Source organism: Camellia sinensis, chromosome 7 (assembly GCF_055761805.1).
Source record: "Camellia sinensis isolate YWXY chromosome 7, ASM5576180v1, whole genome shotgun sequence".
Lineage (NCBI taxonomy): Eukaryota > Viridiplantae > Streptophyta > Magnoliopsida > Ericales > Theaceae > Camellia > Camellia sinensis.
This window is the reverse complement of record NC_138967.1, coordinates 159,973,185-160,045,273: the sequence shown is the minus strand read 5'-3', so window position 1 is coordinate 160,045,273 and position 72,089 is coordinate 159,973,185. Positions and strand designations below refer to the sequence as shown.

Below are 72,089 nucleotides of genomic sequence, written 5' to 3'. Positions count from 1 at the left end.
TAAAACCCTAATTTCAAAATATTTTTTCAAATGCTTCTACAATGTTTCGTGGCTTGCATTTCGTTTAAAATATTACACTTTTCGGTAAACCGAGTAAGGACAAAGTGGAAATAAATGGAAGGGAGATGAAATCTTTGAAAAATATTTAAAAATATCTTATTTATAGGTTTGGAGTTGAATAAAATAGGAGGGAAGAAAACTAGTTTAGGAAAGGATTGGGCATCAATCCGTTAAGAAAGAAATGAGCAACCTTTACTAAATTAGGCATATCTCTTTGTACACTTATAATTTAGATGTGAGGCCACTACCATTGGAAATTAGACTTCTGGGGCTTCAATTTAAACTCAAGAATCACCTGAAATCGAGTCCGGATGAGGGAGATATGCCCATTTGAAGTTGGGCTTGAGAGCAGTTTTTTGTAGTCGACCGGCCACTAAGTACCAGGCCGACCACTAAAGGTGGCCGGCTGACCACTAAAGGTGGCCGACCGACCGGTTGATGAGAAATCAGCCATTTTTAGTGGATTGGCCAGCCAGGTGTCCCCATAGGTCAATTTTGGTGCCAACCGTCCCCCAAATGGCTGGCCGACCATGTTTCCCGACAGAGCAGATATTTGCAGATATTTGTTGCCAACTGTTTCCACAGGTGCATGCATTGCACTAGCTGTCTCTATACAGATATTTCCAACATAGGCACATGTTTTTCTAAATATAGGGGACCTTCACTCTTGGTTTTAGGTAAGAAAAAATTACCAAAGGCCAAAAACTTGTAAAACACTCTCCCTCTCTATCTTGCAATCTACAAACACTCTCTCTAGACTTCCTAAACCAAAAATTTGGCTCTTCTTGCTGAGGTCCTTGAGCTCAAATCTCAGCCCTTGAGAGTAAATACTTTGTGGTTTATAAACAAAGGAGTTACTCTTCTTTAAGAGGTATAACTTTGACTATCTTTATACTACTCCTCCCCTATCTTTACTTGTTGTTTTTGGATTTTTTTTATATTGTTTTTATGGGCTGAAACTTGTGGCTTAAAGCTATCAAAGGTGGAGGGGTTAACCACCCTTTGTTTGAACCTTGTTTCCTAAGCTTTTGCCATTATGTTTCCCATTTCTTTCTCAACTTTTTTTTCCCATCTTTTTACCACTGTTTTTCAGAGGTTTTCAGAGGCTAAAAATATAGTTTTGAAGTCCTAAAAATGGAGGGGTTAGCCACCCCTCCTTAGGCTTGTTTACTAGCTTCATTTATTCATTATTGTAGCTTGCTTTTTCTAGCTTTTCTATGATAATTCTAGCACTGTTTTAGTTGTCTTTAGGACTATTTTTGCTTATTTATTTCATTTATGCTTTGTATAGTATACTTATAGTGTAGTGGTCCTCATGGGTTTGGTGGTTTAGGCTTTAGACACTAACCTATTTGAGTTGATAGCATTTATTTCATACTTTTCATACATGTGATCACCTTTTCGTAATCACCTCTGCAACCTCCCTCCTTTCTTGATTTTTCTTTATTTGAGAGTCGTTTCAAGCGAGTGTTGTTCAAAGTATGAGAAAGAGACCTTCCATGCTTAATGATTTAATCTCTTCGGCGGTTCATTACCAGGGCATTACATCTCTCTCATGTCAAAAACAACTTTTTGTTTGACACTTCTCTTCATTAGTGGACTTAATTCTCATTTTCGGACTAAATGATTAAAGAATGGAAAGGTAATAAAAGAGGTTAATAAAATTGGACTAAAATAGTACAAGAAAATAAAATTAAGTCGGGTTCAATTGGACGTTAATTGAACCTTTTGAGTCTTGAGTCATTTCATACTCTTCAGTGATGAAAATGGTTCAAGAATCAAGGTTAACCACCTCCCTTGAGGTACCTTCATGATAGGGAGGAGGTTTTGTTGGTCTTTACTTTCCATTTAATGAAACTTTGTCCAGTCAATTAATAGATCATCACGCAACGAGTTTGCTTATTGATGGTTTGCGAATTGAGTCTACTCCTCCTTTGATCTGTTTCATGATGGGGGAGGAAAAAAAGGACAAACACCCTCTAGAAATGCTCTGTTTGTGCTCTGTTTCTTTTTTGTTGGAGTAGGGCAGACCCCCAAAACAGTGGCTGGCCGGCCACCAACCATCTGGCCGGCCACTTTTTCTGGTTGGTCGGCCACTTCATTTTACCCAGACAGTGCCATTTTCATGGCAGAACAGAGCAGAGATTGGGGTAAAAACAATTTAATTTTTTGACTACAAAACAGAACCATTCTACTGCCAAACAGAGGGCGTTTTTGGGTGGAAATTTGCATTTATACATGAACAATTTTCGCTCCTCGTAGTTCATTAATTAAATAGTAGTATGTTGTACTTAAATTAGTTAATTCCTTTAAACGTGTAATAGCTTAGTTAATTAATTCTGTGTTGTAATTAATTAATTAGATTCATTCAATTTGTAATAATTAGTTAGAATAGCTAGTTAAATTTTGGTGTTGTAATAGTTAGTTAATTAGGATATTCATTCGGACCCTCCTGCGCGATGACAAAAATGTAATATTGTGTATGTCTTCCAACTCCATTTCTTTCTCCCTTTTATTTACTCACTAATGATGGATAGGATAGAGCATCATGTTTTCTTTAGCATTATTCATGGCTTGCATCCATTCGTTTTGCATGCATCGGGTTTGGTACATCATTCTGACTTTATAGTCGTATATTAATTATTTGAATACTTGCTTCACCACATGCTATAAAATTGATTCACATGTCATGTTAAATAAATCGAACCTATTAATTGCACTTTTGCATGTGTTGCATTATGCATTTTTTCTAACTATTTCGTCTCATTTGGCTCACCTCGGCTACTTGGGATAAGCATTTTTTCTTTAGCATACCGCATGCGTGCGATTGTTGCCATGTCAAGAATGTTTTCCATGAGGCTAAGTGCTTAAGTGATATACCTGTTTGAATGCCTGTGGATGAAGGCTAATTGCTTAACTTGGGATGATTTGAATAATGTATATATGAGTCCACTCTTTCAAGTGGCGCATTCACAAACTCTTTCGAAACAAACATAAAATCAAAACATTCCAAATTGAGCAAACTAGTCTATACTTGTGTGCGTCACATAGTAAAGATAGCATAATAACCTGAACAAGAGCATATAATGTATATAAAAATCACATCATGATTAGTAGAGGCCGATCTTTGATCGGGTGAGTGGGGTGCTCAATTTATGACCTTCCCTTCTCATACTTAAGTTCCTGAGCCGAGACACTTTGCTGATGATAGACACGTGGCCTTTGGCACGAGTCACGGGTTTCCTAGATTTTTCAAAAATATTTAGGTGGCGACTCTGAAATTTGGCCATGCAGTCCATTTTTGGCATTTTTGATTCAAAATCGATTTTTCAAAAGATTTGTCAGATTTGGACTCATTTGTGTTTATCTATTTCACATTGCACTTGTGAAATAAGATTCAGAACCACAGGAGTTTGAACTGCAGGGCTAATCGTGTAACACCCACATCCTTTAATCCATTGGAGCGTGTATTTAATTCCCTTATTTTCATTTTTGGAAGTCCATGGAGTTGTTGAATGTTGGTTTTGGAGGAGTATGATCCAATTTAAACTCATTGGGTTTGTTTGTTTGCGCTTGTTCTTGTCAAAAAGTTCCTTGGGAACTTAGAAATTCTATTTTGGGGTCGACATCAGCCTTCCTAAGGGTCAACCCTTACCTATTGGTGAAGTTTCTGGAAGTGTTGCTGGAATTTAGGGTCGACATCAGCCTTGGTGGTGTCGACACCTGCCTCTTGTTGCTGTCCACGAGGGTCGACACCAGTCTGGGAAGGGTCGACCCTTGTATTTACAGAATCTGGGTATTAGTTGCAGGAATTTAGGGTCGACCCTTCTTGTCCAAGGGTCGACACCTTGCTTGCTGCCAGCATTGTCTTTTCTTGCTGAAGGGTCGACACCACCGCACCAAGGGTCGACCCTTGCGTGTTTATTTTCAGATTTGTGGGTCCGAATGGGCCCTACCTTTGGGGGGGGGGGGGTTTGGGCCTATTATTTTATTGACTTTAGGGCTACTTTTCTACTACTATAAATAGACCCTAACCACTTTTCTCTCATTATTTTTCCTCTTTCCTCTCTCTCAAACCGTGAGTTCTCTTCTCTCTCTTTAAAACTCAAACTTTTTCACTGAAATCTTTAGATCTACTCACCTAGAGCGATCTTTTCACCTTGGTCCTTTGAGAAAGGTTGTAGATCTCGTCAAGGGCTTCCTTTTGGTCCAAATGGTTCATGGTTTCGTCGCCATTGATTTTTGGGTCGTCATCTCTTGGCTTCAAGAGGTAGGGGTTTCTAGTTCTCTTTTAATATCCTCGTTTAAGGATAGATTTGTGGTATTTTCTTAATATAAATACAAAATTTTATATTTTTATGCATATTGTGATGAATCATGAGATTGGGGGTTCGGGTTTGAAGAGAGTTGGGTTCACTTGTTGGGTTATGATCTTGGGTCATCAGTTTGGGTGTAAAAGTAATAGAAGGGTTAGAACAAAATGTGTTTTTGTGAAAAGTTTTAATTTCTCTTAAAAACCCTAGTTTGGCTCATGAAGATGGTTAATGGTTTTGCTTCAATTAATAGTAGAATCATGAAATTGAGGTATTAAATTACACATGTACAAGTTTAATTGAAATTTTAAAGAATTTGAGAAATTTATGTAAAAGTTATAATTGAACTCTTAATGTTGATATTTTAAATTATGTTATAATATGAAACCAAACATGGGGAAAAACAAATTACTAATGGTATGGATGATATGAGCTTTGTGTTGAAATGGTAGTGTTGAATTTTGTTGTGTGTGTAGACACCCCATTTTTGACCGACCTTAAGACTCAGACGTCATCGTTTGTGCACTCAATGATTGCGCATGTTTGTACTCGTTTTGAGCGCCCGAAGGTCTTGGCTGTGCGCCTTGTCTTTGAGCCTCTAAACTCTGGGTGTTTTGGCCTTGTTTTTTGGCCAAACCTTGGTGCCCTTTGCCTGGAGGAAGGAGAGGCTTTGTCAGCCACTTTTGGCCCTTGTCAGCCACTTTTTCCTCTTGTCAGCTACTTGAAGTAGCCGACCAGCTAGTGGGGGTGGCCGACCGGCCACCTCAAGTGGCCGACGACCACTTTTCTTGCTTTTCAGCCTTGTCAGCCTTTTTCCCCCCCCTATCAGTCACTTTTCTCATTTGCTAGCCACTTGAAGTGGCCGATCGGCTAGGGGAAGTGTCCGATCGGCCACTTGAAGTGGCCGACGGCCATTTTTCTTATTTTTCAGATATTTCTGGTGCCAGCTATTGGTCACTTGGTGCATCCATGGAAACAAGCTTTTGGCTTGGATTTCTATAAAAGGAGAGGTCCCTCCCCCTTCTTGAGGGTTCAGAATTTTGAGGACAAAATTTCAGAGCTGAAATTCTCTCTCTCTCTCTCTCTCTCTCTATATATATATATATACATATATAGTGCTTGAAAGTGAGATTTCTTCACAAATTTACACTATCACCCTTAGCCAAACACCCTCATATTGGAGCTGAGGTCTCTTGAAGCTTGTTTTGAGGTCTCAAAGTTGGATTTAGCTCAAGGATGTTGTTGTATTGCTGTGGTTCTTCAAGGGTAAGAACCTCACCCCTTAATACTTTGTTTTGCTTAAGTATTTGGGCACCTTTGCATGCTATGTTTGGCTTAATTTTCAACTACTAAAACTCCTGTTTTTAAGTGTTAAAAATGGTGGTTTGAGGCCTTGTTGGGGTTGGGGGTGTTTCCCCCCTCTTTTGTACTCATGTGTTAAGCTTTATGCCATCCTTTAAGCCCTTTAAAACAATTTTTTTTGGCCCTTAAACCACTGAAATTCTTGAATTCCAAGGGAATTTCAGTGGTAGAAAACTTGTTTTGAGGTCCAAAATAGGAGGGGGTGGCCTCCCCTCCTTGTCTCTTTTTGTTATGCCTTGTTAGCATTCTAAAGTAGCATGTTTTTGTGGTTAGTGTTGGCTTAGTTCAAGCATGTTTTAGCCTCTATTTTAACATGTTTAAGCTTTATTTTTGGCTGGTTGGGTCACTTGTTGCTTGCATCTTACACTTGTAGTGTAATCTTGCTCACTAGCCAAGCATGTTTGATGAATTAGCCTATTATTCTAGCATGTGGTAGCTCTGCCCTAGCACATTTTTGCCACTAATTTAACATGCTTGAGGTTTTCTTTAAGTGGTCTTGGTCATATATGCTTTGCTTTGTATAGCTATAGTACAGTTGGGCTTCACTAGCTTTGTGTTTGAGGTCTCTAACATGCTATGCTTGAGGTGTTTGCATGTCATAACATCATTTCACACATGATTTCAGTGCATGTAGCCTTGCCACGCACACACATATTCCACTCTTTAAGTGCTTTTGGAGAGGTGTGCTTTGTGCCTTATTTATGAGCCAATACATGGGCATGATTTTCTTGTTTTTGATGCTATCCTCTCAGCACATTTTAGCCACTATTTTGGCATGCTTAAGGTCTTTCCAAAGTTGGTTTGGCCATTTGGACTTGTTGTTTCATGGTTCTAGTGTTAAGCTCTTCACTAGCTTTGTGATTTAAGGCTTCTAACATGCTTTGCTTGAGGTGTTCGCATGTCATGACATCATTTAGTATGTGATTTCAGAGCATATAGTACTATCACACTCTTATGTATATCACTCTTTCATTGTGTTTAAGAGTTGCACCTTATATCTTGCTTGCGAGCCAATGAATGAGCATGCATTCCTTACTTTTCAAGCATCATTTCAGCATGTTTTTGCCACTGTTTTGGCATGATGTAGCTTTGTTTTGGGCTGGTTTGGTTATTTGAGCATTGTATTACATGCCTCTAGTGTTGTGTCCTTCACTAGTTTCAATGCCTTCGGCCCTTAGCATGTTGTGCATGCGTTGCTTGCATGGTTTAGTGTCATTGTCATGCCATTTTAGCACTGAAGTATCTTCTATCTCCCCCATTTCTTCATTTTTCAAATTGTTTTGAGGATTGTTTGGCCTTTAGGTTGTGTTTTAGCATGAGGTAGGGTTTGTGCTCAAATGGCTTTAACCTTCTTTTGAGGGTTCCTCCTAGTCAAAGGCGTACTCCCTCTCATGTCCTAAACCACCCTTTTGGTTAACCCCTCTCCCATTAGAGGACTTTCACATTTGGACTTAACCGGTTAATGAATGACTTGGTAATGTAAAATGTGTAAAAAAGAAGTGGACAAGTAAAACATGCTAAGATAAGCATTGTTGTGTTGCATTGCATTGCATTGTGTTCAACTGGATGTTATGTTGAACACAAGGTGGATTGGTCCGCTTCATACTCAAAGTGATGAGATTGAGCCAATCCCCTTCGTCTCCATTACCTTTGATCATCCTTGATAAGGTAGTGGACTTACTGCCTTGTTTGTTGTGCATTTGTTGAAAGTGTACAAGCTTGGTCCTTTGGCCATCAGGCATTGTGATGCTTGGTTGGTGGCTTGAGAGCCAAGTGCCGCACTCCTTTGAGCTTGAGAAATGATAAGGAGGGTGTTTGTACACACATATACTGCAAAATACCTTGCTTTGCCTCTATTGTCCTCTGTTGCAGCAAAATCTGGAGTGTGCAGAAGCAACTGGCCGACCGGCCAATGGGAGTATCTGACCGGCCACTTAGGGTGGCCGACAGTTGCCTTGAGTGGCCGACAACCCACCAGCTTGAAGGTGGTCCAAAGTTGTTCTGGTTCCAGAGCAGGAACAGTCTGGAGGTTGGTATAGTGTTCAGAAATCAAGGCGAATGCAAACAGAGGCAACCTGTGGCAAGGCGACGAATTTCTGGGAGGAAGCAACTGAGCATGCATGCATCCCTCACCCCGAGGCCCTCTTTTAACTGCTTTGCTTAGCTGCTTTAGTCAGTTGTAGCTAATTTACTAGTTTTGTAATTAATTAGTTAGTGTGCTTGGCTAATTAATTCATTTTGTAATAGTTAGCTAGCTTAAAATAGTTAGTTAATTTCAAGTCATGTGTTGTAATTAATTAGCTAGAATAGTTAATTAGTTGAGTTGTAATAATTTGCTTACCTTAGCGTAGCTAGCTTAGCTTATTCATTCGGACCCTCCTCCGAGAGGGCGCAATGTTGTAATAAGGGTGCGCGTGTGTGTGCATGTCTTCCAACCCCACGTCTTTCTCTCTTTTACTTAACCACTTTTGATGGGTCGATTAGGGCATATTTCAATTAGCATACTTATGCTTGCATGCGCGTATCATTCATTTGTCTTGCATACACTGGGCTCGGCGCATCATTCAAACTGCATTGTATTTCAATACACTTTCTTGAATACGTGTTTATCGCATGTTGTTCAAGTTAAATCAAATGCCATCTTAGAATAGCCGAGCCTATCTAATTGCATTTTGCATGTGTTGCATTAGACATTTTGTATATAGTTAGGATCAAGCATGATTTCTAACTAGCTTTTATTTTGGCTCGGAGTACACTGTAAGTTTTACGCTTTAGCATATTGCATGAGTGTGCTTGCATAATGCCATGATAGCATGCTTGCCATGAGGCTATTTGCTTAAGTGATTAACTGCATGAATGCTTGTGGGTGACGGCTTGATTGCCTGAATTGGAACAACTCGATGATTGTGAGTTTTAAGCCCACTTTGGGGAGTGGCAAAATCATGTTTTCTAAGCCCACTTGAGGGTGGCAAATCCACGCTTTAGCCCGCCGTGATGGTGGCATTTTCAAACCATTTTTTTAAAAAAAAGTGAGTTGTTTTGTTCCAATTCTTGTGATTGAGTCTATACTTGTATACTGTGCGCATCATATAGTAATGTTAGATTAATAATCGGAACAAGAACACATGTGTTTACAAAAATAACGTATCATGTTTAGTAGAGGCCGATCTTTGATCGGGCGAGCAGGGGTTCATTTCAGGATCTTCCCTTCTCATACCTAAGTTCCTGAGCCGAGGCAAAACTTTGGTGATGACGGACACGTGGCCTTTGGCACGAGTCAAAGTTTCCTAAATTTCGTAATAACAAAATATTTAGGTGGCGACTCTGTAATCTGGCAAAGTAGTCCATGTTTGGCGCTTTTCAATTCAAAATTGATATTTCAAAACCAATTACCGAATATGGACTCTTTGGTGATTTATCAGTCTCACATTTCACTTTGTGAGATTAGATTTAGAACCGTGACAGGAGTTCGAACTTTGCGACCAATTCGATGCTCTCCGAAAGGGGGCGCGAAGAAAGTCGAGTCCACAGTTTCTGGCGACTCCGCTGGGGACTTAGAGAACTTGACTCGAACATCATGATATGTTGTTTTTTTTACAATTACGTGTTTCTTTACATTTGCATTTGCATTGGTGCGCTTAAGTCACAGTGTTTGCCGTCTGTTATTCCTGAACGGTTTGTCGGAGGCTTGCTTTGAGAAGCTGGCCATTAGGCTGACCGGTTGCGAGCTCTGCCACGATGGGAACACAAACCTTGGATCTGGACCACCGCTGTACCGTTTGATCCTCCTTTCACTTCTCGGTGTTAGGTGCGAGAGGTATATTAGGTGGTCTTGCTGAGGCACCCCTTTTGACCACTTGGCCTAGTTGCATATCGGAAGCCTTAGAGACTGTTCCAAACTAGGACAGGTTGCTCACCTGAATATACGACTGTGTGAAAATACGTGTTTGCATAGTGAACCCCTAGCTCCTGACGAAACTAGGACAGGGAAACCCTACCCCACTATAGGGTGTTTTGACTCTTTCTTGCTTGATATGTGCTGTTGAGGTGTGCCTCTACAAGAATGTATGTATTAGTTGCAAGTCTGGGTATCAGTCTGAGGACATCAGTGTTTGACCAGTCTGAGGACGTCAGTGTTGGAGTATGTATTCGTTTTGAGGTAGACTGTTGTAGACACCCCATTTTGACCGTCCTCAAGACTAGGTTGTGCTTGCAAGTACATCCAACCACAAGTTCGATTGCTCATCGAGTACTCGATTTTCACAGCGGAACGTCACAGGTTCGAGCTTTCCAAACCCTGTATCCTTTTTGCCCCATTTTTGGACCATGTGTTGGTCCTTTCAGCATGATTCTCATGGGTCACTGCCGGCCACTGTTTGGCACTGCTGGCCATGGATTCTTCTCTGCCTGCTACTGATGAAGCCTGCCGGCCATCAATGAGGCACTGCCGGCCACCTTTGATGGCTGCAGAACCCTTTGTCTCAGCAGATTTCACGCCAGATCTTTTGAGCCAGCTGGTTTTCACTCATCCCTCCTCCATACACGTGTATAGAGGGATGAAGCCCTTTCCAAGCTTGTTAAACAAGCTTTGCATTGTTTTCCTCTATATAAAGAGAGGCTCTCCCTCCCTTACAGAGGTTCAGCACATTTTGAAGAGTTGTATCTCTCTCTCTATATTTCTCATTCTCTTTCTCTCTATATTGTGTTTGTTTGTGCTCTAAAGTCCTTTTTTCTTTCACTTTTGCACTACAACACCTAGTGATACACCACCATCTTTGAGTTGAGGTTCCTGGGAGTGTTATTTGAGCTCTGAAAGTTGGTTTTTGACCCCTGAGGTTGCTGGTTTCGAAGTTGATCTTTAAGGGTGAGTATATTCCCCTTTTTAACATTTATTTGTATCTCATTTTGGTCATCCTTGCATATGGTTTTAGGCCTTTCTTTCAACTGAATTTTTTTTTTGTATTTAAGTGCTTTTGATGTTTGTTTAAGGGCTCTTTGGTGTTTAGGGTGTTCTACCTTCTTGTATGCCTTGTTTGGCCTTGTTTTGTGCCACGCTTTAAGACCTTTAAGTTAGTCTTTGTTTGGACTTTTAGCCACTAAAATCCAGTGGATTTTCAGTGGTAGGTATGTGGTTTTGAGGCCTAAAATTAGAGGGGGGTGACCCCCTCTCCTTTTGTTTTGCTTGGTTGAGTTATTGGCCTATCAAAGGAGCATGTATCCCTATACTTTTGAGGCCTAGTTCAGGCACTTTTTTGTGACTTTTAGGACCTTCTTTAACTCTGTCCATGGCTGGTTTGGTCACCTTGTGCATGCTTCTCGTATGTGTAGTGTAATCCCATTTGTGGCTTATCAAAGTAGCATGTCTTGCTAGCATGTATTGGCTTCATTTTATTGGGTTTTTGATCATCATTTGACATCTCATAACTCTGTCTAAAGTTGGTTTGGTAGTCTCTTGAGTGGCTTATGTACTTGTAGAACAAATCTTGCTTACTAGCCTTGTGTGCATGATGTTTTGGCTCATCATTCTAGCATATTTTGGCTTTGCTCCAGCATGATTTTATTCATATTTTGAGCTGTTCTAGGACTTTTTTGGGCTTTCAAGGTCATATCACTCATGTTTTGTATAGCTCTAGAGCAAATGCTTTGACTGGCCTTGAGTTTTAAGGGAGCTTGCATGCTTAACTTGTGATGTTTGCATGCTTTGGCATCATTTTAAGTGTTATATCAGTGCATATTTCATGGTCATACACTTGCCTTTGTCATGCTTTCGATGCCTTGGAGAGTTGGTGTTTTATGCCTCATGAATGGATCATTGTGCATGCCTCTATGCTTAGGTCTTTGGGATGCCATCTCAGTGGGTTTTTGGGCTTATTTTGACATGCCACAACTCTGATTTTTATTGGTTAAGTCATTCCATGTTTGGTTTTAATAGGTGTAGTGTAATACCCCTTTGTAGCCTTGCATGCTTCATGTTTTCGGCCTTTTGTTTTAGCTTGTAATGGCTAGGTTCAAGCATGTTTTTAGACTCACCTTGACCTGCCTTAGGACTGTTTTGGATGCCCTTTCCCTTTTGAGGCTTGCTTTGCATGGCCATGGCTTAAGTCCCTTTGCTAGTTTCGAGCTTTGAACTTTCGTGCATGCTTTGTTTGTCTTGCTAGGGTGCTTTGACACCATTCCATGCACGTTTTCAGAACTTATGGTGCTATCACATATCCATGCTTGTCACTCTTTAAGTGTGCTTAAGAGTCTCATCTTTGTGCTTTGATCCTTGAGCTAATTGGCATGCATGTTTGCCTTGCCTTTTCGTGCTTTTCATACCATCATTTTAGCACTAATGGCCAATGTTTGGGCATGATTGAGGTCTACCCTTTTGGTTTAAGTCCATTGAGTATGCCATGTATATTGTATTGAGTATGCCATATTGTTCATTGCATGTAGTATGCCATCCTACATTGCATTGTGCATGCCACATGGTTATTTGCATTGTGTATGCCAAGTTATTTCGCCTTGCATTGAGTATACATGTCCCTAACATTGCTAATTTTCCCTTGTAGCATTGCATTGTGCATGCATGCATTAGCATTGTTCGCGTATCATTAGCTTTGATAAGTTAGTCATGTCACATTGCATTGAGTATGCCATGTAGTTGCATTTTTGCATGCTTAGGTCATATTGCATGTTTGCCATGCTTGTGTTGCATTGTTGTTTGGATTAAGTATTAATCCAAGCACGAGAAACGAGGGACTTTTCATACTTCAAGTGATGAAACGTGCCTCAATTCTCGGTCGCCGATGCTCTTGATGACGCATGATAGAGTTTTAGGCTTTATATGTTTATTTGTGCATTCATTTTACATTGAACTGCACAAGTTGGATCTTTGGCCATCATGTATCGAGATGCGTGATTGATAGTCTTGGATCCGATTATGCTTCTCCCTTGATGTTTTGAGGTGATATGGGGTGGCATAGTGCGTACATATCCTTGGGAGGCCCTCCATTTCCTCTGTTTTGTGCTCTGCTGCAGCTTGGTGTCATAGCACACCAGTGGCCGGTAGCTTCCCATTTCTGGCCGGCATACCTTCATTCTTGGCCAGGATTGCTCACTCTTGGCCGGCAGGGTGGTCGGCAGAAGCTCCTCATGGCTGGCAGGCCATTGGTGCACTCCCCAGCATGTTTTTGGTAAGATCCAGCAGCGAGTTCTCAAAGACACCCTGCAGACAGAGCCTCTAAAGAGCATTTGGAGAGCTTTCGGGACGGGAATCGAGCATGCATCTTCAACTTCTTCAAGGCAGAGCTGAGGCGGTCTAGTCTACATATTTTAATGCTTTATTTGTTAATTAGCATTCGGTTTTGTAACTTAATTAATTTGTTAAATTAGTTAAAGTTTTGTAATAATTAGTTGTAGCTAGTTATTCAATTTGGTTGTGTAATAGTTAGCCTAATTAGATTATTAGATTAATTAGAATAGCTTAGCATGGCTAACTTAGCGTATTCATTCGGACCCTCCTTCGAGAGGGCGAATTTTGTAATAAGTGTGCGTGTATGTGATGTATGCCTTCCAACCCCACGTCTTTCTCCCTTTTACTTATCAGCTTTTGATGGTTAGTTTTAGGGCATGTTTCAATTAGCATCCTTATGTCTGCATGCGTGCATCCATTCATCTGTCTTGCATGCACCGGGCTCGGCGCATCATATTAACTGCATTGTATTTCAATACCGATTTGAATACATGTTATCAAGTTGCATTTCATATGCCATCTTAGAATAGCCGAGCCTATTTCTAGTTGCATTTTGCATGTGTTGCATTAGCCATCTTAACATGAACTAGGATCATGCATTGATTACTAACTAGTTATTGTTTTGGCTCGGAGTACACTGTGAGTGTTTATGCTTTAGCATACTGCATGTGTGTTAATGTTGCCATGATAGCATGCTTACCATGAGGCTAATTGCTTATTTTCTATAACTGCCTGAATGCCCGTGGGTGAAGGTTGGATTACTTGAATTGGAAGAACTCATCAAATCCCTGATTTAGCCTACTTGCGAGTAGCAAATTTCAAACCATTTTCAAACAAATATGCAATGTTTTGTTTCAAATTAGGTGATCTAGTCTATACTTGATTGCTGTGCGCATCATGTAGTAAGATTAGCTAATTAATCGGAATAAGAGCACATGTGTTTTCAAAAACAAAATATCATGCTTAGTACCGGTCGATCTTTGATCGGGCGAGCGGGGGTGCTCATTGCATGACCTTCCCCTCTTGTACCCAAGTTCCCAAGCCATGGCAACTTTGGTGATGACGAACACGTGGCCTTAGGCACGAGTCAGGGTTTCCTAAATTCCCCCAAAACACAATATTTAGGTGGCGACTCTGTATCTGGCAAAGCAGTCCATGTTTGGCACTTCTTTATAAAAGTCAGTTTTCCAAAACGATTTGTCGGATTTGGACTCTTTGGTGATTTATCGGTCTTGCATTGCACTTTGCGAGACCAGATTCAGAACTGTGTCATTGAGTCCGAACTGTAGTAGTAGCTAAGAACAATGATTCGCGCCCCTCGCGCGCGGAGCAGAGTTCCGGGCGGTCTACAACTGTTTAGGGGTAGAAATCAGTGTTAAAGTACAGTTGCTCCAGCTTATGATATCAACTGTGTGTTGTCCTTATCTATGCCGAGTTGCTATCCGTTTTCTGATTGTTGTTTCTTTTCTTTTTTCTTTATTTTCCTTTTTGCAAGGTAGTGTTTTCATCATTGCTTCCAACGAGGCAGATACCCCCCGAGCACTCTGGATCAGAGGTAGAAGGCTTCATAGATCTAAGGATCTTATTAACAGACAACCAGTGTTTGCTTCGTTACCCCCGGTTACAAGACGGAGGGCAGTTAGGCATATAATATCAGTACAGTAGTCGCTGGTTCAGTGGTCATTGTCTACCCCACCTGTGCGCAGTTGGGCTGAGATTTCTGTTTCTACCTCAGAGAGAGAACATAGCTTGTTCAGATAGATTAGCATTTCACAGTCAGTATGGAGGACATGATGCGTCAACTCAAACAGACCATGGAGGCCATGCAACGTGATGCTGCTCACCAAGCGGAGGTCATCGCTCGTCAGGCAGAGGTTGTAGCCTGTCAGGCAGACCTAATTGCTAGGCTTCAACAACAGCAACAACCACAACAAGCCAGAGCATCTTCTTCGCATCCACCCCCACCCCCATCTAGGGTTCCAACACCCAAGGAAACAGCCAACGTCTAGGAGAATACGGACGTTCCAATAGGGCCGGTCTTGCCTTAGATGTCTAAAGCACTGGCCAACCCAACAGACACACCGTTTGAATTTGAGGTTGATCTAATGGCTCTGAAAGTAAGCAAGCTTGAAAAGCTATTCAAGCGTGCTCAGGGAGTTACCTCGATCCCGGACATAGAGGATGGATACACTGATTCAGCGGTGACATTTCCAGATAGGTTCAAAATGCCTCACATAGATCACTTTGACAGCTCGGGCGATCCTATGGTTCATCTGAGGCTGTTCTCGGATATTCTGCGCCCCTCTCACTCTTTGGCCGGATGCTGTCGGGTATTGTGGCTATCTGGTATGCGAAGCTGGAGGACTCAATAAAAAGGAGTTGGGAGGAGATGGCCGAGGCCTTTGTCGCCCAATATTCATACAACACCCAAATTGAGGTCACGACTCATGATCTTGAGGCGACCAGGCAAGAGCTGAAGGAAGGCTTTTCTGACTTTGTCACTTGATAGAGGACCAAGGCCTCCGTGATGATAACTCGGTCACTCAAGAAAGATCAGATAAGAATGGTTGTGCGCAACCTTCAACCCAAGCTGATGTAGAAAATGATCATCTTACCCCTCCCCACCTTTGCTGACTTGCATGGGATTGGGGTACAGATAGAAGATGCCATGAAGCAATATCTGATTGACTAGGACAAGGAACAGCCCAAGAGGGCGTTTACACGCGGTTCGAATGCACTACAAGTAGCACTGCAGCCGCGAGAACTTCTGATGTCGGCATGGTCACCACCGCGTCAAAAACAGCCACACCCTTCACCGGCACATCTGGAGCCACCTCACAATCTACAAAGAACCCACCCCGAGGCCAGAGGACCTTCACCCCTCTCTATATGACTCTGTCTGCGGCCTTGAGGGTCTTGATGAGAAAAGGGCATCTGAAGCCAGTGGAACCACGCCCACTACCAAGTAACCTTCCCCCCCACATAACCCGGCCAAGTATTGTGCCTTCCATCAGTAGCATGGTCATGACGCTGACCTTTGCTTTAGACTCCACCATGAGATCTAGGATCTCATTGACAACAAGGTGATTGCGCCTCCTAAGAAGCCAAACGTCACCACAAACCCTCTCCTACCACATAACCAACCTCCTCCACCCAGGCAGATAAACCTGAACCAAATTGTGGCCATTCAATACAACCCCAGCATATATATCACACCCTCCCACCTACCCAAACCGACGTTGTTCATTCCAGAGAGCACAGGCTTGTGCATGATGAACATGTCATTAACCTAACCCAAGCCAGTGGTGGTGATTGTTGAAAACAAAGCCTGGGTGACCTTGTAGGAGAATGAGAATGTTGGTTCAGAACCTGAGGGATCTAGGAGCTTTACTGAGGAAGCATACGACCCGTGTGGTTATATTGTGTCAACGAATCAGGCCAGGCCAATGGTAGAATTGCCAATCGGGGCAGAGATTAGTGTGGTCCGGGAGGACGGGCCGAGTCAGGGGTTGGATGATTTAGTGGAGCTGGAGGAGGACATTGCTAGTCTGCAGTTCTTTAACGAACAGGACCTGAGGGATATGAGCATCAATTGGTTCGACCTGAATGGATCAACGGATAATGCAGGTTGGCTCAGTGACGAGTTGGATGTTGTTGAGACCCCTCAATTAGAGCAGCGACAATCAGAAACAAGAACATCTACAACGGCCGGAATGGTCGAGAACAAGGAAGGATTGCTGGAGAGCACCGGTATGGAGAATTTTGCTTGAGAATTGGCCAGTTTGTGTACAGTTGACACGAAACAAGAAGCTGCACTGAAGCGGTTCGAACAAGAGAGGATCGAGAGTGATGAAAGGGCTAGAAAAGCCAAGAGTCTTGTGGGGACAGAATGTGCTGCGAGCATGGGAACAACTACAGCGGAACCGGATAGCTGTCTGTCGGTTACTGAGGGCATGTGGTGGGAAGACAATGATTTGCGTCTTGCCCATACTGACGAGGACTGGGGGCAGAACCAACCAGATAACACTTGGTACACCAAGGAGGTCGACCATATGATCCGGAGTGGGCGGTATTTCAAGCCCCCACACTTGGACCAGTCGGAGGCGTCCGAGAAAGATAAAGAAGCAGAAAAGCAGAAAGAGAAACTGCTAGAAGAGGAAGCTATACTGAAGCAGTTGAAGAAAATTCAAGCAGACATCTCCATTTAGGGACTGCTTATGGCCTTGAGGGTGCATAGACAAGCCGTCCTTTCTATAATGGACAAGGCTAAGCTTTCGATTGATACAATGCCCGAGCAGTTGGTGGGATTGGTTTTCCCGGGTAGAGTTTCACCGACTTTAACATTCACAGACAGATAATTACCATCTGAGGGCTCTAAACATAACAAACCACTCTATATCTCTGTGGAGTGTAAGAAGAAGTGGATACCAGTTGTCCTAGTTGATATGGGATCTGCAATCAATGTGTGTCCGTCGCGAACGGCATATGCTATCGGGTTGAAGCCCGCAGATTTCACACCAACAACCTAGGTGATTCGGCCTATGATAACACCAGTCGGGAGGTGATGGGGACAGTACGGATCAAAACTCAGGTCGGCCCAGCGCAGCAAGACATTGAGTTCCATGTCTTGGATGTTCCAGCCACCTTTAATCTACTCCTTGGGTGACCGTGGTTGCACCAGGTGAAGGCTGTCTCTTCCACTTTACATCAGATGTTGAAGTACCCCCATGGGAAGGAGGTAGCGATTGTTTTTGGGAATTCTTCGATACATCCGCCGCTAGAGGTTGCTATATCAGTTTTGGAAATTGAACATGGCACAGAGGATGTCTTTCTGTCAGGGTTCACCTTGGTCGAGGCCTGGGTGGTGCAGGATATTTTGGCTATTGATGAGGGGTTGTATGTTAGTGCACAATCTGTCTACCTCATGAACAAGCTTCGACACATGCCCAGAATGGGATTGGGATGAAATGGCCGGAAGGGCATCGTTGTATTGGTTGAAATGCCACACAACCCTTACACCTTTGGTTTAGGTTACTCGTCTACCAAAGAGGATTGGGCAAGGAAAGGAAGGGAGGTGGTTGGAAGAGACAAGGCTAAGCAAGCCGGAAAGCACTATGAGCTGGTGCACAGACCTATCCAAGGAACCCTGAATGGACACTTTGTCCGAGAGGGGGAAGATTTCCTGTTTTGCAGCTTTCTGGAGCATGGCTGAATTCAGAGAAGCGGCATTTGCCCAGCTTCAAAATCTTTTTCGATCTTCAATTGCAAGGGGATGAAGTTGCCGAAGAGTAGACAGACCTACCAGCTGAGGCTGAGCAGTGTAAAGAGGATGAATCCGAAGGCACAAAACTTGAGATAGGAGCAGCACTGGCTTGTCTCCTCTCAAATCCTCAGATCACATCGAAGTGCTTTGGGGAGGATTTATCTATTTCCATGATTGGGGATCAAATGGCTGTGGGCCCTTCTTCAAGCATTCTGGACGCATCTATCGCACCCTCTCTCGTTTGGCAATACGGGGAGGGCTTTTTGTTGAGCAGTTCTGGGTTAGGTAGTGAACTAGAATCTAGTTCCACAGAGTCTGTGGAGTCGGAATCAGATTCTAGTTTTTCTAGGTCAGAGTCCGGTATTCCTGGGATTGATAACTCGGATGCCACTGTTTTGTCTAGGCGTCTTTTTCCTTTTCCTCTGAGTTGGTTGTAACTAAGGAATCAGACGAGCTGGATGTTGTTGCTAATGAGAATGGCATCGCTGTGGCTTCTGAGTACTTTTCTGTGCCTTTAGTTTATTGCATTAATCAGGACTTTCAAAACTTTGATGAAAATGACGAGAAAGAAATTCCTCCGGTTTTGAAACATTTGATTGAATGAGAGGAGGAGAGATTTGTAAAACCTTTGGTTGATGAAATCATTTCAATTGACGTTGGTACTGAGAAGGATCCGCGGTTGGTCTAGATCGGGTCCACGTTGTCTTCTGAGGAACGCGAGCACTTAGTTGCTTTATTAAAAGATTTCAAAGACGTTTTTGCGTGGTCCTGCAAAGACATGCCTGGAATCGATCCTCAGATTGTACAGCACCGGATCTCTCTTGGCCCTAAAGCCTAACCTGTTAAGCAGAAGCTTCGAAGAATTCGCCCGGTCTGGGCTCTAAAAATCAAGGAAGAGGTCACCAAGCAGATTGATGTAGGGTTCCTGTTAGTAGCTGAGTATCCTACTTGCTTGCCCAACATAGTTCCGGTGCCAAAGAAAGATGGCAGAATTCGGGTATATGTGGATTTCAGAGATTTGAACAAAGCCAGTCCGAAGGATGACTTTTCGCTGCTGTATATCGATGAATTGTTGGACTTCACTGCTGGGCATACGCTGCTCTCGTTTATGGATGGGTTTTCAGGCTACAACCAGATTTTGAAGGCACCCGAAGATAGGGAGAAAACTACCTTCACCACCCTGTGGGGAACCTACTGTTATAGGGTGAAGCCGTTCGGTTTGAAGAATGCTGGAGCTACTTATCAACGGGCTGCAACTACGTTCTTGCATGATATGATCCACAAAGAGGTTGAGGTGTACGTGGACGACATGATTGTCAAGTCCAAGGAAAGAGAAGGCCACTATACCGCCTTGAAGAAATTTTTCCAACGGATTAGAGAGTATCGGTTGCGATTGAATCCTCAGAAATATACTTTTGGTGTTACAGCAGGGAAAATGCTGGGGTTCTTAATTACACAAAGGGGTATTGAGGTCGATCCTTCCAAGATTAAGGCCATCTTAGAAATGCCACCACCAAGGACTGAAAAGGAGGTGTGAGGTTTTCTGGGAAAAGTGTAATTCATAAGACAGTTTATTGCAAATTAACCTTGACTTGTGAACCACTGTTTGGTCTTCTGAAGAAAGGAAAGAAATTCCAATGGGATGGCCGATGCCAAGTTGCTTTCGAGCAGATCAAGCAGTATCTACAGAATCCACCTGTGTTGTCGCTGCTAGAGCCGGGAAAGCCGTTGATTTTGTACCTGTCAGTAACCTACATGACAATGGGCTGCATGCTTGCACAGGAGTCTGAGGACAAAGTGGAGAAGGCTATTTACTACTTGAGCAAGAAAATACTGGAATACGAGACCCGTTACACTCTGCTTGAGAAGGCTTGTTTGGCCTTGGTATGGGCTACCAGGAAGCTAAGGCACTACCTGTTAGCTCACTCCGCAATTCTAGTTTCGAGATTAGATCCTATTAAATATCTCTTTGAGAAACCAGTGCTTATGGGTAGGCTAGCCCGTTGGTTTCTTATTCTTTCAGAATTTGATTTGAAGTATATGACATGTAAGTCTGTGAAAGGGAGAGAGGTAGCAGAGTTCTTAGCCGATCACCTAGTGGACAGGGATGAAGCAGTAGAGTATTTGTTCCCAAATGAGGCCATTCTGCAGCTTGAAGAAGAAACCTGGACTATGTACTTTGACGGAGCATCTAATCAGTACGGGTATTGGATAGGGGTGTTGTTGATAGCACCCGACAATTCCCGCATACCCTTAGCTTTCAAACTCTGGTTCAAGGTATCGAACAATGAAGTAGAATACGAGGCATGTATTGCTGGACTAGAAGCCGCCCTAGAACTAGGGGCAAAATGGTTGGACGTCATTGGGGACTCGAACCTGGTTATGTTTCAAGAAAAAGGAGACTAGAGGGTTAAAGAAGAAAAGATGAAGATCTATCACCAGACCTTGGACGTTCTGATTCCTCGGTTTGAAAAACTGAACTTCGCCCATCTGTTAAGAGAGAACAACAAGTTTGCCGATTCTTTAGCAACTCTATCTTCTATGATAGACATACCTTTTGGAGTCCGGATGCGATCGATCATTATCGAACAGAAATTTGTGCCGGCCTACGAGTTGATTGCCGCGATAGATGAAGTACAAGATCAGAACCCCTGGTATCATGACATTTGGAACTTCTTGAAAAAGGAGGCTTACCCACCAGGACCAAACGCCAAAGACAAGAGGGCAATACGGCGAATTGCCGCTCAGTTCATTATCTGCGGAGGTAAATTGTACAAGCGAGGCCATCTGGGAATGCATAAACTGTGTGTAGATGCTGAGGAATCGAAACGCCTGATGGAGGCCATCCACGGAGGAGAGTGCGGATCGCACATAAGTAGGGTTATGCTAGCTCGAAAAATTCTCAGACAGGGTCATTACTGGTCAACCATGGAGGAGGATTGTATTGGTTTTGTTTGGCGATGCCACAAATGCTAGATCCATGCGAATTGCATGAACATCCCGCCATCAATGCTGTACAACATGACTTCGCCATGGCCATTTTCAGTCTGGGGAATTGATGTTATTGGGGCAGTTTCCCCGAAGGGGTCGAACGGGCATGAGTACATCCTGGTGGTGATAGACTATTTTACAAAGTGGGTCGAGGCCCAATCCTATGCAATGCTGAAGGCATCGCACGTTGCTAAGTTCATCAGGAACAACATAATCTGTCGCTATGGGGTCCCGAATGAGATTATTTCGGATAATGGCCCCCACTTCAAGAAGGAGGTGATCGACTTGTTGGAGAATTACAACGTGGTTTTTCATAAGTCATCCACATATCAGCCGCAAACCAATGGAGCTATTGAGGCCGCCAACAAGAACATCAAGCACATTCTGCAGAAGATGGTGGAAACCTACAGGGACTGGCCATGTAAGTTGCCATTTGCTCTTTTGGGCTACCGGACATCAATTCAAACTTCTACTTGGGCAACTCCGTATTCCTTGGTTTATGGGATGGAGGCTATTCTGCAGATCGAAGTTGAGGTTCCGTCATTACGGGTTACGGCTGAGTGCCAAATAGTGGAAGTTGATTGGCAGCAAAGTAGGTTCGACGAACTAATGCTGTTCAATGAGAGGAGGCTGAACACACTATACCACGTCCAAGGTTATCAACGTAGAATTGCCAGGGCTTTCAACAAGAAAGTTAAGTCTAGGAATCTGAAAAAAGGGGATTTGGTGCTCAAAGACAACCGAGCTCCCATCCATGACCCTAGGGGCAAGTTCAGACCTAATTAGACTGGCCCTTACATCATCAAGTCTATCTGGTCTGGTGGAGCTGTCGTCCTGATGGACCTAGATGGCCTAGAGTTCTCCAAGCCGATCAACACGGATAAGTTAAAGAGATATTACCCTTGAGTGGCTCGCTAGGCCGAAAACCCGAAAGGGCGACTTAGGCAAAAGTTAGAGCACATAAAATTTGAAATAAGAAAAACTGAGCTCGTAAGGTTGAAAACCCAGAAAGGGCAATCTTGGCAAAAGTTAGAGCATAAAAGGAGAGTGTTAAAACCCGAGTGAACTGGAACCAAACTACGTAAGGCTTGATTCCTATGTTTGGGATACGTAGGCAACTTCATTCTGAAGTCCAGCCATAAACATTTCCAAATCAACTGTGTCCATGTGATTGTCTTGGTCATCTTTGTCTTTTCTACATTCAAGAGTTCGGTTGTGATCTCCAGTGCAGTGCAGTGCAGTGCTCTTAGACAAGGGGCAACTTTTTAGTTATTGGATTTGGGGTTATGCATCTCAAGGATAGATTTCTGGGTGTCCAGTTGTGATCCATATCGAAAATGGTTTTGAAAAGTTTTAATAAAAGTTGACTTTGTTCAAATTAATCTTTTTACAACTTAGACCATTTTTGGACCAAATGGAAAATTTTCAGTACCCACAACCCTCAATTTCATTGATTTCAATACAGAGTTCTCCGACTCTTGATACAAATTGAAGTTGTTTTATGTTACATTCATAAAGAAAACTTGAAAGTAGAGATTAAAGCGATAACCTTGGGGCATAGTCAGGTGTTCCTACGCTCCCCTCCAGAGCTTATGGAAGCATCAGATGCTAAAGTAGGCCCGGTTTGTGCCTCACCATCAAGCCAAGCTATGCATTCGCCAGAAAGGGTGCAACTGAAATTGAGAGCGGGGACTAGAAGTTCTCTTGTTCGCTATGCAGTGGGATACCGAGCTAGTTGTCTACATTGGATCGGAAATGAAGCTGGGTATTCTATCTCCTCTTCCGGGCAAGTCTGGTTGTGTCCGAACTGATGCCTGAAACAGAATGGGAAATAGAGGACACAGTGTGTCAAGCTTACCAACTGAATGCCTGGCTGCCGGGACATGCTGTAGCTCATCTCGGATAGATCAAACCAGGGGTAACACCAAGTAATGTCAACAGCAGACCTGTTGCACATCCAGTGGCACCACCACCCCTCGTTCGGGAAGTTAACAAGCTGTGGGCAAAAAAAATAGCCGTGTGCTGAATATGCGAGACAAGAGTCCACCACATCCATCAGCCAAACCTGGAGAGGGATGGAAAATGAGAGATTAAAGAATAGAGAGATGCATGTGGAGAGAAAAGTGAGAAAAGGGTTTTGAGAGAAAAATAGAGCCTGAGGGCCGAGTGATGTGAGAAATATATGTAAGAAGGGTAAGAAACATTACCTGCAATAGTAGTGGACTCCCTGCAAACTTGGTTGTTTCCCGGCGATGGAAAGCATCCAAGCCCTTCAGAGTCTCGGCTAGCGTCAAGCCAATACAGCCTTTACCTTCTTTCAAGCCTTGAGGTACTTCGATCAAGTGAATGCTAGACCCTTCAAGGCTAGGGGTAAGCAGAAATTGGGTCAACATACACAAGTAGAGGGCATGTTGCCGAAAACTTTGCCAAAAGTGGTCACCGTGGTTGCCAGCATCAAAAAAATGATGAATCAAGCTCGGAATGTCTAACTCCCCGTTGTGCACCAAAGATCGGGCCTCCTGTAAAGTGAGACCGCACATCCTTCCCAAAGCCTAGATGTGGCCAAAATGAGATTGGGGCAAGATTTCCTCGTTACGCCGGGACTCCATCAAAACTCAGAATTCTTCAATCGTGGGACATATCTCTTGTCCGCTAAAGCTAAAAATATGTGTGATTGGATTCTAACATCGAGCTGCGGCATGGAGGAATGAAAAACACAGCGGAGTGCGGCTCAGCGGGAATAGTGCATTTACCCCAAAGCCCCAAAAATTTAACTTTTTCGCACCATCTATGGTTGCAATCCAATCGGAGAGTTTTTTTGGCAAAGAATGGCTCCATTTGGGGCAAAAATAGAGTTGAAATGAAGAGACCACGAAGCTGGGGCTTTTGTAGAAGATAAGGCACTGAGTGGAGGACAGGTGGCAGCAATCTGGAGGTTCCCAAAATTTCTGGCCGACCGGCTAGTTAAAGTAGCCGACCGGCCACCTTTACTGGTCGACTGGCCACTTCAATTGGCTGGTAATGGCCATAAGTGGCCGACAATGAGAATAGGTGGCCGACAGCCACTCATCGTCTCCGGCAGTGAGCCCTTGGCCTTCCTGTGTGTTGAGGATGCTGAAAACCTATGTTTTGTGCCACTCTGGATGTGTTCTGCGTGTTGTTTGTTAATGTGGTCGACTCATTCTCAATTTTGGTGTAAATTTGTTTATTGAGTTGTTGCAAATTTGTTTACCAAGTTGTTGCAATTTGCTTATCGAGTTGTATTTGTGTCGTTTAGCTTTTTGTTATTTTCATCGAGTTGTTGTTGTTGTTGTTGTTGTTGTTGTTGTGTTGCTTATCAGGTTGTTGTTGTCTTAGTTTGTTTTGTTTATTTTGTTTGTTGTGTCGGTTCACTACCTGACTTTGCAATGTATAAATGTTCAATTTTTCATCAATCTCATTTTTGTGTAAAATGGTGTGATACGACGCTCAGAATGTAAAATGCAACACATTTTAAGTCAAAAGCTGCTTTTATTCCAATCATAGTTTCCTTTTTACAACTGTACAAGTTTTGAAGAAAATAGAATTGCCTAAGGCTGTACAATGCACTAATACTACTAGTAAAAAGGGAAACAAAGCAAAAGCAACTGGGCCGGTGCCACCCGTCTCAGGATCGAGAGGCTCTCTTCATCCTCTTTCGCGGCTGTGAGGACTCAGAGCTGTCACCCTCGGCCCTGCTATCTGAACCGGAGTCGGAGCCAGAACTAGAGCTACCTCTGCTCTCGTCCTCAGAGCCTCCCTCGACATCGTCGCCACCTTCAGAACCTGAGCTAGAGTCGTCCCCTCTATCCCCAGATGACTCTGACTGGAGGCTCACTGACTCCTCATCCTCGTCGGACTCGTCATCGTCATGCATGGCAGGCTCTCGACGTCTCCCTCAGCTATGTGCTGGAATCTCTCCCCCTGCGGCTGGAGTAGCCTCTGGTGGTCCTGTCTGAAGGGGTGTGACGTGAAAAGGTAGTTTGGATACATTAGTCTCAGTATATGTATATCAGATGCAAGTACGGTATATAGAATAAGTACATGCAGAAATCAGATACAGTATGTGAATGCAATATGGTAGACGTGATTTTTACATGCAGTGTATCAGTGCAACGAAAAAATGTTCAGTTAGGATGTCAGTTTCAGTATATCAGTAGAAATATGATAATTGAAATGCAAGAAAACTGGAAAATTACCTGAATCCCGTGAGAGTGCAACATCATCTCTCTCCTCAAGATCATGCCCTCAAATGAGGCCATCACCTGGAGTAACCCCTCGACATACTCTGCGGAGGGCTCCAAATGCAAATTGAAATCATGAGTGTATGAATGAAAGAATATCTGAGTGATAAATGAAAGTTGTAAAATGTACCGGTGGTGAATTGGGTGTCCTCACGTATCGGTGATCAGGCAACGGGGGCTCAAGTGGAATCTGATAAGGTACCCCGCCATACTGCCAGCCTGTCAGCTCAGTCAGGGGATCTGGCCATCCAACGCTCTGCCTGGAAGGAGGTGTCCATCCGGCCTCACGCCTCGGTGCCCGAGCCCTGCTCGTCGAAGGAGCACTTGCTGCCCGGGCCCTGCTCGACGAGGCAATATCATCTCCTCTCCCCATGAGAGCATGAACACCTGCTAGAGAAGGCATCAAGTATGTCTGAAGGTAGGTTGTGTAGTCCTCCTCTCTGATGAACCGGTCTGAATCTGCGCCTCGCATAACATCGGTCATCTCCTGAGGAGAGATACTCTCTGTAGTGCGCATGGAAGGCGGGGGCGGTAAGGAGACTGACTGTAGTGGCAGGCCCATGGTCTGTCTCATGAAAAGATCGCTGAGGAACCAGGCTCGGCCTACCAGCCCCTCGAACAAGATCCGACACAGGGAAGCCCCCCACGCCTCGGCAAAGTGAAATTGGGCAACCCCTGGCATTGATGCCCAAGGCTGCCATGAGATCTACAAACAACAAGTGCATGAACTGTTCAGTTGCCATTAGATATGCAAAATGAATTGAAGTTGAAAGTAAGGAGAATTATGAGTTTTGAGTTGCCTCGGTCACCCTCACAGTGTCAAAGTACTGCCGAAGACCTGGAAGGGTCTCTCGGGCTCTTGGCTGGCATCGGCCGTCGTATCTATGCGAGTACAGCACCTCGGGCAGTGTCTCAACCTTAGGCTCAGGGGCAAGCGTTGGGAAATAGGCGTAGGCCCACAATTGTGAAAAACAAGATAGTGGCAGTGAGAATACAGAATACACAGTTAATGCAAAATGCAGAGGGTACAGAGTACAGATAATGCGGTGTACGCAGTGTATGCAGGGTGTGCGGAGTGTGCAGTCTACAGATAGTGCAAAATAGAAAGCATGGAAAAAACTGTAAAGCTGAAAAGTAAGACGTACCTCCCACGCTCTCCAATAGCCGCCCAGAACGTTCCCGCTCCTGCGGGAGGTCGAGCTCATATAACAGTAAAGAGTGGCGAGGCCAGCACCGCCCCAATCATAGTGCCGTACTAGGGATTGGTCTACCAAGGCACTCAGAATATATAGCCCGACGGTGATCGCCCTGCCGGCGAACAAAGTAGTGCCTTGCCATTGGCTGCCTCTGTTTGCACTCGCCTTGATCTCTGAACATTGAACCACCATGCCAGACTGCCACAGCTCCAAAACAGGAACATTTTTGCACCACAATGGACTGGTGGCCGGTCAGCCACAAAAAGTGGCTGGCGGCCACTTCAACTGGCCGGTCGGCTAGTGCAAGTGGCCAGTCGGCTACTGCCACTGGCCGGTTGGCTACCTCCTTTCCCAAACTCCTAGTTTTGCTGCAACAGAGAACAACAGAGGCATGACAATGTATTTGCAAGAAAATATGTGTACTGCCACCCTCCTCATCATGTCTCAAGCTCAAAGGAGTGTGGCACTTGGCTCGCAAGCCACCAATCACGCATCTCAATGCATGATGGCCCAAAAACAAAGCTTGTACAAGCTTAGTGAATACACAAACAAGACTCAAATGGCCATCACCCTATCATGCATGATCACGGGTGACGGTGACCAAGAAATGTGATACGTTTCATCACTTTGAGTATGAAACGTCCCACATTTCTTGTGTTTGGATTAACGTCTGATCCAAACACATGCAATGCAACAAAATATGCTTATCTCGTTCAAGTTTTACTTGGTTTATTTTGTTTACACATTTTACTTTACCGGTTAATGCTTTAACCGATTAAGTCCATAGTGAACATCCTCTAATTTGAAAGAGGGCTTAAGCCGCGAGTACCTTGAGCATGAAAGAAGTCTCGTGCCGTTGGTAATGAACCCCCGGGGGAGTTAAACCATTAGGCACAAGAGCCTCAATTCCACACTCAAGCCAACAAGGGGCTCAAGGCCACTTTTAAAGCAAATTGAAAAGAGTGACGCATGGAGGAAGATTGCAGATATTTCAATGCTGAAATGGCATGAAAAATAGTGCTACAACATGTAAGCAACGCATGCACAACATGTTAAAGGCCAAAAGCATTAAAGCTAGTAAAGAGCATTACACTAGAAGCATGCACTACAATGCTTAAATGACCAAACCAGCTCTGGATAGAGCTACATCATGCCAAAATAGTAAGCAAATCATGCTGAAATTTAGGCACATAAAATAGCTCTGGACAGAGCTACATCATGCCAAAACAATGGCCTAACATTGATTTGCCCAATGCTTCTACACATGTGTTTGGAGAAGGCATTAAGTGATCAACAGCTGGCATAGCTGGAACATAAAATATTTGAAAAAGGAGAAAAATGGCCGTCGGCCACCTCCCCTAGCCAACCGGCCACCTCAAGTGGCCTACAAGGGAAAAAAGTGGCCGACAATAGCCAAAAGTGGCCGACAGGGCCTTCTTCTCCTCCAGGCAAGGGGCACCAAGGGTTGGTCCAGAAACAAGCCCAAAAACAAGAGGGTTTAGAGGCTCAAAGTCAAGGCGTCCCGCTGAGAACTTCAGGCACTCAAAACGAGCACAAATATGCACAATCATCGAGTGCTCAAACGATGACGTCCAAGTCTTGAGGTCGGTCAAAAATGAGGTGTCTACAGGTTGCAGGACTGGAGTGTGTTCATTAAGGAATGGTCATCAGATCTTCATCTTGAGCAAGAAAGGTTTGTATGGCTGAGCTGTTATGGAATCCCATTGAACCTATGGAATACAGATACATTCAGAAAAATTAGAAGATTATGGAGGGAGGTGATTTATTTTGATGGAGATACATGTGAAGCAGCATCTTTTCGGTGTGGAAAGATTAAGATTGCCACAAGCCTCATGGAGCCAATAGATATAAATTTAACTCTAGAATGCAAGGGAAGAGCATATCCTATAAGAGTGTGTGAAGAGCAGATTGTGAAGGAAGTAAAAGCTACTTGTAAATGCAACCTAGTTGATGGTGATGAGGAGTATGTCAGCTCTAATGTCGATGGCAAGGTGTAGCCCAATGCTGAACCCAGATTAGAGAAAGATGAAGATGACTTGGCAGATGTGGTGGCTGATGATGTGGAAGTTACCAATGAGCTGGTTGAAGGGGATTTGCCAACTATAAGGAATGAAGGAGGTGGGGTGGATGCAGAAGGTAACTGGATGGAGGTCTTAATAGTTGAAGAAACTGCAGATTACATGGGGAAATCAAATGAAGCTGCCAAAAGTAAGATTAAAGCCGACATTGGAAAAGCAATTAAAGAGGGCACACGTGAGGCAGAGACAATGATGAAAGAAAAAGGAGGATTACAGTAAGGGTGTAATGATGAGACACTAAAAGTAAGTGGTCAGACTCACATACCAGGATCTATGAGAAGTTTGAGTGGGTCTTCGAGGGCCAATCCAGGTATTAACTTCGAGGTTCTTTTGGGCCAGAAGCAGTGCACTAATAAGACCATTGGACCAAGTATAATTCAACATTATGACTCTGGTACTAGCCAACCCAATGTGTGGGTTGAGCATGGGCCTATTGTGCTGGGATCTAAGTCCAGTGATTGTAATACTATTAGTGTATCCATCTGTAAATCTGTGTCTAATAAGATGAAGTCTAGAAATAATAAAGGGAAAAGAAAAGTGGGTGTTAGAAACTCCATGTCAGTAGGTGGATTTTCTGGGTTTTCAAGAAGGCTAGGGCAAGGGGGGGCTGGATCAAGTAAAGGAAATCACAAAGGGGTGGTTGTTAGGTCGGCAGCTACTGCAATGTTGAAGTCTGTATCAGATAAATCTCAGCATAGTTGCATTGAAGGAAAATTACATGAGGCTCAACTAACATTTCTTTTGGGTAAAAGTTTGAGGGTTGACTGTCAGGGCCAAGATAAGGCAGTGACTCAAAAGCTTGTTCAGATGGAGGAGGTGGATAAAGAAAGGATTGGAGAGAGGGTTGAAGAGGCAACATAATCAGCTCCTACTAGGTGATATGAAAGAGTACAAATCTGTTGTTATGAAGTGGTTAAGTTGGAACATCATAGGGATTGACAAGATTGAGAAGATGAGAAAAATTAGGAAGGTCTTGGTAGATAGGAAAATAGATTTGGCATTATTTCAAGAAACAAAAAAAGACAAGCTTTTCACGTGTGGATGTTAAAAGAGTGTGGCCTAGAGACAAAATAGAGTTCATGGTTGTTGATGCTGTGGACAGGGCTGTGGGACTGATTTGCATATGGGATCCTGAGGTGTTTCAACTCTCAGATTGGTGCAGCAATAGGCATTTCATTATGCTTGCAGGTATAGTCCTTAACTCATTTTATTGTGTTGTTATTAATGTGTATGCTCCTAATGATCCTGTGAGGAGAGGTAAATTATGGGAGACCCTAGTAAATTTGAAAGCAAGTTTCACTAAACCTTGGTGCCTAGGTGGAGACTTTAATGAAATTAGATCAGTGGATGAAAGTGGGCTGTTCAAGAAGGGAAAGAGGTATGAAAGACTTCAATGATTTTATAAATAGGTGTAAGCTAACTGAGTTACAAATGTCGAGTAGGAAATATACCTGGTGTAATGCAATTGATGGCAATAAATGGAGTAAAATTGATAGATTCCTACTGAGCCCTAAGTGGATTGAAATATTCAAGTTCAAACTGTGGGGTTTACCTAGACACATTTCTGATCATTATCCTCTACTTTTAATGGAGGATGTAAGGGACTGGGGACCCAAATCTTTAAGTTCTCTAATGCTTGGTTACTGTACCCCAATTTTGCATCCTTTTTAGAGACAGTTTGGCAAGAGTCACAGCTAAATGGAAGAGCATGTGTAATATTGCAAAGGAAATTACATGCATTGAAGTTAGCATTAAAGCAATGGAGCAAAGAAGTGTTTGGTAATGTCTCAGAGAAAATTAAAGAAGTTGAGAGTCACCTGCACTCATTGGATTTATTGGTTAAAGATAGACCCTTGGTGGAAGCAGAGCTGAAGCTAAAAAGAGAGAGAAGTAGTGAACTGTGGAGGCTCAGTAGAATGTTGGAATGGTCATGGTTGCAAAAGTCAACATTGGAGTGGAACTTAAAAGGGGATAGAAACACCAGATTTTTTCATGTGATGGCTAGCAGTAGGCAGAATAAGAATGCACTGGACTCTATTCTGGTGAAGGGGATTGGTGGTTGCGGATCTAGAGCAAGTGAAGAATGTGGCATGGCCTCACTTTAATAGGCGCTTTTTAGAAGTATGGAGGATTAGACTTGTCTTAACTGGTGATTTTAAGAGTGTCAGATGCAATGACTGGTTTCAGCAGCTGGAAGCAGAGTTTTCAAAGGAAGAGATATGGGCAGCAGTCAAAGAGTGCAATGGAAATAAAGCACCACGGCCCGATGGCTTTAACTTAATGTGTTTTCAAAAAAATTGGAAGGTGTTTAAAGAAGATGTGATGCTATTCATGTAAGAGTTCCACAGTTTGGGTAGATTGGCTTTTGGAATGAACAGCTCCTTCATCACTTTAATTCCAAAGAAGGTCAATGTAGTCAATCTCAATGACTATAGGCCAATAAGCTTAATTGGATCAACGTACAAGATTTTGTCTAAGGTTCTAGCTAGTAGACTCAAACTAGTTATGCCAGAAGTAATAAGTGAAACCCAATTAGCTTTTTTAGGTGGAAGAAATATCTTGGATGGGATTTTGATCGCAAATGAAATTGTGGACGGGTGGAAGAAAGCCAAGAAGAAGGGGCTACTGCTTAAACTTGATTTTGAAAAAGCTTATGATTCCATCAATTGGGGTTTTTTGTTTTCCATGTTGTCCAATTTTGGCTTTGGCTCTAAATGGATTAATTAGATGAAGGGGTGTATCTCAAATGCTAGAATCTCAGTACTCGTGAATGGGTCACCAACCAAAGAGTTTAGTCCACAAAAAGGCCTTAGACAGGGTGATCCATTATCACCTTTCCTGTTTAATTTGGCTGCAGAAGGGTTAAGTATTCTATTGTTTAGAGCAAGGGAGATGGGACAGATAAAAGGGGTACATATTGGAATTAATGGGGTGGTCGTTTCACATCTACAATTTGCTAATGATTCATTACTTTTATGTGAAGCTGATATGGAGGAGGTAATGAATCTTAAAAGAATCTTAAGGTGCTTTGAAATGATCTCAGGACTTAAGATTAATTTCCATAAGAGTGTGGTATATGCGGTTGGAAATTCAGTCAATACTCTGAAGGAACTTGCTTCAGTGCTTAATTGTACAACTCAAAACTTACCACTGAAATTTCTAGGTTTACCATTGGGTGCCTCTCCAAGTAGAAAGAAATCTTGGCAACCTGTTATTAACAAGATCAAAGCCAGACTTGCTAGGTGGAAAAGGAGGCTCTTATCCTTTGCTGGCAGGTTGACTCTAATCAAATCAGTGCTATCTAGTTTGCCAATATATTATCTTTCTCTCTTTAGGATGCCAGAAGGAGTTGCTAAGGAAATTGATAGATTACAAGCAACTTTCTTATGGGGAGGCACAGAATTGAAAAAAAAGATTCATCTAGTGCATTGGAAGGAGGTGACCAAGAGCATTAATCAAGGTGGGTTGGGTATAAGGAGAATTAGAGAGGTAAATGCTTGCTTATTAATGAAGTGGTGGTGGAGATTTGCTAATGAACATGAGGCCTTGTGAAAAAGGTGATTTGTCATAAGTATAAATTTGAAGATGGAGCATGGCTTCCAAATCAAACGTTTGGCATAAGATGGTCTAAGATATAGGGTGATGTCCTAGCAGTGGCAGAGCATAGTTACACTCTTTTACAATTTTTTGTTAACAAATTTCAAATTAAAGTGGGTAATGGGAGTAGAGTGAGATTTTGGCATGATAAATGGTGGTATTTGTCTTAAAGAGGCTTTCCCTAGACTTTTTTTCACTCTTAGCAGAGAAGAATGGATCTCTCAAGCTTTTTGTTGACAAAAATGGAAGCTCTGGGTTGTGGGATTTATGTTTAAGAAGGCCTTTGCGGCAATGGGAGGATGAGGAGGTATCCAGGCTCATTGAAATGTTAAGAGCAACTCTTATGTTATGTTTGGGGGGAAAAAAAAACCAAAGCTAGCTTGTAAACCATGTTAGTTCTTTGTTGCTTCTTTATATAGGCACTGTGAAGTGGGTTTTCGTGCAGTTATGAGACTTGTAGACTGGTGTGGATTAATTATCTCCCACCCAAAGTTCAATTTTTTGGGTGCTTATCTTGGAAACATAAGATCAAAACTACTATTTTCCTCCAAAGGATTGGAGTGCTGGGTGAGGAAGTCTCAACTGTGTGTATTTTCTGTAAATTAGAGGCAGAATCTGTTTCACATGTCCTCATTTCTTGTCCTCTGATGTGGAAGGTGTCGTCTGGTTTAGTGTAGTGGTGGGAATTAGTATGGGCTGTGCCTGGATCTGTTGAATGTTTGTTGCATTGGTGGACTGGCACCTGTCTCATTAAAGCTAAAAGGAGGATATGGCATGCTATTCCTCTGGTTGCCCTTTGGTGTTCAACCAGCTATGGTGGCGTTTAAGGAGTCAATTATTATCAGGTTAGGTATTTGGCTGAAGGCTTCTTCTAAGGATTGCCAGTTTTCTATTAATGATTTTCTTTATAACATCAAACAGATTAGAGTTTGTTTAGGTGGTCGGGTTTGATGCGATGCACAACGTTAAAGATCAGGTTTGAGTGTATTTGTAGCAGCAACAGTGCCTTGGTTTATAATCTGCTTTCTTCTGGTGAGTAGTAGCAACAACATGTGTTGATCTGGAATCTATGTATGATAGTGTTCTCTGATGTCTGTGTATATGGCTGAGAGAGACCTGAGCAGGGTTGCTAATGTGATGGTTCCTTGGTTGCTCAGCTTGATCTGTTTAGCTCTGGTTCTGGTTTGGTCTGTTGGTATATTTGCTTTTTTCGTTATGTTGGCTGTTATATAGGTTTGTGATGGACTCAGGAGTGTTATGCTGTTGGTGTGTCCACTTTGGGCACTCAGCTAGAACCAGCATTGGTATGGTGGCTGAATGTTAGGATGGGCTTGCTCAGCTGAGTTGTTGATGTTGTTGTGGTGTTTGGTTGGTTTCCTTGTTGGTTTCTCACCAACTCTGGGGGTGCTAACAAATGATAAGACGGGCTTTTTGGTGACAACCTTGTTGGGATGATTTAACTCATTGTGATACTTTTGCACTTCCCTTTTTTTTTTATTGTTGGAATTTGTTTTGTACTTTGTTCTTGTTTCTTTCATCAATAAAGTTTCTTCCTTGCCGATAGATAATAATAATAATAATAAAAAAAACTTGAAATTATATATTATAAAATCTATTGAAAACAAACATGGGCAAATTATTTATCTCACTAATTTGTTGAATTACTAACACTAATTCCATGTATTATTAAGCTCATCATTATTTAGGCTAAGTTTGGGATGTTCAAAAAAAGTCAAAAAGTCAGAAAGTCACTATCCTATTTAAGTCATATCATCTTATATAAGTCATATCATCTCTCTACCACATCACTTCAAACCCAACCCATATTTCATAAAAAGTCAAAAAATACACTTATTTAGAACATCCCAAACAACCCCTTATTATGCAAATAGTTTAGTTTTAGAAATTATGATTTGAGTGTGCAGTTGTGATTTGAGTGTGAAGTTGTGAATTGAGTTTTGAAAATAGAAAATTTATTTGGTTATGAGTTTTGAAAAAGTTTTTGTATTTTGAATTTTGAAAAGAGTTTTGAGTTATATTTTGAGTTTTGAGTTTTTGAATTTTGAGTGGTATTTTGAAATTTTTTGTATTTATTTTTTAAAAATATTTAAAAATGTTTAAGAAAATTTTATTTTTTATTTTAAAGATTTAATTTTTATTTAAATATTTTTTAATTTTAAAAATTTTATTTAATTTTGTAAATATTTTAATTTTTTAATATTTTAAACTCAAAACACAACTCCACACTTAAATCGTAATCAAACGCATAACTCAAAACTCAATTCAAAAACTATTTTCGAAACTCATAACTAAACACATAATTCAAAACTCATAATCAAACTCTTCTCAAAACTCTTTTCTAAGTGCTATTAAAAAAATATTCAATTTTTTTTAATTTTTTTTTTTTTCATTTAACCAAGCACAAAACTCATAACTCAAAACACGACTCTACACTCAAATCATAATTCTAAAAATAATTTTAAAAAAAATAAAAAAATATTTTTTTGAATTTTTTTAAATAGAATTTAAAAAAAAGGTTTATTTTTGAGTTTTGAAAAAAGTTTTGAATTATATGTTTGGTTATGAGTTTTGAAAATAATTTTTGAATTAAATTTTAAATAATTTTAAATTATTTATTTGATAATGAATTAAAAAAAAAATTAAAATTTTTAAACTGAAATCACAATTTCAAAAGGGAGCCAAAGGCAGCCTTTGCAATGAAAGCTAACTTTCATGAACTTTCGTAGAACTTGCTTAATTAATGGTAAAAAATTAGCCGTGAAGAATTTGTTGTCGCGTGTTCAAATTGTTTTCTGTCAGTTCACATTGTCAAGGCGTCTTATTTGTTTTTTTTAATTAACAATGCTACAAATTAAAAAAATTATTTAGAAAAAAAAAATCAGTAATTTATAATTATTAAGTGCTCACATTTCTACGACTTTAAATTTACACAATATTCATTTTTGAGGGATACATTTTCATATACATAGCATTTTTTTTTTTTAGTAAGGTGAAAATTCAATGAGGCTTTTTATTTTCCTATATTTTTTATGTTGCAAAATTCAATAATTTTTTCCCCTTGCTGAGATAAAAAATTACTAATTTTAATTCATTTAAGTTTTAGTCAATCTTAAGTAGAATTTTATTATTATAATTTTAGAAAATTACTTTTTGATAACAATATGAGCAGCCTACGTATTTAGGAAATGATATAGGCCTTTTATATAACTTAATACATCAATTGATTTTTTTTTTAAAACAAATTGACAAGTGTAAATTACAAATACACCCCCTGAGGTTTAATTAAAATACAAATCGCCCCCTGTGATTTTAAAAATTACATTCTACTCCCCGAGATTTCTAATTTCATAACAAATCACCCTTTTTATTAATAAATTATCAAGTCAATTAATATTTTTTAATGATGTTAGAATATGTTTCAATTAATAATTTAGATAATTTTTTTATTGTATAGGAGAGCAATTGTAAATTTTATTTTTTTAGTTAATTTTGTTAAATAAAAAATACTAAGAAGGATGCATTTGTAATTTTTCAAACCATATGAAGCAATATGTACTTTAAGCAAATCTCAAAAAATATATTTACAATTTACCCAATTGATAATTATACTCGTTAAGCCAACTAATAATTATATACAAAAACATACCCAGCACTCACAAGTCTTTGTGATTCCGAAACTTTTACAGATGTCCTGACATTTTCCCAGCTAATAATATAACAATTGTTCATCCAATGTATGTATACAAGTCATAACAATGTGAAGCTCTCTCTATTTTTATTTTAATTTTTTTAATCAGCAAAAAAAACTTTTTATTAAAACATGAAATTTAAAGGTACAAGGAAAAAAACACATTAAGAGAGATTCGAAGAGTAAAGACTCACTCTCCTACTACTGCTACTCGCGTCTTTACAACCAACCCCTTAGCCACACGATTTTATATTTTAAAAGACAAATAAAACAACAATTCAAACTCTTGAGCCCCACACCTAAAACACTAATACACAAATAAAACCCACGCCTGTCTCGAAAACAAAACCCCACGCTTGACTTGAAAACCCCACGCCTGACCCGAACACCCTGCACCAATGCCAGACACTCAGGCTTCATTGCTGCCGAGAACCACCCGTGACTGCAATACCTGTTGGTTTCTCCTCCTTAACTCAACAAATTCCTTGCTCTCGACTTCAACCCCGCCGGGAATGCTACTGGTGCCTCCTCTATTGCTGTTGCATCCTCCTCCTATGGTTCTTCTTCAGCATCTACTGGCTTTGCCACTGGGAATGGAGCTGCTGGTGCTGTTACCACGCTTTTACCCTGAAAACCCATATTTCCATCTTAAACTTCTCCCATGGTTTTCCTCGCCCAAACAACTCCCTCGGTTGATCCTCACCAACAACGCTGAGCAGTCCCCTCTTTGTAGACCCGGCGCCATTCTCCTCTTAACCAAGCACAAACACTAACCACCATAGAATTGAACGAAATTCACCCCTCAAACTCCCACTTGCACAGGAGCGCTCGAATGAAGATCCTAAACAACTCTGGATCCTCCACCCCTCAAACTCCCGCTCGCAAAGAAGTGCCCGAATGAAGTTCCTGAACCAACCCACCCATGATTAACGCAACCACCCTAAACCAAAACCCATGGCCAAAGCTGAACACCATGGCCGAAGCACCACTTCCACCGGACCTCTTCATTCGAGAAAAAAACCCACCAAAACCACTTATCGAATCTTCCAAAAACACCAAAACCCATAGAGTGAAGACCCACCAAGCTTATAGACCGCCGGATAAAGATAGATTTAAAACCACCCAAGGAATACTTAGCTAAAAACCCCAAAGAATACCTGTGAAAACAAGCATCCTATACAAAGACGAAAGGACTTAAACAGCATCATAAGCAAATCTAGAGATTAGATCTGAAAAAGGAAAAAATGGAAAACAAATGGGGGCTCAAGATTATTAGGAGAAAAAACATGAACACAGGAAGAAAAACTAGGCCAGCCAACCGCCATGGTTAAAGGCGGCGGCCGGCTGGCCAGCGGTGAGGCCCGAGATGGTGGTTTTTTAGAGAGAGAGTTTTAGAGAGAGAGTTAAGGTGAAGATGTGTAAGCTCTCTCTATGCAAGACGTGCTGCAGGATCATCTAATGCTTAAGTCGTTACTACATATTATTTTGTAATTTATTTAAGTTTGGTATATATAATTTAAAAGTCTCTCTCAAGATCGGAACTAAGATTTTATTACTGGAAGGATAAAAGAAAAATATATATATATATATATATATATTTCAATATATACACAAATACACGCGTATATGTACAATATGATAAATAAATTATACATACAGAAAAAAAAAAAAAAACCATAGATGCAATTTCTAATAGGATGAAGAAGTATTTTTGGTGTAAAATAGAAAGAGAATGCAAGATAGGAGAAGAATAAGATATGTATTTTTTTTTTTTTTGGAGGCTATTGTATGTATAAAATGCTATATATATATATATATATTTAAAAGTATTATGGCAAACTGGAGGTCATGGCCTCCCACAATTTTCACCTAATTTTGTCCGTGGTCTCTCTACTCTTTGCTGATTGATTTTGAGTTGAGTGTCTCCAATATATTTAACATTTCCTATATATTTTCCTGCAAAGAAGATGATATCTATACAAAATGAAGTCTTAATTATTAATTTTTGGTTTCAAAATCAAGAATTGACAACCATCTAAAAGTAAAAAAAATAATTTAAAATAAAGAATTTACACATATTTTATAATAATTTTTTTTTTTTTTGGGGGGTATATTTTTTCTACTTCTATATCAATACTTTTCCCATAAATAGCACATGTTATTTGGTGGCCTTACTCTCCCGTAAGTATCTCATTATCTCGCAAAACATAATACAAAATTGATGAATCCCTCTATTGTTTTATTTATTTACTTATTTTATCAGCAATAAGTCTCATTATTCAAACCAGTAAGTATCAAATTGGGGTACATGTACTTATCCCAGATCCACTAAATAATTTTCAAGTAAATTATATTTAGTAACTATGTACTTTCACCAAATTTTCATTTTGATTTTTTCATTTTTAATAGTAACAGTTAATCTCCTATAGTTTAAATCCAATTACAATTTCACCCATTCATTCATTTAACCTTAGTAAGACTAACAAAAATTTTAAATTGAAAGATTAAAGTGAGACTTTGATAAAAATGAAAAGACTAAAATAATATTATAATAAAAGTATAAGAGTGATGAACTAATGAAAAATGTCACATATGTTTCAGATGACAACTTCCATTAACCTTATTAATGGCAGATAGATGGAGGGAAAACATTGTAACTTGACTTAAAGTATAAGAGACTAATTGTTACAATTGAAAGTAAATAGATTAAAGTGAGATTTTGATGAAAATATATGAGTGCCAAGTGTAATGGGCCAAATATATATATATATATATATATCCACAAGAGTTTTCTCCTCTTCTTCTTCTTCTCTCTCTTTTTTTTTTAATAAAAAATCCAAAAAATATAAGGGCCCATAATTTGAGATTTTGGATTCTCAATAAAACAAATATATGCACAAATATGTGGAAATATCCTCGATACATTTTATCAATAAATTTTTTCTCTTTTGCTGATAAATAACAAAAAAAAAAAGTGTAATGGGCCCATAATTTTCATAAGTGATGGAGTCAGAAAATTAAATCAGATGGGCACTTATTAATAACAACATCGAAAATTTTTACAAAAATATTTTATATAAATTTTTACGATTGACTTTAAAAAAAAATTGAAAAAATAATATTATTTGGAACTAGTATATCATGGAGAATACAAAAAAAAGTCATGGATATAAGTTTTAAAATAAATTATATAATGATACAGTAATTTTTTTATACAAAATTTGAGTAAAAATTCAATATAATAGTAATATCACGTCATCATTGACATGTGATATCATTAACTAATAATAAAAAAATACATGGATGATGAACCTCACATGTCAAATGTAATTAACAATTCAATAAATTTCGTATCTTCATAGTAAGAGTAATTATGTTCACATGTCAATAATGATAGACATTATTGTTATATTGAAATTTTTTCATAAAATTTTCTTAATAATATAGTTTCTTATAGTCTGTTCATTTTCAATTAAAACAACCATTATTGTTCTCATAATTTTAAAGAAAAATGCTTGGTGACCCAAGTTTGTGTGGCCTGAATGACTTGAATGTATCAAAACGACGTCGTTTTATACCCAAAACGACGTCGTTTTGAGTGTTTCGAGCTATTCGAGCCAAGAAAATTAGGGCCACCTAGCATTGTTGAATTTTAAAAATATCATTAACATTTCACTCCAAATAATATTTTTGTAAATTTTGTTATTTAAAATATTTTTTTTATTTTTGCAAAAAAAAGTCCAAAACCGGGGGCGCGTGACCCACTGGTCTCTCTATACCTCCGTCCCTCATTTTCATTATAAGTCAGTGTTCGTTCGTTCATTCATTCATTTATTCATTTTCTCTTTCTCTCTTTCTCTCTCTCTCATTTGTTGTTGATAGTTGATACAGTAGAATTTTTTTTTCCAATTTTTTCTACTCAAATCCCCTAACGTGATACTTCCGTTTTTTTTACTTGTATCAAATCTTCTATTTTCCATGAATGTGGTTATTTATTTATGTGTTGATTTGTCTCCCCCAATAGTTTATCTGAATAGATGAAATATTCAATCCTGCTGTGCCCACCCAAGGACCAAAAAACACAAAATATTGGTCTCTTGAATGCAGATGCAGTAAGGTTTCGTTGCTGACAACGTTTCCTTATCATAAAATCTTTGGTGATTTCCATTCAGGCTTAAAAAACTTTATTGCAGGTGATTTTAGTGTACCCAAAACCCCCCAATATTTTTATTTTTAGTTTTTTTTTGAAATTCAATATGATTTCACACATCAGATTCCTTTGGGTTTGGCATGGTGATTTTTTTTTTTGGCTGCCAAGATTTTGGTTGGGATATGTTTTCCTTAGCCATGATGCTTTATTCATGGTATTTTTTTTTTTTGATTAGCAAAATAAACAGAACTTTATTGATGACGATGAAAGGAACAAGATGTACATACAAAAACATCTAAATATCAATAAAAAGAGGAGGGTGCACAAAACATCACAATGGATTAGATCATCCCAACTTTGTTGACACCAAAAACCCCATTCTATCATATGCTAAGCACCCCCAAAGAAAGCAAACAACCAATCTATGGGTTTATTTATGTTTTTTGTTTATGTTTTTCGTTTTGTTTCTGTGTTTTGGATTGGTTTCTCGCCAATCTGTGGGTTTAGTGCTAACAGATGATTGTGTTTCCTCCTTGGTGCCAATCTAGTTGAGATTGTGGAGTGTTAGCTATGATGTTTTTTACACTTTCCTTCTTTATTGATGTATATTGTTGTTTGTTTTTGCTCATCTCATCAATAAAATTTCCTTTTCTTTGCTAAAAAAAAAAAAAAAAACAAGAAAGCAAACAACTAAAACAGAAAACAAATAACACCTCAACAACCATTCCAAAAGCACAAAAACCCATGGTATTTTTTTGATATAATCTTTGCTTGTACCTTGTAGGTATGAATTCAACCTCAAATGGCCAATCATCAATTTCTGATGATGGCAAGCCAGTTCCGCAAACCCAACTACCAGCACCCCCACAACAACCACCTGTTCCCACGAACACAGACGCAATAACTGGTGACACTCAAAGCCAGCCTCACACTCGGACTGGGACTCAGACTTCGCCTCGGACTCCAACTCGGGTTAAGCGTCAATCTTGGTCTCGGATTCTAAGTGGCGGCGACAACTTAGTTAAGCAGGCGAAGCCGCTCCTAGCCGCGAATTTCGGTGCAGTCATATCTCTGGTGACTTCCAGATTAGACGGATCGCGGTTTCACTATTTGAGTTCAAAGCTAGCAGATGCAAAATCATTTGATACTGTTGTGGCTTGTTTTGCAATTGGTTTCACTTGTAATATGCATGTGATCTTGTTGCAAAAGGATTCGCCAATCGCTGCAAGAATAGGGGGGTATGCTGGCGCGTTGTCGTCCGTCATTGGATTCTTGACCATGATACAAATACTTTTACCTCCTGCCCTCTTGTGGATTGTTTGGTCTGCTGCTGTTACTATCTTCCTATCATTTCTCTATAACCTTGCAAACAACTGGTAACTTTTTATTTATTTATTTATTTATTTTGTTAATTGTTTGGTTTTTTTTAAACTCAAAATACAGTTTCTTTTTTCTTTTTCTCCTTCAAAGCAAAAACCAGACCGATCCACCAATCAAATCAGTGAAAACGCTCTTCATTTTTACTTGACTTGAAGGCTTATACGAATCAAGTCAGTGGGGAAAAAAAAATCGGAAGGACTGAAATTACCCACTCGGAAATAAAGGAGCAAGTGTGGTTTTCAAGCTTGCCTCTTTTTCTTTAGTCAATTTTTTTTTTTTCATTTTAAATTCTTTTAACAACAATGATTCATCCTCCTTTTCCCTCCCACCCCCTTTGACCCCCTCTCTCTCTCATTGGTTACATTTTCTTTTTCTTTTTCTTTTTTTTCTTGTTCCTCCAATCACCACTCGCCACGTGACAAAAGGGGTGAGGGGGTGACCCCCAAAAGGGGGTCCCAAGCATTATTCTTCTTTTAAAGGGAAAATTATGGGGAAGTCTTGTTTGAAAAATGTGTAGTCTATTTAGTCTCATAACTTTTTGTTTATATCTAAAAGTCCTATAACGTTATTATTATTCTTCTCTGCCTCTCTTCTTCTTTGTCTCTTTTTTCTTTTTGTGTTTTCCGGCGATCATTGACAGGTAATCATATCTTACTTCTTCTCTTTCTCTTTCCGATATATAGTCACCGGCGACCGACGACTACCATCGATTAGGATTCATCGACAAACACTGACCGCCGACTACTTACTTCACTCTCACCGACAATAAAGAAGATACGTTTCCGACGAAAAAGATGAGTAGATTTACATCAGATCTGATGTAGATCTACATCAGATCTGAGTAGATCTACATTAGATCCGGTTAGATCTAAACAAAAAATAGTTGCCGGAGTACAATCCTCTCTCTATATTCGCCTCTCTTCTTCGATCTCTTATTTTTTTTACATTTTCTCTGTTTTATACTTCTCTTTTTTCTGTTCTAATGGAGAAATTTTTTAAGTTTTGAGCAAGTTGTTTTCGAGTTTTAGTTAAAGACGATGAAAATTGTAAAATTTTGCAGTTTCGAATTTTTTTGGTGCTGTGTAGATTTATATCAGATCTGAGTAGATCTACATTAAATCCGGCTAGATCTAAACACAAAAGAGTTGCCGGAGTACAATCCTCTCTCTATATTCACCTCTCTTCTTCGATCTCTTTTATATATATATATATATATATACTTCTCTTTTTTGTTCTAATGGAGAAAATTTTTAAGTTCTGAACAAGTTGTTTTCAAGTTTTAGTTATAGGCGGTGAGAACTATAAAATTTTTCAGTTTCAAATTTTTTTGGTACTGGAATGAATCATGGTATAAAACTGTAAAATTTTACAGTTTCATAACATGTTTTTCAATTTGATTAATAAGAATAAATACTTAATAGATTTTTACTTTGAAACTGTAATATTTACAGTTTCAAAACTTACTTTTCAGTTTGATCAATATTGGAGATTATTTGCTTAAACCTTATAAAAATTGAAAAATAGCATATGTTTTTCCAATTGTTGCTATTTTTTGTCGTTCTATTTTTTTTTTTCTTTTAGTTTATCAATATTTAGCACATGTTGCTATATTTTTTCACTCTAATTTCTCCGTTTATTATTTTTTTTCCGGCAATATTCTGGATATTCCGGTGAATCTCCAATGATGTTCTTAACGTTCCGTGAACGTTTTGAACATTCCAGCGACTTCCATTAACGTTCCTAACATTCCGGCAAACTTCCGACGACACTCCGGCAAACTTTCCGGCGATACTCCAGCGACTTTCCGATGATGTTGAATATTCCGACGAGTCTCCGGTGACCGTTTGACGGAAGTTTGACAGTAGTAAAATGTAACAGCATCTGTAAATTGAAAAAAAAAAAAAAAAATTGGTAACAATTAAAAATATATAAGACTCATTGGTATAAGTGTTTTGTTTGGGGATTAGATAGATCTTGAACTTTGTATATGCGACATATTGGTAAGTTCTTCTTTGGTATTTTTTTGATGTAAGCTTTGCTTGTACCTTGTAGGTATGGATTCAACCTCAAATGGCCAATCATCAATTTCTGGTAATCTGGCGACGCCGCTCCTAGCCGCGAATTTCGGAAACCAGCCTCACACTCGGACTGGGACTCAGACTCCGCCTCGGACTTGGTCTCGGATTCTAAGTGGCGGCGACAACTTAGTTCAGCTGGCGAAGCCGCTCCTAGCCGTGAATTTCAGTGCAGTCATATCTCTGGTGACTTCCAGATTAGACGGATCGCGGTTTCACTATTTGAGTTCAAAGCTCGCAGATGCAAAATCATTTGATACTGTTGTGGCTTGTTTTGCAATTGGTTTCACTTGTAATATGCATGTGATCTTGTCGCAAAAGGATTCGCCAATCGCTGCAAGAATAGGGGGGTATGCTGGCGCGTTGTCGTTCGTCATTGGATTCTTGACCATGATACGAATACTTCTACCTCCTGCCCTCTTGTGGATTGTTTGGTCTGCTGCTGTTTTTATCTCCCTATCATTTCTCTATAACCTTGCAAACAACTGGTAACTTTTTATTTATTTATTTTGTTAATTGTTTGGTTTTTTTTAAACTCAAAATACAGTTTCTTTTTTCTTTTTCTCCTTGAAAGCAAAAACCAGACCGATCCACCAATCAAATCAGTGAAAACGCTCTTCATTTTTACTTGGCTTGAAGGCTTATACGAATCAAGTCAGTGGGAAAAAAAATTCGAAAGGACTGAAATTATCCAGTCGGAAATAAAGGAGCAAGTGTGGTTTTCAAGCTTGTCCCTTTTTCTTTAGTCATTTTTTTTTTTTTTTTTTTTTCATTTTAAATTTTTTAAAATGCGCCTAAGAAATAAATATTTGTCAAAATTTTGAAAAAAAATTAACTAAAAACGAAAAAATTAAGATATAAAGAAAACACTTCAAGAATAGGCTCGGATAAATCTACTTATACATCTAAACTATTCTAATAGGTTCGGATAAATCTACTTGTAGATCTCTAAAAAGATATAGACGAAAAGTAAATTTATAATCTGCATTTTAAAGTTATAAATGAATAGTTATGACACTTTTGTTTAATATTTATATTTGTTTTCATTTTTTTTGGGTCGAATTGTAGACTGTTGTTCTTTCATTATATTTATTTATTTATTTATGTTGATATGTTGATGTGGGACTTCAACTCTATGATAGGTTTACTCTTTTTTTTTTCTTTTTTTTTTTTTTTTCTCTGGATTGTAAAGCACACTAACACGTGTTTTTGTATGATAAATCTGAATTTGCGAGCATTTTTTGAAGCTTTTCTATGGTATTTAAGGCTTGAATTTTTATTTTATTTTTTTAAAAATGGATTCAAGGCTTGAATTTGGTGAGCAATATTTTACAAACTACTTTATCTTTTAGTAGTAAGTTAACGTCGTATTATGCATCATGAAATTCATTTTATATTTATTTATTCATTTATTTGTTTTTGACCTTGCAAATCACTCTGTTTTGTGTTGTTGGACTTCTAAATTTGTATTCCTAGACTATGGTTATCTAGTCAAATGCAATTCTCCTCATGTAAAGTCTCAGATCCCAATTGAAAAAATAAAAATAAAAATATAATAATTGAATTAGGAAATGCTTAATTTTATAAAACTTTCTAAGAAATGCATTGACTCAAAATTTCCTTATAACTACATAAATATTCAGTCCAATTTAAAGGATTATTTTTTATTTAAACAGTTTTTTTTTTTTTTTTTTTTTTTTTTTTTTTTTTTTTTTAACTTTTAAGAAATGCACTGACCAATGTGCTTGTCCAAACAAATGAAACAACGAATTTTTTTACTTGGGTACTTATTATACGTTTTTGAATTGTGAATTGTGAAGGGTTGATACAGAAGATGAGAACGTTGATATTGAAGGTGAGAACGTTTTGTTCTATTGGGGGGGAGAGATTGTGTCTGATCACGAAGGTGTGCCTTACAACTGCGATGCGAAGAAGTTCTGTAAGGTGGAAAAGGGGACAACATTGCGCCAGTTGGAGGCGATGATCAAGCCTGAGATGGCCCCGAATGAAGAAAACGTGCAACTGAGGTTCAAAGGTAGGATCCCATGTCAGCAGTCCTCCGAATTGAGGTACGTGTTGGCACCAATCAACGACGATGAGACTTTGAATTTGGTCTTGAATGAACCGAAAAGATTATCGTCAATATTGACTTTGGAATTTTATGTGTACCGTGAGTAGTGAACTCAAGAATATTTTCCAACTACTCTTTAATTATATGGGTAAGTCATATTGATGTCCTTTAGAATTTTCATAATTTCAGGATCCTCTCTCTTGTTGATGTTAATCATGTTAGAAAACTTAACCAAGGGGTTGTTAGCATGTGTGATTAGCACTTTGGCCACTAAGTCTCTCTTAACGAGAGGTATCAGATTTCACTCTTAAAAATAGAATTGAGAGGTAAATCTTATGTACTTGCAAAGAGTGAGAGTGACTTCAACTCTCCAAGGTGTTAAATTTAGTTTAATGGCTAAATAAATTTTTTTAGTGTCCATGCATTATATCACACTAACCATTTTTATTTGAGTAATGTTAGAAATCCTAAATATTCTACTAAAAGTTTTACCAAATGTCTTACATGGGTGTGGGACCCACACAATGTGGGTCCCATGTAGGTCTCACACCCATGTGAGACATTTGGTAAAACTTTTGGTAAAATTTTTAAGATCTCTAGCATTTTTATTTTTATTTTTTTACGCAAATGTGAAGATTTTACTGCAATGAGGACATGTAGATGCATAACGCAGGAAACTCCAAGAGTTGGTCGGATGGTCAAAGTTTGGGATTTGGGAGTGTATTATTTTTCATAATTTCAGGTTTGAAACCTTTTAAATACAAATAATATATTTGGGTTAGTCTATACAAGATATGAGACTTTGCTTAAAAAGCTACATATAACACATGAGTGGATTTTGCCTAAAAAGATACATATAACACATGAGTGGATTTATCTTTACAAATAATTTATTTTAATTGTTTGTTTTTTCTTCTATTGGTAGGAACAAAATGCAAAAAACTTCAAATATTCACTAATATTATTTTTGTTCTACTTCTTTTATGAGTCAATTGAATATATATCTAGATTTTTATTATATTTGAGTAACAAGTCCTCTAATATAGAACACCTAAAAAAGCAATCATTTTTTAATGTTTTTATTTTTAGTATTTTTTTTTTCAAAATTATGACAATTTTTTACTTTTCTTGTCCGCATTGTGTAAATGAATCTAAAAAAAAAGTTTTTTTGAAAAATTCCAACAAAAATTGACCAAAGCCAAAATAAACTCCAACCCCCCCCCCCCCAAAAAAAAAAGTCAACTATTTTTTTTTTTTTGCTTATTTTTGTCTTTGTTGGATTTATTTTGGATTTTTTAATTTTTTTTTTAATTTTTCGGTTCATCTCGTTGAGCTAAATCTAAAAGCTTAAAACTTTTTGAATTTTTTTTTTAAAACTTTACTAAAGACAAAAATAAGCCCAAAAAAAAGACTCCAAATAAACAAACCCCAAACACCCCCTGATAAATGAAATAATCCGATAGTTCATTTTATATGATATCAAATGATTGTTACTATTGCAATGCTAGTCATCACAAACTCTCTTAATCATGAAAAGTTATTTAGTGTTATTAGGTGGTATTTCAAAAGTATTGTGATTGATAAAGAAGATAAAGTCCACGATTGTGTGTTAGGTCACAAGGGAACAACAAGGGCCATAACATTTGGTGATTGATGGGAGTATTGTCAAGTGGTGCCCCTGGATCTCCTAATAAAATTTCCTTCGTAACCCATGCTTTGTGCAATGACAAAAAGCTATCACTAATTGTAAAGAATGGTTCCACCTCCAAAAATTTTAAAAACTTCTTATACTATACTAATATTTAACAATATGATTTCAAAATTAGAATATTCCACACCCTATAATCATAGTAGTTCGCACTACGAAATTATAAAGTTTCACACATGTAACGAAAATATAAAAATAATTTTCAAATTAAGTTTTATCTGATATTGATCCTTTATGTTTGTTATCTGTGTTATTTGTTATATTTGTTTATTATTTAGAGTTATTTGCATTATTACATTTGCCTTTATTTGTTGCCATTCTTGTTTCTTCATTTTTTGAAAATAAGAATATTGTCACATTTGACAGGATACTCTTAAAAATGAGCTTAGAAAATTTTTGAAATATCTTTTTATTCATAAATTGGTTGGTCTTGTGCTGATTTTTACTTGTTTTAACTATGCATAGTAATGCACATTTGCAAGTATGAAATTAGTCAAGACTAAACTGCATAATAAGATTAAAGATGATTTGATCACATTTATTGAAAAGATATATATTGAGGTTTTGATGTTGATCATATCATAGATATATATGTAGTAGACGATCATATCATTGTTTGAGAACATACTTTTTTAGTAACTTTTTGGCTTTTTGATTAAAATGTGATATAAAAAAACTAGTATGTTTGGGATGACTTTTTGACTTTTTCCGAAAAGATGTGCAAAAAGTAGAGAGAAAAGAGAATCTTTAATTTTTTGGTATGTATTATTGGTTTTTGATTTTTTTAGTGACTTTTTGATTTTTTGGCTAGAAAAACCATTTGCCAAATGAGGCCTGAGACATATAATAAGTTAGTGTAGACAAAAAAAATTGTTCATTTATTTATTTTTTCATGATTATGTTGGAAAAGAATGTTTAATTAATAGTAATATAATTTACTTTTTTTATTGTTGATAAAAATTAATATTATTTTTACTTTTTTATTATTTACTTTGTTTGCGCTCGAGAATGAATTTTGAATCCATCCCAAATTATAAATGTCCACTATTGGTCATTAAATGTTCGACGATTTAGTGACAATAAAAAAGTTGAAGCTCAAAAGCTGGTGGAAATGGGATGGAAATGATCAAACGAGTTAGGAGTGAAATTTCCTAAAATGAAGCTTGTTACTTGGAATGTCTGAGGGATGGTTAGCAGAGTGAAAAGTAATATCATCAAAAACATTTTAAGCCAAGAAAGTTTTCGTCATCTTCTTCAGAAAACTTTAACACAAATCTGAGTCATTGATAACCAATGCAAGAACATCTCGACATGAAAGAGGAATTGACAAATGCAAAGAGGAGATCTTGAGATGCTTTGAATGGATTTCGGGTTTAAAGATCAACTTTCAAGAAACTCGGTTACGCGAAGTTGGATTATCAGAGTTATTCATGAAAGAGGCAGTTCAAGCAACCATCTCTTATATCTTGGAACGCTTTTGGGAGAAGACTTAAAAACCGGGCTACCTATTTTTCAGAAAGGTAGAATTACTTCGATTAAATCAAAATTATTGGACTTGCCCATATATTACATGTCTTGATTCAGAATTCCTGCAAAGTATGACAAAGGCTCTTGAGAAAATTTGAAAAATGTTTTTTGAAGGGTGACAGTGAAGATGAAGGAAATTACATCATTTTAAGATGGAGCTTTGTGACTACAAAAAAAATAAAATAAATAAAATATTGGTGGAGGTTTGGAGTGGAAAGAAATTATGTGTGGAAAAGTATAGGATTACCCAAATGGTTGTTTGGTTTCATAACTGTTCAGATCAGTGGGAATTGTCCAAGGTATGGAAAGCCAATTCTCTCCTTAGATCGCCTCGTTTTTGAAATTTTGGAATGTCTTGCTAGGAGGGTTATCAATTAAGGTTGGCTGTGGTTCTTCGACAAAGCTTTGGAATGATGTTTGGGTAGAGGGGAAAGCTCATAAGGAGGTACTTCTGAGGTTCTTCTGCCTTGTGGATATACAGATCAAAATCATGGTGAGTGATTTTTCCGAAAATGATCATGCAGTGATTTTTTTTGGATGGCTAGATTTAATTGTACAGAAGTTGTGGGTACAATAATCATTTCAGCTTTCAGCTCCCAAACCTCTACCTTACCCCCGCCCCAAAAAAAAAAAAAAAAAAATTCATCATTCTAGAGGATCCGGAGTCAATCATGGAATCTTTGGCCTATTAGGAGCTACTGAGTAACTTGGAAGGAATTTACTATGGAGTCCTTATGAGGGAGTGGTCAATGGAGGCAAAGCTGTGAGTAGGAGTCTCATTTGGAATGACATTATTCTATATCTGGTGTGGATAGGATTACAAACAAGTGGAGTTAATACCAAGTGGTAAGCTGTTTAAGTATAGCTTGAAAACTTAACGGGCTTCTAAGCGTGCGACTTATTTACATAACTATTTGTAAAATGTGTTGAAACTTTACTTGTTTAAATGGCCAGTCTAAAATAAGATTTTAACAAATCGAACTCAAGAAAATTAAATGTCCAGTTCTTGTTTCCTCAGAAGGTCTGGTGCTATACTGGTTTGAAAAATTGAAAGTTGGAGAAAATTATTTGGGAGGCAATCTTCTATGCAACATTATGGACTTTAGAGAAAAGTAGGAATGACAAAGCATTTATATGGTAGCATTTGGGTAAAAGGCTTACAATTAATCAGTGAATGACATAAAATAGTTACTGTCCTTTTCAGGATGTGTCAAAAATATGCCCTTCAAAAATTTTAAAATCTATATCTAAAGCTTAATAAAAAATAAAAAATAAAATCCTCTTTATCCAATTACCCCATGAATAAAGAAAAAAAAAATCATCTAAAGAGCCAAAAAAATAAAATCACTTTACATGAACCTTGTTTAGAGTGAAATTTTGATTTTTGGTTTATTTTCATAATGTAAAGTTTGTTTCAATTTTAAAATTTTTTACGTCGACACAATTCGAACCAACCAAAATATTATATTTAAATTCTTTATATCTTAGAACATAAGTTACTACTGCAATACTATTTTTGTGATAAAAACTGGAGAATGAAACATTTATAGAGCAAGTTTTATACTTTTTCTTTATTTATATGAAATTGTACATAAAACATCTTAAAATTTCATGTCAGTCCCTTATTTGCACCAAACCTACAAAACGAATTGTAGCAAATAGTCAATATTCAGATAAGGTTTAGCACCGAACCAAACTGTAATGTTTACACCATTCGACTTAATAACAAAATATTAATAAAACACACTAAAAGAAATTTCACTTTTGGCAACTAAATTTTTAGTCGCCAAAAGTACGATTTTAGTTGCCAAAAATTTTTTCCGACTAAATATTTTGGCCGCCGAATTGGTCGCAGGAAGGTTGTCGGGGAAGGTATTGGCGACTAAAAAATATTTAGCCGCCAAAAGTCCTATAAATGGCGACTAATATTTTTAGTCGCCAAAAATAATATTTTAGTCGTCAAAAATCTTATTTTCCACTACTAAAACTTTGGTTGCCAAAACTTGAAGTATCTACGGCAACCAAAGTTTTAGTCGCCAAAGGGTGTTTTTTTCATCTTATTTTTTTTTTTTATTTTTTTCATTTTATTTTTTTAGCTACTAAATTCTTAGTCATCTAAAGTCTACTTTTATTTTAGCTACTAAATATTTAGTAGCCAAAATTTTTTCTCCATTTTATTTTTATTTTTAGACACTAAATATTTAGTAGCCAAAAGTTTTTTTTCATTTTTTTTTATTTTTAGCTACTAACTATTTAGTCGCTAAAAATATTTACTTCATTTTTGGCTACTAATTGTTTAGTCGCCAAAAATATGATTTTATTTTATTTTTTAATTAATTTGTCTACAACATGTATGTATTCCATGCAACCTGTATCATATATATAAATAAAACAATACATCTATTATCAGTCATTCCGCAATTTGCATCCATTTCACTTCTAACCATCTAAAAATGAATAACTTTTAATGTCAAATTTCATACAAATTAACTATATTCAAACCTAAAATAATAATATTATTCCATAGAAAACAGAGAATCATACCAAAACATGTCCTCCATACACAAATATATTCACTAGCATGCCAAATATATTCCCTAAAGAAGATATCGTTATTGCTGTAAAGTGAGTTGGTAATGATGTCCATAAGCCGAGACACCTCAGCCTGAAATTCGAACTTTTATGTATAACTGCAGAGTGATCTCTTCGACAAGTTTCCCTAAACCACATAATTACAAAACTGAACTTTGTAAGCACATAACTGCAGAGATGGATTGTTAAAAAAAGAAAAAAGGATTTCAGTGAAGATACCTTGACATGTATCAATTATGTATAAGTGAAGACAATGCTTGATATGTTTAGGTTGAAGTTGGAGCTTAATTTCATTTCTAATTTCAACAAATTAAAGTAATCATATGTGATTTATGATTGAAATTTTATTCAAATATCAATCCATGCAAGAAGCTAGTCATTTCAGTTACAAATGAATACACTAGTATAATAGTAACTGTAATCAAAATTTATAGCTAGCAATACCATTCAATAAGTTGACGATACATCCATGTAGTCTACTAATTGGTTTATCGATGTGAAGTACTTAATGCCATAAAAATTTAGAATAGTTATAGTACACCACACCGTTCCCATTTGGGAACTGTAAAAATTGTGAAGTTCAGTAACAAGCAGATTAGACCACGAAATAAACCAAAAAAGAACCCGAAACAAGTTGAAAGGGAGGAACTAAATCAACAACCAACACAAGTACAAAATGGAGACCTATTTTTGATTGCAACAAGCCCATTATAGATACCACAAAGCAAAACCAACTTCTATAGCTAGCAAAAGTAAGTTCTGCAAACACAGAGATGTATATTGGCAGCAACAGAGAGAATTTTCCCTAAACCACATAATTACAAACACAGAGATGTATACTGACAAAATGCATTATAAATGACTAGCTTGGGTAGGTAGTTTCAGGGAGAACTTGGTATCAAATTTGTCAAAAATCAGATCTGTGGGAAGTTTGGGTAGGTATGTATTCTCTTGTTTGATTTGATTTGATTTTTTTTTTTTTAAAAATTACACATTTCAAATAGAATCAGTATTCACCAATTAATAGAGTTCACCAATTTAGGAGAATGGTTATTTCATTGGGAGGCTAAGGAATAATCATTCTATTTCTGTCCAAAATAATTATAATGAATCAAATACTACCTAAATATTTGATATTAAATCACAATCAACCATGTATTGTCAAGCAACTGTCATGATTAAGAATATAAATTGCTTGATGTTAGCATTCCAATGTCTAGCTTCAAGAATGCTTTTATATGTAGCTGAAAGATTAATGTAGCCTTAGATGAAGGGTAATGTTAGGAATACCAAATTTTCTACTAAATAAATGACTAAATGTCTCACATGGGCGTGAGATCTGCAATTTTGTAGACCCCACACCCATGTGAGACATTTGATCATTTATTTGATAGGAAATTTGAGACCTATGGCATTTTCCATAGATGAATGCTAAGTTTTCAACTATATGTTTGATTCTTAACTTCTTTTATATTGCGTTTAGATAATGAACTTAGGTAGGAATTTTTCAGTCTTGGAGAAAATAAAACATGCTACTTCCAATGCAAGCATTGAATGCACTTGGTGATATGGAAGAGAGATTATTAGAAGCAATTTTTGACAATGACAAAAGCTCTTTCTAGTATGGTGGGTTTGAAGAGACAACACTTACATTCTCGAACAGAGTGTGGCCTTGGATTTCCAATGCTCTGCATCAGAGAGACTTTCAATCCAATATGCAAGTCTTCCCTATTACCGTATCTATTGAGAAGGGAAAAAAAACTACTAAATTAAATTAAAAGATTGGTGGTAGGCTCTCAACAGCACAAGCGACAGGCATGTGAGTGCATGGACAAGGGCCCATCCTAAATTGTTGCTGCAAACTTATACTTTTTTAAGTTAGAATTAATTACAGATTCCCTGAGACTCATGTAGTAGGGTTTGGGTCGTGATAGTTCCATGCCTACATATAACATGATGTGGTATATGACACAACACAGGAACTGTGGAAGTATATCTTCTGACTGTTCATTTACCAGGCCAATCAATTTTCCTGTATCTTTTATCAAGGGATTGCCAAGTCCTCTGTTTATGTTCTTTGTCGAAATTGTTGATGGTGTTCTCACCATTAACTTCTTTTGTCTTGAAAGTAATGAGCATTCAGAAAATATATAGCATCAATCAATAAGTTTCACCATTTACATTCTCTTGCATAAACCCATATGTACATTGTGCATAATGAGTTAATCTAACCACAAGACCTAGTTGACATTGTAAACTATCCAGGAATGCTTTTCTCTTGCCAATGTTGGCATCTACCTCTCAATTTAGTTACATATTCTAGCCAATCAAAGTTATAATTCATTGAACTCCAATATTTATTCTTTTAAAATAAAAGAAAAGAGGCTTAAGGGAACTTATCTACACTGGCAATTTCCACATAAACTACAATGTTACTCATGAAAAACAACGAAGGACATGAAAATTCATAAACGAATATGCCAAAATTGAATTTATACCCAAATTGGTTGAGTAAAACAAAAGAACAGGATATAAAAGCAAGAGAGTTACCTCTCATGAAGTAATCCCTCCATGACATAGTTACCCCGGGTTGAAATCTTTGAGGCCAAAACCATGCTATAGCTGTTGATAACACAACTTGCATCGCACAGTGAAATGTATTCATCAATAAAGGAGCTAGGAACTTTCCCAAATCATCTCTTAAGAGAGTTTTATTGTACCTGGCAAAATAGAAGCGTATTAAGAACAAACAAGTTTAAAACAGTGAGAAGAAAAGGTTTAAGAATCAAACATTTAGCCAATTACTGATTGAGTATAGGACAAACTTACATGGTCAAAATCGTGCTGAAAGTGTACCAGATAAGTATAAAAGACAATGTCTTCATCACATCAATGCCAGAAATAGCACTCTTTCTATGTGAATGAGATGCTCCGACCCAAACCCTACCCTTCGACACCTTTTTTTTTTTTTCTCTCTCTCTCAAACGATTCTCAGAGAAATTATAACCAACAATGGATCAGATCAGTATGTTTAAGCAACAATAATTGATCTCACAATCGGTGTAGAGATTATTATATATATATATATCAGTCGATTAAAGAGAGGAAGATAAAAACCTTGCAATGCGAGGAGCTGCGAGGGAGGAGTCGCCGATCGAGCTTCCTTGGGTGATAGATCTCAGGCGACGGTGACCAACAACAAGGTGAATCGGTGCTCCGGTTTTCGGCGACCGCGAGGGAGGGGAGAGGAGCAGCGGAGAGGGAGAGGGAGAGGCAGAGGGGGAGAGAGAGAGAGAGAGAGCGAGAGCGAGACACTGAAGAGAGAGGCAAGCGAGACACTGAATTAGTAGCTAAATATTATACTTTTGTCGACTAAAAAAATTTTTGGTCGCCAATTCCACAACTTTTGGTGACTAAATTTTTTTTAGTCGCCAATTTTAGTCGCCAAAGGTGCATTTTGTCGTAGTGACATTTTCTCTCCCAAAGGCAAACACATTAATTTTCATCTTAAGTTTCTTAAGTGGAGAAATCTGATCCCACTTCACTTATTCTTTAACACGATATCTAAGTCGTCATATTATTCATGATGCATTTCCTTTTAATATAGTGGAAATATAAAAAAAGTGAGAAGTTGAAAAAATAATTGCAAACTCATGAAAGTACAAAGACTTTATGCATTAGATTGTGCAAATGAGTGTTGTATTTTCATGAATTTGTAATTATTTTTTTTACTTTTCATGTTTTATATTTTCCGTTTAATATATAACCATTTTATATTGATTGACATTTCCTGCATTTCCTACATAATTTTGCGTGTATCAGCAACATTTTCAAGACTTTGCCACTAAAGGTTATTTTGTTTTTTGTTTTTACATTTATTTTTGGGATGATATTTTACTCACGACTCTTTATGACAACAAAAATTGGTCTCCCAATATTTTCTGCAATAAAATTTTATTTTTAAACCTAAACCTCTTATATGTTGTAATGAAAATCAATCAGATCAATATAAATTAATGATCAAGGGTGGAACTGTTATGGGACCAGAGGTACCTCGCCTCCTCTCGAAAATAAATAAATATATTTTTTTACTTATACACCTACATAATTTTGAGTATTTATAATATAATTAGTATATTATTCTTAAATTCTAAGTAAATTTGACTTGATTCCCTCAAAATCTGAATAATTTTTTTTATTGTCCTTTGAAATCTCCTCTAGAATTTTTACTTATCCCAAAATTTCCAACTACTCTTTGTAATTGAATATTAGAGATCAAGAATTTAGATAAAGAAAAGTATCAAGAAAAAATAGTATATGATCTGATTTAATTCTTGTGTGATTGGGATTAACACATCATTTTTCTTAGTATTATTCTATATCTAAGTTATTTGACTAGCATTACTGCACAATTTAGATCATTGTTTCCATTTACCGTCTACATATTTTTATACTTCTTATTGGTTAATCATTTTCATTCACCTATCATCTCTAAGTGTCAGTGATGATAACGACTTTATAATAAACATTCATTTTATTTTATTATAGTCACATATTTCATTAATAATGATTCTAAGGAAAAGATTATGATACACATCCTTAAAACAGTGTGTACTATATGTATCTTATAACTAAAAATAAAAAATGGCATAATTTTATAATTTCTGAATTATAACTTAAAATAAAATAAAATAAAATAAAAAGTCATAACCAAACACCACATAATGTCTAACCAAATATCTCATAAGTTATAATAAAAATAATGTCATAATTAAAGAAGAAAATTAGTTATAACTAAAGAAGAAAATAGTATAACTAGGGGTGCATATGGTACACCATTTATAATTTACACTTCTTAGAAAAATAAATAAAATTATGGTATTTCTTAGGAGGGCATGAATACCATAATTTAACACTATTATGTAATTAACAGCATGAATATTACAAGTTTTAAATTCAAGAAAAAATAATCAAAACAAAAAGCATTAAATAATATTACGCAACATAATAAATTTTAGAGAAAATTAGTGAAACATCCATCTCCAACTTTGTGTAGTAGGAGAGGCCCAAGATATTATTTTTTTTGTTAGCTAAGATCCCTCAATATTTTTACAAAAAAAAATTCGAATCAGAGAAATTTCTCTATGAAAATTGAAATATCTTTGAGTCAGGGCGAAATCTCTTTGAGCCAGGCAAATTGTTTTTGAGTCAGGCAAAATTTCTTTGAATTGAATTTTCTCTATAAAAATGTTAAGAGACCTTAACTATTATGAAAATATTATATATCATTTATCTTATAAAACCTTAAAATTAAGGATCTTAAAAAAAAATTCTCCTAAATTTTATATATGAATTAGGCTTTTGAAATTTTAAATGTTGTAAAATACACACACACACACACACACACACATATATATATATATATATACATATCAAAAGAAATTGAAAATGAAGACATTTTTGGGCCCTCACAATTAAAAATCTTAATTCTACCCCAGGAATGATTATGACTGATCGTGCATCGAATATCTAGACCTAAGATACAACTAATCTTTAACAACAATCCAAAAAAAAAAAAAAAAAAAAATACTATATGTATAAACACAACAGAACTGATAGGTAGTTCGAATTTTCCCTGGCCCAAATGGTTCGAAATGCCAAAACGACATCGTTTTGACACTTTTTTTTCTTTTTTCTTTTTCCTTCCCTCTCTCTTTTTCCTTTCTCTTCTCCCTCTGTTCCCAGCAGCTCTGAACTCAGAATCAGAATCTTTTTTTTTTTCTTTTTCCTTTCCCCTCTCTTCTTCCTTTCCCCTATCTTTTTCCTTCTTCTTCTTCCTCTATTCAAAATCAAAACTCAAAATCAAAACCCAAAATCAAAATCAAACCCAAAATTAAAATCAAAATCCAAAATCAAACCCACGGAATCAAAATCAAAATTAAAAAAAAAAATCAAAACCAAACCCAAAATCAAAACCAAACCCACAGAATCAAAATCAAAATCAAAACAACCACAGCTGAAGATCAAGCTTCTCCATCCATGGCGGTGAGTTGGGTTGCGGTTCAGCCGAAGATCATGGCGGGTTGGGTTATGGTTCAGTCGAATATCAAGCTTCTATTCCCCCCCTCTTTTTTTTCTTCTCCTCTTTTCCTCCTTCTCTGTTTCTCTCGCGTCTTTGTTTCTTTCAAACTAGTTTCGAGGAAGAAGGAAAAAGGAAAGAAAAAAAAAAAAAAAAAAAGTGTCAAAACGACGTCGTATTGGTACAACTAGGATTCAAGACATTTGAGCCCCCTCCAATTTCGAGCTACCACGCATATTTCTAAACACAATGAGATATAACAATAATCTCTTAACTAGACAAACCTGGGCACAAACTATTGGAAATTTTGGTTTTATAAGGTTTATTTTGGGCCAACTTTGAGCCCAAAATTGAGTGGGCTGCAACCGTATTTTGGGGTGAGTCCGAAAAGGTGACGTGCTCTTTGCCACATGGCAAGTCACACGGTGAAGACGGTTCATCAAAACCATTTATGAGTGAATGGGAACTTAAGGTCGTTTTCGGGTTCGTGGAATGAACAATTAAAGAAGTAATGGATTGTCCCACATTGAAACTTTAAGAGAGCTTTTGTGAGTATATAAGCTCTAGATTACAACACTTGGGTTGGGCTGCAAGGGGCACTCCAAGTTTGTAGAAAGGAAGGACTTATGGACAAAGTAAACCTTAGTCCAAACCACCACACACGTGCACGCGCGCGCAGCGGCGGCCGGCCGAGCCGTGCCTTGCCGAGGCGGGTGTGGATCGGGTCAGTTCTAATATTAATTTTTTAGACAAAATTTCTTGCAGGAAAAATTAATTTGAATTTGAATTCAAATTCTTGTCCAAAATTTGTGCCTCCTTCTGTCCGAATTTCTTACAGAAATTGCCGAACAGTTTTCAGATCTGTTAACTGTCCAAACAGATTCAAAACCTGGACAGTTTTGTAACTGCAGCAGTTGCAGATCTGTTTGAATAGTAACAGCACTTGTTCATTCAAATATTCAGATCTGTTGAAGTTTAAATTCACACCTTTTCAGTCCTATATATACCTAGGCCGTTCCAACATTTTCTGAATCCGAAAATTGACTGAAAAATTCATTTTTCTATCCTATTTTTCTCCTTTGCATTATTTATTCTTCATTCTAGTTTTAGAGAAAAATTAAAGAGAGTATAGAACACAAAGTTCTAAGTTCACTGGACAAATTTGTTTGGAGTGCTACTACAAATTTGTGAAGATCATTGTATCATGGGAGATAGACGTCATTAGTTCGTAAGCACCGAAGTGGGACGAATTTGTCTTAAGGACAGAGTATCACATACTCGACTTGGTCTTTAATTATTCATTTGGTTCGGTAAAAATAAATTCGGTATGTAATTTATTTTATTTATTTGATTTTGTTTCAATTTATTTATTGTACACAGAAGATTGTTCCAACAATCTTAAGACAGATTCGAATTATTCTGTTTACAGAATTTTTCGTTTGTTTCCCTTTCTCTTTCTTCTTCTTACAAAAATTATTTTCTATGATTTTACAAAAATAATATTCTGGTTAGAAAACAAATAGTAGTAATATACTATTTGACAGATAGTAGTAATATACTGTCTATTTTCTTTGACAACTAGTGGTAATATACTAGTGTCATTAACAATTTAGAATATTTATTTGTGAAGTTTGTCAGAAACTAATTTTGGTTTTCTTAAATTATTTTCTAAGTGTTTCATAAATTAAAATTCCGTTTCAGTATTTTAATTATTGAAGTGTTACAGAAATTTAATTTTCTGTGTGGAATTAATTTGGTTAAATAAAATTTTATTTTATTTCCAAATTAATTAAAAAATAAAAGTTATATTCTTGTTTCTTTTATTTTTACAAAATTTAATTATGTGAATTTGGATTAATTTTCTGTGTAGTATAAATTCTAATTATAATTTTGTTTTATAATTTAGAATTCATGGCTACTGAAACAAATGCTCAAACAAGTACTGGAATGGTAGTTGCAGTTGCGCCAACCCTCTCTCCTGTTATGACAGTACCGGTAAATCACAATGAGAAGCTAGAGAAATTCTCAGGAACTGATTTTAAAAGATGGCAACAAAAATGTTGTTCTATCTTACAACTCTGAACCTGGCTTGTTTTCTCCGTAAGAATGCTCTTACTCTGAACGAGGATGAGACTGACCGGCAAGTGATTGCTGCCGTCGATGCTTGGAAACATTTTGATTTCCTTTGCCGGAACTACATCTTGAACGGACTTGACAACACATTATACAATGTCTACAGTCTTATCAAAACAACAAAGGAACTTTGAGAGTCTTTGGAGAAAAAGTACAAAACGAAAGATGCCGGCTCAAAGAAATTTGTGGTTGGCAAATTCCTGAACTTTGTGATGGTTGATTCTAAGACTGTGATTAGCCAAGTTCAAGATCTCCAACTCATTCTGCATGACATTAGCGCAGAAGGCATGTCTCTCAGTGAATCCTTCCAAGTTGCAGCCTTAATTGAGAAATTACCACAAGGCTGGAAAGGATTCAAGAACTACCTCAAACACAAGCGCAAAGAAATGTCTTTAGAAGAATTAATTGTGCATTTGAGGATTGAGAAGGACAACCGTAATTCTGAAAAATGGGCTGGTAAGCATCCTATGGAATCAAAGGCAAATGTGGTGGAACATGCTTCAAAAGCCAAGAAACGGAAGTTTTCTGGAGAAAGTTCATCACAAGGCTCTAAAGGAGCGGAAATTAAAAAGTACAAGTTTAATGGAAAATGTTACATCTGTGACAAAGAGAGACATCGGGCCAAAGATTGTCGTAGTAAAGGCAAAAGCAAAAGAAGAACAAGCAAGAAGCCTGCTCAAGCCCACATGACCGAAGTGGACAAAATTTCCAATGGTGTTGATGACATCAATCTTTCTGCAGTTGTTTCTGAGGCAAATCTTGTCCGAAATCCTAAAGAATAGTGGGTGGACACTGGTGCTACTCGCCATATTTGTGCAGACAAAAAGATGTTCACATCTTATTCTACAGTGGACAACGGTGGACAACTTTTTATGAGCAACTCTTTGACTTCTAAAGTTGAAGGACAAGGAAATATTATTCTGAAAATGACATCAGGAAAGGAACTCACTCTTAATAATGTGCTGCATGTACCAGACATTCGCAAGAACCTTGTTTCCGGATCTTTGTTGAGTAAGAATGGGTTCAGGCTAGTGTTTGAGAGTGATAAATTTGTACTTACTAAGAATGTGATGTATATAGGAAAAGGTTGCACGTCTGATGGCCTTTTCAAGATGAATGTAATGACTGTTGTGCCCTCAGTTATTAACAAAAATACATATTCTTCTTACTTGCTTGGGTCTTCAAGTTTATGGCATGGTAGACTAGGACATGTTAATTATGCATCTTTACATAGATTAATTAATATGGAATGTTTACCTAAATTTGACATTGATTTAAATCATAAATGTGAAATTTGCATTGAGGCAAAATTATCCAAAACTCCTTTCCATTCAATTGAAAGAAGTATGTAACCCCTTGAATTAATTCATAGTGACATTTGTGATTTTAAATCAATTCAGAGGTGGGAAAAAATATTTTATCACTTTCATTGATGACTATACTAGATATAGTTATGTTTATTTAATTCGAACCAATGATGAAGCTTTGGAAACTTTCATTCAATATAAGAATGAAGTTGAAAATCAACTTGGTAAGAAAATTAAGAAACTTAGAAGTGATAGAGGTGGTGAATATGAATCACATTTTGGTGAGTTTTGTAAAGAACATGGAATAATTCATCAAACCACCGCTCCTTACTCACCTTAGCAAAATGGAATTGCTGAAAGGAAAAATAAGACTTTAAAAGAAATGATGAATGCTATGTTAATAAGTTTTAGATTACCTCAGAACTTGTGGGGGGAAGCAATACTTTCTGCTAATTATATATTTAATAAAGTACACTGAAAGAAAGTGAATCAAACACCTTATGAAATGTGGCGTAGGAGAGTACCATCCTACAAATTCTGAAAAGTGTGGGGGTGTTTAGCTAAAGTGGCTATTCCTAGTCCTAAAAAGACTAAGATAGGTCCTAAAATAGTTGAGTGCATTTTCAATAGTTATGCCAAGAATAGCAGTGCATATCGGTTTTTGATTCATAAATTAGAACATACCGAAATGCATGTAAATACTATTATTGAATCTCGAAATGCATTTTCTTTGAACATGTATTTTCAAATAAGACTAGACAAGAGACTAGTAATAATAAAAGATCTTTTGATGTTATTACTAGTAATGATCAAGAACAAGATCAAGAACAAGAGCAAGAGTTAGATCAAAATGAGGAAGAGGAACCTAGGCGTAGTAAACGTGTTAGAACCTCAAAATCTTTTGGTCTAGATTTTCTAACATTTTTGTTAGAAAATGACCTTTTAACTTTTAAAGAGGCTATGTCCAGTCCTGAGGCTCCTTTATGGAAATAAGCTATCAGTAGTGAAGTTGAATCCATCTTGCAAAATCACACTTGGGAATTGGTGGATTTGCCACCAGGTTGCAAACCTCTTGGGTACAAGTGGATTTTCAAAAGAAAAATGAAAGCGGATGGATCAATTGACAAATACAAGGCAAGATTTGTGAAGCCCCTGAAATATGTATTCACTTTTAAGACCCTAATGTTTGAATTATTTTTCTTAAAGCCCCTCGGTTATTTGAATTAATTCGAATCTTGTCGGTTAGCATTTCTATTTTATTTTTATCAAAACAGGAATTACCCTACTTGGATTAGATTCCCGAACCTAAGTTAATTCTACATAAGTTACATCTATTTCACACCAAGCCCCCACCCTTTAATTAAATTCAAAACTTACCCCAAACTAGTACTTGTACCTTGTACCTTGAAGTACCATCAATCTTGTAACATATATATATATACACACCTTGAGGGATGTGCCCTAGGACCAAAAATTAATAAAAAAATGGCCCTTCACCCTTCCCTATGGCCGGCCCTTCTTGGAGAGAGTGAGGAAACCATTTTCAAGATATATCATCATGAGATTCTAGAAAAAAACATGACCTAGTACCCTAGACCTAGGGTGATGTTTTCAAAACTAGTTTCCTTTCAACTAAGAATCAACCAATTGTTGCATAATCCTATGGTTCAACTCCAAAACCACCCCTATCCCATTAGATTCCAAGCAAAATCCTAACTTTTCCATCCATTTTCAACTAGTTGGCTTTTTGTCCTTTTACACCAAAATCCTCTATAAATACCAACACCCCCCTAGCTTGCAAGCACATATAACACACTCACCCACACACACACATTTCGGTTAGAGAAAGAGAGGTCTACAGGAGAAGAAGGAGGAAGAAGAGAGCTTCTTGTGCAAAGCTTAGTAGGTAAGCCACAAACACAACCTTCTCTTTCATTTTCTCTTTTTTTTCAATACATGTTTCTAAGGGTTCTAAATAATGTTTTCAGATCTTTTATTACTGAGTTCTCATGTTAAAAATGCTAAGGGTTGAGTATTGATTCCATCTCTCTTGTATTTTCCCCATTTTGGCACAAAACCATCTTCTTTTGTACCAATCTCTCAACTTTACAAAAGCACTACTTCAAACAAATTTTCTGAGTTAAACATGTGATAGTTAGCATATTTTCTTCACAAAAGAAATGAAACTTTCCCTTGGTAGAACCCCCTTTTCATAAATCTTCTTGATTTGGGCAAAGTACCTCAGAATCTGTTTTTGTAGCCCACTTCCAGAAATTCTAGAAAAATTTACAAAATTATTTTGGACCTCTATTTTATGTCAAAACCTTCCTTAAGGAGTTATCTTCCAATTAAAATTGGTTTCATTAAAAAAAATTAAGCAGTTTGCAAGAAAATCAATTTTTCGTAACGGCCGACGGATCTGGACAGAACCTGGACAGCGCTGGAATATTTTCTAAATAACCTCAATTCTGAAAATAGCAACCCCAATTCAGAAAAATGTTCTAGAAACTAGATCAAATTCCCTACGAACCATAGGAAGGCCAAGTTCAGTAAAGGATCTAAAATAGACCTTTCATTTTAATCTTTATGTGACGCTAAATCTGGAAATTTTGTTATGTGTGGATGTTTTATACCCTTGAGTTCATGAGATTGCTTATTGGCTTATGATCATATCTTGGCATGATATTATATGTGTTGAGGTTATGTTATTTACCTTTCTTATCTTAAAAATGCATGCTTATATGGATATTGTTGTCTTATAAGTTGGACTAACCTTGTTGTAAAATATTTAACTCAACGGGAAACCTAATTGGGAGGGTATTGGGTTTTCGGACACTTGAGAAATGAAAAGATGAGAATATGTGATATATGGATTGTTGGGATGCGTTCCCTATTTGAAAGTTAAAGTCATACGCAAGTGGTTTTCGGAATCCTTGAACGGAACGGTTGTATTCGGACCCTAGGTTAGTTCTGCAACAAAGCAGCAAAATAGGGGGCATACCGAATAATCCGCATCCGATTCTTGTGGTTGGGGGGACGAAATCTCTTTGCGGGATTTCTAGTTCCTAACAACCTAACTTAACCCTTTATTTATTTAATTGAGTATTATGCTTTATCACTTGATGTTATAATGGTGATTGTGAATTGGACTGGGAAAAAGGGGTAGGGTGTGTGTGTGTTTACTGGGCATTCAAAGCTCACGGCGTATCATGTCAGGTGACGAAGAGGAACTCATAGCTGGATACGTCAAGCCTAAAACCTTCGAAGACTTTTGGCTATCCTAGAAAAATTAGAAGTTTCTTTTTTTGGATATTTTGTAAAGACTCAAGTGAAGATTTAAGCTTTCTTTTGGGATGTAATGTAATGGAACTATCTTCTGAATTAAGTATATTACGGCTGTTATGTATTTGTATTCTACGTATATGTATAAACCTTATCGTTGCTTATAAGACCTTGTGTCAATACCTTTTAAGATCTGTCAAAGGGGTAGTGCGCTGCCTAAGAAAGCTAGACTTAGAAGGGAGGCTATTTTGACTCCTCCGGCGATCTAGGATCTTACTTGGTTATTGACCATAGGACTCATTAGTGACTCTCCCTTGACTGCAACCAATAGTGTAGAATTGGGGTGCCACAACTTGGTATCAGAGCCTAGGTTCAACCCTTACCCACGCATTTCGACCTGCAGTTAGAGACTACCTTGCCCTAACTATGTTAGAATCTTTCTTGACCTATCTTAGGGAATTTCTTCGAATTTCGGGCACACCAACATCAACTCATGAGGACCTACTTCAGAATCGTGAAATGGTTTTAACTTTGAGTAAGACCTCACATCACGCAGCAGGGGGTACTATTAGTTCTACGCGTCTTCTATCGATTGTCGTACCCTCATCTTGTATTCATAACCTTTATTCAATGACATCCTTTTCCAAGATTAAGTCTTGTATATATACTACTATTTGTAAATTCGACCTCCTTTGACCCTTGATTATTTTATTTAGCCCAAGACTTCTTGTAAATAATTTCATTTTCTTTACTCGGTGATGAATCTTGGATATTCAGTTTGAAACGCGGATGGCCAACGCAGTTTCAAGTTAAATATCTAGTTTAGTCACTACATCTATAACCTTGATCACATTGAAGTTCGAAACCATAACATCATACCATTCATCCATATTTCAGTTAATCTTGATGTTATCACCATAACTGCTTCGTATTCTTCGTCTTCACTTCAATCCAATTTTAGGAATCTTGTAATTATTATGTATGTATATATGAAGTTGTGCTGTGTGAGCACCCTAGGATAATTAAACTCTAACTTAAGATTAGTTGCTTACCCATAAGGAATTGCCTCTGTAGATAGAATTTGACTTACGCCTCACCCCATTCAAAGAACAACAAATGGTGGACCATACTTCGAGACAAGTAATAACATGAGCTTGCAAGCAACAATAGAAATGCGGTACCAGCAAATCGAAACCTTAAGAATGGACAAGTAACCGTGGCTAAAATCCCGAACCCTATCAAGAATCAAATTTTGGAGGAGTCTTACCATCTTTGTGAAAATAGTCAGCACAACATTGACTTCAGAATGAAAGAAGGTAGAATCCAAAAGGATTTGGAGCTTGTGGAAAGAAAACCTAACTTCATGAGGGACCAGAAAGGAGCAACCAAAAGGCAACCGGCAGAGTCTTTGCCTTGCAAAAGGAAGAAGCAAACCCGTCTGCAATTGAGGGTAATTTAGTGCTATACAATTCTTGGATGCATGTTTTATTTGATACCGGTGCATCACATTCTTTCATATCCTCTGCTTGTGCTAAGTCATTAGAACTTGTATGTGAACCCTTAGCAACTGCCTTAAGTGTAATGTCACCTATGGGAGGATACGTTAGGGTAGGATCGATCTGTAAGGACTGTAAGATAGGGATGTCGGACCTACGCTTAACTTGCGACCTTCGTGTCATGGAAATGTCGAACTTCGATATTATTTTGGGCATGGACTGGTTGTTCGCCCACCGAGCGGTGATCGACTGTCGTCAGAAGAAAGTGGTAGCTCATACGCAAGATGGAATACGTTTCCAGTTTGAGGGGGATAGACAAGACCCCATGGTTTCAACAAAACATCGGACGCAGTGGCGCGATCAATTTGCGGGTAGGATAGCAAACCTAATTCTAAATGAGGAAGGCCAAGGCGAAATAGAACTTCTGCGCGTAGTATGCGATTATGCAGATATATTTCCTACTGAATTACCAAGATTGCCGCCAACTCGGGAAGTAGACTTTAGCATCGAGCTACAGCCTGGAACTACCCCGATATCCATGGCTCTGTATCGTATGGCACCAGCAGAACTACGAGAATTGAAGACACAGCTACAGGAATTGCTCGAGAAAGGATTCATTAGGCCAAGTACTTCGCCATGGGGAGCACCCGTGTTGTTTGCTAAAAGAAGGATGGATCGTTGAGGCTATGCATCGATTATCGTCAACTCAATCGAGTCACGATTAAAAATCGATACCCATTCCCAAGGATTGACGACCTTTTTGACCAACTTAGAGGCTCAAGGTGCTATTCAAAGATCGGTCTCAAGTCAAGTTACCATCAACTACGAATCAAGGAGGAGGATATAACAAAAACTACCTTTCGTACTAGATATGGCCACTATGAGTTTGTAGTAATGCCCTTCGGACTAACCAATGCACCGATAGTATTCATGAGCCTAATGAATAAGATTTTTAGACCATACCTTGACCAGTTTGTAGTAGTGTTCATTGATGACATCTTGGTATATTCAAGGTCTGAAGAAGAGCATGAACAACATTTAAGGACTGTCCTTCAAGTTCTTAGGGATAATCAGTTATATGCCAAGGCGAGTAAATGTGAGTTCTGGTTGAATGAAGTAAAGTTCTTAGGGCATGTGGCATCAGAGAATAGGATTGCGGTGGATCCAACCAAGGTGGAGGCAATATTAGATTGGAGGCAGCCAAAGACCGTGTCAAAAATCCGCAGCTTCTTAGGATTGGCCGGTTATTACCGGAGGTTCATCCAAGATTTCTCCAAACTAGCTAAACCAATTACTCATTTAACACAAAAGGGAGGAAAGTACGAGTGGGACGAAGCTTGCGAAAAATCCTTCCAAGAGCTAAAGAAGAGGTTAACTAGTGTGCCAATTTTGACCATCCCAGAACGAGAAGAGGGGTACACTATGTATTGCGATACGTCTAAAGAAGGTTTAGGTTGCGTGCTCATGCAAAATGGAAAGGTAGTCGTGTATGGATCCAGGCAGTTAAAACCTCACGAGCGCAACTACCCCACACATGACTTGGAGTTAGTAGCCATAGTTTTTGCCCTAAAGCAGTGGCGACATTACCTGTACGAGGAACAATTTGAGTTTTCACAGATCACAAGAGTCTGAAGTATCTATTCATACAGAAGGACCTTAACTTAAGACAGAGACGATGGATGGAGTATCTTGAGGATTTCCAGTTCACTCTCTCATATCACCCCAGTAAAGCCAATGTAGTAGTAGATGCTCTAAGTTGCAAGAGCAGAGGGATGATGGCTAAGATCTCCATCAAGGAATGGGATATGGTTAAGGCACTCAATGAGTTCACGATCCAAGTAGAATCTCAAGATACAAGAGCATATCTTAGTGCACAGAAGGTGATGCCTAAGTTGATGAATGAGGTCATGGAAGCCCAGAAGCACGATCAAGAAGTAGCCTACATCAAGGGACGTCTGGAATCAGGAGAGCTCATGCCCGATTGGGTAATTCACCCCGATGGGAGTTTAAGATACCAAGGTAGATTGTTTTTACCAAGTGACGAGTTACTTAGAGAAAAGGTACTGAAGGAATCATCATTCTGCATGCGCGGTACATCTAGGAGGGACTAAAATGTACCAAGATTTGAAGAGACAGTATTGGTGGAATGGAATGAAGAAGGAAGTGGCTAAATTTGTAGCAAAATGTCTGACCTGCCAACAAGTGAAGGCGGAACATCAGAAACCAGGGGGAATGTTGCAACCTTTACCGATAACCGAATGGAAGTGGGAGTACGTGGCAATGGACTTTGTGACAGGGTTGCCTAAGTCACCTAGAGGGCGCGATGCTATATGGGTAATAGTCGACCGCCTCACCAAGTCAGCGCATTTCTTACCCTATAAGATGACCGACACTTTAGAGTCTATGTGCAGACTCTACATTGGGGAGATCATTCAATTACATGGAATTCTGGTATCTATTGTGTCAGATCGCGATCCACGATTCACATCTCGATTTTGGGGAAGCCTGCAGGAAGCTCTTGGTACTGAGTTATGTTTTAGCACCGCCTTTCACCCGCAGACAGATGGACAATCTGAGCGCACTATCCAGACACTCGAAGATATGCTAAGAGCTTGCGCAATGGATTTTCAGGGAAGTTGGGAACGACACCTACCCCTAATTGAATTCGCCTACAACAACAGCTTTCAAGCTAGCATCGGCATGGCGCCTTTTGAAGCATTATACGGATGACCTTGCAGATCACCGATTTGTTGGACGGAAGTGGGTGATGCAAATCTGATAGGACCTGAACTTGTTCTAGAAACTACTGAGAAGGTCAAATTGATCTGACAACGGTTAAAGACTGCCCAAGACCGTCAAAGAAATTATGCAGACAGGAGGAGGAGACCATTGATGTTTGAAGTAGGCAGCCACGTGTTCCTAAAGGTGCAACCCAGGCGCGGAGTCGTATGTTTTGGGAGAAAGAGGAAGCTGTCGCCTCGATATATTGGACCTTTTGAGGTATTGGAATGAGTGGGCGAAGTAGCATATAGATTAGCTCTACCCCCGCAGTTAGCAGGGGTACACGACGTCTTCCACGTATCTATGTTGAGAAAATACATTGCTGACCCGATGCACGTCCTCAAATGGGAAGAGATCAGTCTTGACAAAGATGTTATGTTTAAAGAAGGACCGGTAGCAATACAGGATCGTCGAGAAAAGAACCTTAGAGGCAAGACGGTTCACTTGGTGAAAGTGCTATGGCGTCATCGGGGAATTGAGGGATCTACTTGGGAACGCCAAGATTGGGTGAAGGAAAACTACCCCGAGCTTTTCGAAGGCAGTATGTAGTTAAATTTCAAGGATGAAATTGTTTTAAGGGGGAGAGGTTGTGAAGCCCCTGAAATATGTATTCACTTTTAAGACCCTAATGTTTGAATTATTTTTCTTAAAGCCCCTCGGTTATTTGAATTAATTCGAATCTTGTCGGTTAGCATTTCTATTTTATTTTTATCAAAACAGGAATTACCCTAGCTGGATTAGATTTCCTAACCTAATTTAATTCTACATAAGTTACATGTATTTCACACCAAGCCCCCACCCTTTAATTAAATTCAAAACTTACCCCAAACTAGTACTTGTACCTTGTACCTTGAAGTACCATCAATCTTGTAACATATATATATATATACACACCTTGAGGGATGTGCCCTAGGACCAAAAATTAATAAAAAAATGGCCCTTCACCCTTCCCTATGGCCGGCCCTTCTTGGAGAGAGTGAGGAAACCATTTTCAAGATATATCATCATGAGATTCTAGAAAAAAACAAGACCTAGTACCCTAGACCTAGGGTGATGTTTTCAAAACTAGTTTCCTTTCAACTAAGAATCAACCAATTGTTGCATAATCCTATGGTTCAACTCCAAAACCACCCCTATCCCATTAGATTCCAAGCAAAATCCTAACTTTTCCATCCATTTTCAACTAGTGGGCTTTTTGTCATTTTACACCAAAATCCACTATAAATACCAACACCGCCCCTAGCTTGCAAGCACATATAACAAACTCACCCACACACACACATTTCGGTTAGAGAAAGAGAGGTCTACAGGAGAAGGAGGAAGAAGAGAGCTTCTTGTGCAAAGCTTAGTAGGTAAGCCACAAAAACAACCTTCTCTTTCATTTTCCCTTTTTTTTTCAATACATGTTTCTAAGGGTTCTAAATAATGTTTTAAGATCTTTTATTACTGAGTTCTCATGTTAAAAATGCTAAGGGTTGAATATTGATTCCATCTCTCTTGTATTTTTCCCATTTTGGCACAAAACCATCTTCTTTTGTACCAATCTCTCAACTTTTCCAGAGCACTCCTTCAAACAAATTTTCTGAGTTAAACATGTGATAGTTAGCTTATTTTCTTCACGAAAGAAATGAAACTTTCCCTTGGTGGAACCCCCTTTTCATAAATCTTCTTGTTTTCGGCAAAGCACCTAAGAATCTGTTTTTGCAGCCCACTTCCAGAAATTCTAGAAAAATGTACAAAATTATTTTGGACCTCTATTTTATGTCAAAACCTTCCTTAAGGAGTTATATTTCAAGTAAAATTGGTTTCATTGAAAAACATTAAGCGGTTTGCAAGAAAATCAATTTTTCGTAACGGCCGATGGATCTGGACAGAACCTGGACAGCGCTGGAATATTTTCTAAATAACCTAAATTCTGAAAACAGCAACCCCAGTTCCGAAAAATGTTCTAGAAACTAGATCAAATTCCCTACGAACCATAGGAAGGCCAAGTTCAGTAAAGGATCTAAAATAGACCTTTCATTTTAATCTTTATGCGACGCTAAATCTGGAAATTTTATTATGTGTGGATGTTTTATACCCTTGAGTTCATGAGATTGCTTATTAGCTTATGATCATATCTTGGCATGATATTATATGCGTTGAGGTTATGTTATTTACCTTTCTCAACTTAAGAATGCATGCTTATACGGATATTGTTGTCTTATAAGTTGGACTAACCTTGTTGTAAAATATTTAACTCAATGGGAAACCTAATTGGGAGGGTATTGGGTTTTCGGACACTTGAGAAATGAAAAGATGAGAATATGTGATATATGGATTGTTGGGATGCGTTCCCTTTTTGAAAGTTAAAGTCTTGCACAAGTTGTTTTCGGAACCCTTGAACGAAACGGTTGTATTCGGACCCTAGGTGGTTTGGTGCGAGGAGGGATTCGGGCAAGGCCCTATTTTACCGTCTCTTTTGAGGCCCTACGATTGGCACTACGCGGTACATATCCGTTGATAGTCATCCGAGGTTAGTTCTGCAACAAAGCAGCAAAAGAGGGGGCATACCGAATAATTCGCGTCCGATTCTTGTGGTTGGGAGGACGAAATCTCTTTGGGGGATTTCTAGTTGTTAACAACCTAACTTAACCCTTTATTTATTTAATTGAGTATTATGCTTTATCACTTGATGTCATAATGGTGATTGTGTATTGGACTGGGAAAAAGGGGTAGGGTGTGTGTGTGTTTATTGGGCAATCAAAGCTCACGGCGTATCATGCCAGGTGACGAAGAGGAACTCATAGCTGGAGACGTCAAGCCTGAAACCTTCGAAGACTTTTGGCTATCCTAGAAAAATTAGAAGTTTCTTTTTTTGGATATTTTGTAAAGACTCATGTGAAGATTTAAGCTTTCTTTTGGGATGTAATGTAATGGAACTATCTTCTGAATTAAGTATATTATGGCTGTTATGTATTTGTATTCTACGTATATATATAAACCTTATCGTTGCTTATGAGACCTTATGTCAATACTTTTTAAGATCTGTCAAAAGGGTAGTGCGCTGCCTAAGAAAGCTGGACTTAGAAGGGAGGCTATTTTGACTCCTCCGGCGATCTGGGATCTTACTTGGTTATTGACCATAGGACTCATTAGTGACTCTCCCTTGACTGCAACCAATAGTGTAGAATCGGGGCGTCACAAGACTTGTGGTCAAAGGATTTAGACAAAAAGAAAGTCTGGATTACTTTGACACATACTCACCAGTTATTAGAATAACATTCATTAGAATGCTAATCGCTATTGCATCGTTGTATAATCTAGAAATTCATCAAATGGATGTGAGAACCGCTTTCTTAAATGGTGAGTTAGATGAAGAAATTTAATGGAACAACCAGAAGGTTTTTCTATTCCAGGAAAAGAAAAGAAAGTGTGTA

At 38.1% G+C, this 72,089-nt stretch overlaps 2 protein-coding genes across 6 annotated transcripts; both read left to right on the top strand.

The window, feature by feature from the left end:
* The first annotated feature begins 31,153 nt into the window (after window positions 1-31,153).
* On the top strand, window positions 31,154-32,808 carry LOC145796244 (uncharacterized). Its single transcript, XM_082881297.1, has 4 exons — window positions 31,154-31,454; window positions 31,767-32,272; window positions 32,553-32,687; window positions 32,800-32,808. Exons 1-4 carry the CDS (start codon window positions 31,154-31,156, stop codon window positions 32,806-32,808), a joined length of 951 nt encoding a protein of 316 aa, XP_082737423.1.
* A 7,106-nt stretch (window positions 32,809-39,914) lies between these two features.
* On the top strand, window positions 39,915-46,183 carry LOC145788847 (uncharacterized). 5 transcript variants are annotated; one of them, XM_082879671.1, is made up of 3 exons: window positions 39,915-40,282; window positions 41,024-41,615; window positions 45,515-45,948. In XM_082879671.1, the coding sequence occupies exons 2-3, from the start codon at window positions 41,026-41,028 to the stop codon at window positions 45,870-45,872; spliced, it is 948 nt and encodes a 315-aa protein (XP_082735797.1). In that variant the 5' UTR covers window positions 39,915-40,282; window positions 41,024-41,025; the 3' UTR covers window positions 45,873-45,948. The 5 variants fall into 5 exon arrangements, with proteins under 5 accessions (XP_082735797.1, XP_082735798.1, XP_082735799.1 ...); XM_082879672.1 differs by having other exon boundaries at window positions 39,943-40,201; XM_082879673.1 differs by having other exon boundaries at window positions 39,943-40,206.
* The last annotated feature ends 25,906 nt before the right edge of the window (window positions 46,184-72,089 follow it).

What these genes read in the sequence shown, in the direction of transcription:
- LOC145796244 (XM_082881297.1), top strand. Translation starts at nt 31,154, where the DNA reads ATGAACAGCTCCTTCATCACTTTAATTCCAAAGAAGGTCAATGTAGTC. An exon ending in TTATGATTCCATCAATTGGG is followed by an intron (nt 31,455 to 31,766) that starts GTTTTTTGTTTT and finishes TTTTATGTGAAG; the next exon opens with CTGATATGGAGGAGGTAATG. An exon ending in GTATAAGGAGAATTAGAGAG is followed by an intron (nt 32,273 to 32,552) that starts GTAAATGCTTGC and finishes TTTGTCTTAAAG; the next exon opens with AGGCTTTCCCTAGACTTTTT.
- LOC145788847 (XM_082879670.1), top strand. An exon ending in TATAACCTTGCAAACAACTG is followed by an intron (nt 41,616 to 45,514) that starts GTAACTTTTTAT and finishes TGAATTGTGAAG; the next exon opens with GGTTGATACAGAAGATGAGA.